Below are 72,089 nucleotides of genomic sequence, written 5' to 3'. Positions count from 1 at the left end.
ATGGTATGGGATAAGCTAGTCGAATTGTAAAAGATGAAAAGTACACGTTGAAATATTTGAGGTCATGCTTAATTATGAAAAAATAACACTTGTCGTCGTTGCGTACCGTTTCAACATCGAGGGTCTCCTCCAGCTTAATGCTGAAGCGCCGATCTTCGTCCAGGTGAGGCCTGTCGCACAGACCTCGGTCATCGTGGCACCAGCCGCACTCCCCCGAGAGACTTTCTTCGTCCGAGTACGACATTTTCTATGTTCATAATTCAAATATTAAATGTCTACAATTAAATATATGTACTAAAAACCTAAGTTAGATCATTATTATTCATCACGGGTTGACTATCGGTCTGTCTAGTCTTTTCTTGAAAACTCTCAACACGGGAATGAAGGAGAAGCTACCCCATATATGGTGGAGACTCGACAGACTTAAAGTCAACCCGAGGACTCATATTATAGGACTCATATTGACATGGAAATTTGGCTGGTCTCACTTAGAGGTCGGAGGGGGGTCGGTGACGGGGACGACGGCGCGGATGATGGGAGGGCTCCTAGATTTCTGTAAAAACAAAAACCCTATAAGCTATCAAGTAATCAAATTCATACGCCTTGCATAGTGCTCTCCAATTTTAGCATTCAAAGTAGGAGTACTTTTCCAATTTGAGCATTCAATAAGCAAAACCAAATCGTAAAATAAAGTAGTATTAAAATTAGCATGCATTCAATTATAAGCAAAACTACATCATCTCTTGCATCTGTATATCATCGAATATTATCACTAATACTCCTCGAATACTATCATACATATAGCATCGCTAATACAGCTAGAACCGTAGCGCCCGACGGGTATCGGCGCGGGCGGTGGACACCCAAAGAGAAGGAACCATCACAGGATCATAGGTCCAGTGAGATCCCTAAAGAAATTGCCAGGTATTGTCAAACCTGCCCTCCAACGCAACCATGTAGCGACGGACGTGCTCGTCCTCCTCGCTGACACGGTGACGTACCACCTCCGCGGTGTCCGGAAGCCTCGGCAGCGTCACTGGCCCACGCGACCGCCACCAAACAAGGATCGGGTCAACGACGGGTTGGCTCCTCACCAACCTACGCCCCCCGGAAGGTAGCACCTCCCAATACCAGCCCGGCGGAGCCCAGTCCCGGACATGGCCCCTCTGATCAAGCCGTCCTCCTCCGCCGAGTCGACGACGAGGATGCGGGATAGGCATCGTCGACGCCGATGCGGGAATAATTGCTTGAACTAAAAAATAAACTATTTCTATTAATTTTCTTGCTAAAAATAAACTACTATAGTAAAATAAAGTAGTTTTACTAAATCAACTAGTTCAACTACTAAGCACTTACTATAAATAAAATAAAGTAGTACTTACTAAAAATAAACTACTTCTATATATAGTAAAATAAAGTAGTTTTACTAAATCAACTAGTTCAACTACTAATTAAGCACTTACTATGAATAAAGTAGTTTTATTAAATCAACTAGTTCAACTACTAATTAAGCAATTACTATAAATAAACTAGTTTAACTAGTTCAACTACTAATTAACCACCTTTGCAGTGTCCGGAAGAAGAAAAAAAAGAGGAGAAGAAGAAAGGATTAGAGGAGAACATCGAAGAAGAAAAAAAGAGGAGAAGAAGAAAAATAGAAAACTTCTCCTCTTTTTTCTTCTCCTCTTTTTTCTCCTCTGTTTTCTTTTCCTTCTTCATTTTTTCCTTTGTTTTTTCTTATATGTTTGTTTTCGTTTTCACTTTACATTTTCATACATATGAAAAAATAAAGTTTCTATACAAAAGTGCACAATTTTTATGAACAAATTACAACATCTAAATTAACTACACATCTAAATAAATATAACTACACATCTGAAATTTTCCTAATCTTAAAACTAAACTAAACATAAACTAAAATAATCTAAAAAAACATGTAAAAATATCTAAAAATAGCATCTAAAAACAACTAAAAAGCATCCAAAAACATCTAAAAATCTAATAGCACGATGGAGGGGCCGGAGCCGGCGCCGGCGGGGCAGGGCACAGGGGCACGGGACAGGGGAGGGGCACGGGAGCAGGCTAGGGCTCACAGGGGGGCGGCGGGCACAGTGGGCGGCGCGTCGGGGCCGGCAGGGGCGCGAGGGTCGACGCCGTCGTCGGGGCAGAGGGCGTAAGCGGCAGCGGCGACGTTGATAAGCCTGACGGCGTCGGTGGCGGCGGCGACGGCGACGTTGAGCAGCCTGGCGGCGTCGGTGGTGGCGACGACGACAACGTTGAGCAGCCTGACGGCGTCGATGGCGGCGGTGATGGCAAGGTGGAGCAGGGGCGTCGAGCGGCGACGGCGAGGAGGAGCAGGGGCGTCGGGGGAGAAGAAGTGATGGATTTCATCGAAACTGCTAAGTGTTTTCTTATATAGTCCGGGCATTGGTACCGGTTCGTGGCACCAACCGGGACCAATGCCCCCTTTTAGTCCCGGTTGGTGCCGGCAACCGGGACCAAAGGTCTCTTTTCAGCAGCCCAAAGGGCGGGAAGCAGAGGCCTTTGGTCCCGGTTGGTGGCTTCAACCGGGACTAAAGGGTGGGCATTTGTCCCGGTTGGTTCCACGAACCGAGACCAATTCCCCCTTTAGTCTCGGTTGGTGCCACCAACCGGGACCAAAGGCATTACACAGCGGCGTGGTGGTGGGAGTTTAGTCCCACCTCGCTAGTTGAGAGTGGCACGCAGTGATTAATAAGCCCCACTGTCGCACCCCTCTCGAGCTCCTCTCCGTTGCAGGCTTCCGGGCCTAATTGTGACTGCTATGCCTGATGGGCCTACTGGGTCTTCTGCGGGCCTGAATCCTGGCCCATGGATGGGTTTCTAGTCGTATTCACGCCGTGGTGGCCCAATAGGTGGCATATTTTTTATTTTTTTCCCTGTTTTTTTGTTTTCTTTTTTGCTTTATTTATTTTGTTTTGTTTCTACTTACAACAAAAAAACTTATTTATTTTATTTTATTTTGTTTCTAATTACTTATTTATTTTACTTTATGATAATTCTTTTTGCTATTAAAGTTTCTAAAAAAAAGTTCTTTATGAAAATTCTTTTTGTTTTTAATGATTTTGAATAGAAAATACTTTGATAATTTTAGTTGCATCAATTTTATATATTTTTTATTTTTTATTTTTCCCTTTTTTGTTTTCTTTCTTGCTTTATTTATTTTGTTTTGTTTCTACTTACAACAAAAAAACTTATTTATTTTATTTTATTTTGTTTCTAATTACTTATTTATTTTACTTTATGATAATTCTTTTTGCTATTAAAGTTTCTAACAAAAAAGTTTTTATGAAAATTCTTTTTGCTTTTAATGATTTTGAACAGAAAATACTTTGATAATTTTAGTTGCGTCAATTTTATATAATTTTAGTTTCAATAATACTAGAGGTTGCTTATAATGTTTTGAACAGAAAATATTTTGATAATTTTAATTTCATAAATTTTAGTTTCATAAATTTAATTTATGTTATTAAAGTTTATTTTATTTTGTACTTATATATTTTATTAAAGTTTATATTATTTTGTTTCTAATTACTTCTTTATTTTATTTTATGATAATTACTTTTGCTATTAAAGTTTGTAACAAAAAAGTTCTTTATGAAAATTTTGTGAACTCCTGACTTTTTATGTGTTCAAAATGCACCATTCAAAGCCACATCATCAATTTTCAACCCTTTCTGACTTCATTTGTTATTTTTCATGCATTTACTGATTATTTTGAGCTATAAGACCTTGAAATTGAAAAGCATTTCAAATGAACTCTGAAAAGGTTGAAAGTTGGCATGGTATCATCATTTCATCCATATAGCATGTGCAAGAAATTTGAGAGGGTTACGGCAAAAACTGGATGCACTTCGTGTACAAAACAGACAATCTCTTTCGAAGTATCAGGATTTCATACGGAAACTTGTCTGTTACAATAGGCATTTCAAATGAACTACGAAAAGGTTGAAAGTTGGCATGGTATCATCATAATAGTTGTGGAGAGAAAGTCTTCAATTTTTCTTCGCGTGTGTCCTTTCCTTATTGCGCCGTAACCATGGATAATCTTATCATTTATCAGGATGCATGGGTCAGCCTTGACTTTGAAGGGAGGAATTTCATGAAACTTTTCATAATCTTCGGACATGTCTGTCTTGCCCTCCACTCCCACGATGTCCCTTTTTCCTGAAAGAACTATGTGGCGCTTTGGCTCATCGTATGATGTATTCGCTTCCTTATCTTTTCTTTTTCTCGGTTTGGTAGAGATGTCCTTCACATAGATAACATGTGACACATCATTGGCTAGGATGAACGGTTCGTCAGTGTACCCAAGATTGTTCAGATCCACTATTGTCATTCCGTACTATGGGTCTACCTGTACCCCGCCTCCTAACAGATTGATCCATTTGCACTTAAACAAAGGGACCTTAAAATCATGTCCGTAGTCGAGTTCCCATATGTCCACTATGTAACCATAATATGTGTCATTTCCCCTCTCGGTTGCTGCATCAAAGCGGACACTGCTGTTTTGGTTGGTGCTCTTTTGATCTTGGGCGATCGTGTAAAATGTATTGCCATTTATCTCGTATCCTTTGTAAGTCAATACAGTCAAAGATGGTCCCCTAGACAACGAGTACAACTCATCACAAACAGTATTCCCATTTCCTTCTCTTCTTTGGTAAGAGCGTAGCTGGCAGGACCTTCATACTGCTTTGGAGGCATGTCGTCTTCTTCGTGCAAACGTTGCAGGTCCTCCCGTGCCTCAGTTGTATCTTTTGTCTTCCCATACACGCTCAAGAAGCCTAGCAGGTTCACACAAAGGTTCTTCGTCACGTGCATCATGTCGATCGAAGATCGAACCTCTAGGTCTTTCCAGTAGGGTAGGTCCCAAAATATAGATTTCTTCTTCCACATGGGTGCGGGTCCCTCAGCGTCATTCGGAAAAGCTAGTCAGCCGGGACCCTTTCCAAAGATTACGTGTAAATCATTGACCATAGCAAGTACGTGATCACTGGTACGCATGGAGGGCTTCTTCCGGTGATCTGCCTCGCCTTTGAAATGCTTGCCTTTCTTTCGACATTGATGGTTGGTCGGAAGAAATCGAAGATGGCCCAGGTACACATTCTTCCTGCATTTGTCCAGGTATATACTTTCGGTGTCAGCTAAACAGTGCGTGCATGCGTGGTATCCCTTGTTTGTCTGTCCTGAAAGGTTACCGAGAGCGGGCCAATCGTTGATGGTTACAAACAGCAACGCGTGCAGGTTAAATTCCTCCTGTTTGTGCTCATCCCACGCACGTACACTGTTTCCATTCCACAGCTGTAAAAGTTCTTCAAATAATGGCCTTAGGTACACATCAATGTCGTTGCCGGGTTTCTTAGGGCCTTGGATGAGAACTGGCATCATAATGAACTTCCGCTTCATGCACATCCAAGGAGGAAGGTTATACATACATAGAGTCACGGGCCAGGTGTTGTGATTGCTGCTCTGCTCCCCGAAAGGATTAATGCCATCCGCGCTTAAACCAAACCATACGTTCCTTGGGTCACGTGCAAACTCAGCCCAGTACTCTCTCTCGATTTTTCTCCACCGCGACCCGTCAGCGGGTGCTCTCAACTTCCCGTCTTTCTTACGGTCCTCACTGTGCCATCGCATCAACTTGGCATGTTCTTCGTTTCTGAACAGTCGTTTCAACCATGGTATTATAGAAGCATACCACATCCCCTTCGCAGGAACCCTCTTCCTGCGGGGCTCGCCGTCAACATCACCAGGGTCATCCCGTCTGATCTTATACCGCAATGCACCGCATACCAGGTATGCATTCAAATCCTCGTACGCACCGCGGTAGAGGATGTAGTCATTAGGGCAGGCATGTATCTTCTGCACCTCCAATCCTAGAGGGCATACGACCTTCTTTGCTGCGTGTGTACTGTCGGGCAATTCGTTATCCTTTGGAAGCTTCTTATTCAATATTTTCAGTAGCTTCTCAAATACTTTGTCAGGCACAGCATTCTCTGCCTTCCACTGCAGCAATTCCAGTACGGTACTGAGCTTTGTGTTGCCATCTTTGCAATTGGGGTACAACCCTTTTTTTGTGATCCTCTAACATGTGATCGAACTTCAGCTTCTCATTTTGACTTTCGCATTGCGTCCTTGCATCGACAATGACCCGGCGAAGATCATCATCATCAGGCACATCTTCTGGTTCCTCTTGATCTTCAGCAGCTTCCCTTGTTGCAGCATCATTGAGCACATCGTTTGGTTCCTCTTGATCTTCAGCAGCTCCCCCCGTTGTAGCATCACCGTATTCAGGGGACACATAGTTTTCATCGTCCTCTTCTTCTTCGTTGTCTTCCATCATAACCCCTATTTCTCCGTGCTTCGTCCAAACATTATAGTGTGGCATGAAACCCTTATAAAGCAGGTGGGTGTGAAGGATTTTCCGGTTAGAGTAAGACTTCGTATTCCCACATATAGGGCATGGACAACACATAAAACCATTCTGCTTGTTTGCCTCAGCCACTTCGAGAAAATTATGCACGCCCTTAATGTACTCGGAGGTGCGTCTGTCACCATACATCCATTGACGGTTCATCTGCGTGCATTATATATAATTATGTGTGTCAAAAGTAAGAAAATCAGACAAGTATCTATCTAAAGTAAGAAAATCAGACCAGTATCTATCTAAAGTAAAAAAATCAGAAAGAAGATAAGAACAAGAGGCTCACCATGGTGGTGTCGGCGACGAGATCGGCGCGGGCGATCGATGGCGGTGAAAACGGGGACGGGGCGTGACGGACCGCTAAATCTAGACAAATCTCGGGAAAAATGGAGCTCCGAGGTTGAGCTTCGAGAGGAGAGAGCTTAACTAGTGTGGCTCAGGCATTTCATCGAACACCTCATGTGCATAGGAGGTGAGCTAGAGCACCCAAATGCCCTCCCTTTGCCGGCCAGAAAAAACAGAGCACTGTGGAGTGCTCTGCCGCGGTGACAGGAATATGTAGGCAACTTATTTGTCCCAGTTCGTGACAGGAACCGGGACTAAAGCCCCCCCCTTATGTACCGGTTCTAGGAACGAACCGGTACCAATGGATGTGGGCCAGGAGCGCGGCCCATTGGTCTTGGTTCATGCCTAGAACCGGAACAAATGGATCCATACGAACCGGGACCAATGCCCATGAGGCCCCGGCCAGCCCCCTGGGCTCATGAACCAGGACTAATGCCCCCCATGGGTCCCGATTCGTGAAGAACCGAGACTAATGGGCTGGCCAGGCCCGAACCAAAGCCTTGTTTTCTACTAGTGGATTGTGGCCAAAGGGTGCGCCCCATCTGGTTGATTCTTTCGCCAGTATTTTTTATTTGTTCCAAAAAATATTCTCTATAAATTTTTAGGTCATTCCGAGAACTTTTATTACTGCACATAAATAACACCAAGGCAATTCTTCTAAAAACTGCATCAGTCCGGGTTAATTCCATTCAAATCATGCAAATTAGAGTCCAAAACAAGGGCAAAAGAGTTTGGAACAATAGATACGATGGAGACATATCAGGCTCGGCCAGGGGGACCCATGCCCCCAGGCCGCGTTGCTTCTTGGTGGACCCCTCTGTTCTGTCTTCGGTCCACCGGCCTTCTTATTTTTTGTAAAAATTCCTTAAAAATCCCTAGTCAATTTGGAGCACTTTTATTTCTGCACAAAAATAACACCATGGCAATTCAGCTAAAAGCAGCGTTACTCTAGGTTAATTTTATTCAAATCATGCAAATTAGAGGCCAAAACAATGGCAAAGGAGTTTGGAAAAGTGGATACGTTTGAGACATATAGATCGTCCCCATGGTGCCTCCCATTGATCTCAACTCCACACGTGTGGCTGGCCAGTCCACGTGGATGCAAAGGAAGCACATGCGAGTGGTCTTCCCGGCCAACTTCTCTGATGCCCGCAACATGTTTGATGGAATGGCGACCCTGGCGCCCGACGACCTGGGGTACTATGATGATCTCATGGTGGACATGATCAATGAGGGTGGTAAGGGGGTTGTGGCCAAGAGACCTAAGGCCAAGATACTCAAGGCCAAGATACTGTTGATATTGAGGAAGAGACATTATTTGGGGAGGAGCTATTTCATCAAGTCCGGTCACAAAAGAGGCGGCAAAGCATGAGGACTGGAGCACACATGGAGGATGAGAACAAGTTGCTTTGCAAGGCTTGGATGGAAATTGGACAATATCTCCAAACGGGCCGAGCAAAAAGGTTCAACATTTTGGAAGAGGTTCCATGCTTTCTTCCATGAACATAGGAAATTTGCACCCTACAAATTTGAGATTGATCGGGGTGATTTGTCACTTCAAAAGAGGTGGAGCTTCATCCAAGTGGAGTGCAACAATTTTGTGGCTCTTATGAACATGTGGTTGGCTAGCCCATGAGTGGCATTGGAGTCAAGGACTTGGTATGTTTTTCGTTCCCCTCTTCATACAAGCATATGTCTTCCTTCTATGCATATAAGTGTATGTTGTTGGTTTCATGTACATATATAGGTGTTTCAAGCTTTGGTAATCTTCAAGCCCCGACAAGGGTGAAGTCATTTACCTTGACCCATTATTGGATGAAAATCTAGGTTTGCGAAAAGTGGAAGTAACAATATGCCAAACAAAAAAGGTTGGGGGCCTCATCAGTCGTCGACCCAAATGAGAAGAGGCCGAGGAGGAAGGCCAACTCCAAGGTAGAGGCAAAGTGTGATGCTTCGACACTCGCCTTGCAAGAAACTTTGAAGGGGTTCATAACCCAAAAAGAGGTGTCAAGTGAGAAGAGGAAAGATGAAAGAGAGGAAGCGCCAAGAGAAAGAGGAGGCCATGAAGAACTTCTTTGACCCTCAAAACAAGAAGCTCGCGCCAGATGAGAAAAATGCCTAACAAAGAGCCAAGGAAGTGGAAGTGAAGCAAAAGGAGGTTGAGCTCGCTATAATCTGCAAGGAAGTGGACATCATGGCGACCGGCTTGAGTAAATGACCCCCCAAAAAGGGCTTGGTATGTGGGGAAGCAAAAGCTCATGATGGAGCGAGATGCGTGATCATCTTGTATTTGTTTGCTTTCCATGAACTTTGGGCACACGCAGGGCTCATGTGATTCTTATTGTATGTCGGCACGACATATGGTACTATGAAAAGTGTTATATTTTGCTAAATATATTTGCTATGTTTAATGAGAATATGTTAAATCTTGATTATTATTGAAAAACTGATAGGGCGGACCAAATGGGCCACCCCATTGGGTGTTGCGCCCATTGTAGGATGGACATGAGCCAGACGCACGTTCATTTGGCCACCCAAACGGACAAAAGGCAGACAGATCTTCATTTTTTTAGGTCAAGGAGTTACCCTAAGGATGCAGCTGGACTTGTGCTACGCAGCTGAATTGTATTTGCACGTTCGGTAAGTACGGTAGAGATCGAACACTGAACAGTGTTATTCGATTAACCGAATTTTTGGTGGGCTATTTTATTATGTTTCCTTTGGCTTACACCGAATGCCCGGGCCTACACTGTAGGGTGTGATGAGTGATATTTTTACACTCATTTCAACCTTGTTTAAACCGAGATATTTCACTAAAAGAGAGATATTCACTCCGATATTGCCACTAATGACTAATGAATGCAAAGGATTCCACAACTCCTCTCTTTAATATTTTTACATGGAAAATGGACTAAAAAGGGAACATATCACGTGGAAGAAAGGAAAGGAAGGGAAATGAAGAAGAAACAAATCATCAGGAGATGTCAGAAGGATCCATAGCAAAAGACGGTGTTCCATGCGATCGCGAGCGCTCACATGAGCGGTCCTTTGGCGTCGCATGAGCGGTCCTTTGGCGTGGAAACCGAGGCAGCTCGTCCACCTGGACAACTTTTATTATGGGGCCCCCATTGAAATGTCAACAGATGGAGCAGAGGAGGAGCATCGAGCACAGCCACAATCCATTCATCTTCATCTTCATCCAAAAACCCTAGCCGCCGCCATATTCACCTCCATAGCCATCTCCACCACCATAGCCCTCTCTCGTCTAGTTCGTACTTGTAATTGTACATCGCACAAGGCATCTATTATAAGACATATTGCAATCAATCAATCTCAAGATGTGTTCTTTAATGATTTCTTCTCGTGATCCGATCTCTATGTGTGAGTAGTCCGGTAAGGTATGGGGTGAGGCATAAGCCTTCCAGACCCAGGTATTTGGTGAAGGGATCAATGAAAGTCTTTGACACAATGTCTTGTATGTGTAAAATAAAATTGCATCTTGAAGTATCTCTTGCCTTGTCCGCGATATTCATCCCTGTAGGTACCCAGGATCATAGAGATTGAGCACTGGTGAGGCTAGGAGCAAGGGGACCATGAAGTGTTATACTGAATACCGATGACAGTAAGGTTTAGTACGGTAACATGAATCATGTCCTTGGAGATTCATGAGGTGTAGTCATTGAACGCGTAAAGCATTTGTCTGATAATATTATCTTAATTATTAAGGCAACCCCGCGAGACGGATAGGGGCTTCGGTAGGACAACTGATTTTGATGTAGGACTCGTGCCGGTCTGGATGCTATTTGGACACATTCCCATTGTTAGAATTGTGTCGAATATTATTGTACAAGATAGGTTACAGTTGAACTTAGATTTGGACTGTGTGTAGACAGGGTAGGAGTTGTGTCCTAGTAGGACACTTGTATCCTAAGCCTCTTATATAATGAGAGGGTAGATACACGATGTAACCTATGTCAACATAATAGCACATGCACGTAGGGGGAGCCGGCGACGTGTGCCGGCGCCCGGATGGCCGGTGTGCGGTATTGTGATGGTGTCACGGGAGGAGCGTCCGTAGTCAGGCCCCGAGGATGTAGCCATGATGGTGAACCTCCTTAACAAATCTCGGTGTCGTGTTTGTGTGATTGCTTGGTTCTCGGTAAATCGACGGTGGTCTCGGATTTATTCTAACAAATGATATCATAAGCAAGGTTTTGAGGTTACGGTTGTTGATCTAGAGGTGGAGCAAAATTCGTCTAATCGGCGGTGATGGAGACCTGAACCGGAAAAGATCGATGGGCAGCGTGAATTCTGTTCGTGTCAGGAGCAATCGGAGGGACCGGCTATGTGAAGCTGTCCGCATGGATTTCAATCGGTTGATTGATGTCATCGGATTTGTTGGATCAAATGATCTTGGCGGCGGCAGGTTACTGGCGGTGGCGGCTCTCGATGGAATAGTGCAGCAGCAAGAGTTGTCGGTGTCTTGGAGTCGAGATGCGGCGAGGCAGACGAGGCCCTGGCAGAGGGGCATATTCACGCGTGGTGCCCTAGGCAGTCCAGTGTGATCGGGCCAACGGACCAGGGGGACGCGCGCATGGACGGCGGCCCGAAGTGTGTTCCAGCGCACTGATAAAAAAGGAGGCCATGCAGATGGCTGGTCAATGCGTGGACGGGCTAGTTTGTGGAGCTGCAGAGCACAAGGTCGAGACATGCAAGTGGAGATGTACACACGAGATTTGTTTGAAAAAGAGGCACAAGTTCCAAGGCAAGGGGGTCACGTTCAGTACATTGGTTTGTGGCTTGGTATGTTCAAGGAGTTGTTTGCTACTATGTACGTGAGGTTACAAGGAAAATCTCATTGACTTGAAAGAGTGGTTGGAGGAGATCAGTAGCGAAGATGCAGGTCAGTGAGTTGACAACTGCTAAACATGATGAGCCGAGGGAAGGTGCCGTGATAGGTTGATGCATACACAGGGCGTTAAAGTAACACACTAAGATGTGTGGAGGCGGACACGGCGCAGAATGGAGCATGGTTGCAGTCGAAAAATTCAAACGAAGCAAGCACCTTTTGATGGATGACTTCCCGAGCACAAATTAATATCATTTTTTATTCCAATACCAATATATGGTTGTAAGCATTAAGACCTAATCCCTGTATCTTTTTTCTTATAAGTGTTTGAATTTTTATTTGCTTCTTGATTCGGTCAAAAACTGGATTTGACACTTTAGCAAAAGTTTGCTAGACATTATCGAGGAAATTTTCCTTTGATGGGTTCTATAACTCAGAATCACCTCTAGAAAAATATTTATGGCATACTTTTTCTAGTTCCAGTACTGGAACAACAAAAAGAAGATATCAGTGTGCAATGACGCACGCGAAATATTTCAGTCTACCACCTATTGTACGACCAAAAAGTGTCATCGGGACTCAAGAGTCGCTGACTTATTTGTCTTGCCTTTTTGTTTGACGTGTCCCTTACCATCTCACACCATCCGCAATCTTACTCAAATGCAACGAAAACAAACATTAGGCCACACAATTACCCGTATGAGAAAACTGAAGAAGCATCTTGGAAGTTTAAGAGCATCTCCAGCTGTTCGTCTCCTCAGGGATTTGAAATAGTGCTTTCTGGGGGCGAACCGGCGATAAATTCGACGGGGGACGGTTGGTTTCCCAGTCGCCGCCCCAAGGTCGCCCCAGACACTTTTTTCTTAAAACCAAACTCGGCCGAAAATCAGACAAACACGACACAAATTCGGCCAAACTAGGCAATTTCATTTATATTTGTACAAAAAACTAAAAACATAATTTAAAAACAACTAAAACTATGACTACTGCACCGCCGCTGCTGCTCGCTTTCTACATGTCGAGCAGCCTGTAGAACTTGGTGTAGTCGCCGCCGTCGTCCTGTGTGCGGCCACCGTCCCTGCTGCACCCCTGACCAGGGACGGACCAGGCGCCTCGTCGTTGCTGTCGTCAAGGACGACCACGCCGCCCTCCTCGCGTCCGCGGCTCGAGGGCGCGGCGCTGGCGCGCCATCTCCTCGTTGACATAGTCCTCCCACGCCTATTTCAGGGCGGTCTCGTCGGCGGCGTCCATGGCCTCGTGCTCCTTCTTCACGTGGAGAAGACCCGGATCGGTCTTTTGGCCTGACGAGGCGGGAAGAGGGAGGAGAGGGGCCATGGCCGCCCTCTTTGATGACGAGGGCGCCGCCACGAGTGCGGCGCCTGAGCAGCGTCTCCTGTGGCTCCGGCTTGACGGGACAGAGTGCCGGCGAGCTGGAGGAGAGGGAGCCCGACGACGAGGATGTCGCCGTCTCCATTTGCCGCGGCGTTCAGGAGCTGTCGCGGCGATGAGAGAATGAGGGGCGCGCCGGGCACTCCAGGTGTGACGTGTTGCGGCCCTCGATGTACTCGAGGGTGCGGCCGGGGACGCCCCACCATTGGTGCCGCCCGTCGGAGTTGAGGCGGTCGCGGGGCTCGACGCTGTTGGTGGAGGCAAGCTGCTCCTCGTGGCGCCGGGCGAAGTACGCCGTCCACAGCGTGTTGCTGTCGGGGGCATACCTTGGCTCGTTCCTCGCCGCCGCCAGCAGCGAGGACCGGATGCGTGCGATTTCGGCGCACCGACTAGCTCCGGTAGGCACTAGAGGCACCGGGACGCTGCCGGCGCTGAGCCTCCAGGAACCCGGCACCCGCATGTCTGGCGGCGCCAGGTAGTCGGACTTGTAGAGAAGACGTGCCTCGTCCTCATGCAGGTGGCGGCAGCCGAAACCGTTGGCTGCCGCACCATAGCCTGGGTAGCGTTCGGCCATGCTCGTCGTCGGGGGAAGAGAGGAGAGACGCGCGTTGACGGTGCGAAGCCGAGAGTTGGAGAGGGTTCTGTGGCGATGGAGGGCATGCGCTGACCGACGAGGGAGGGGCCGACTTTTGTAGCGGCGAGCGGGCGGCATGCGTGCGTACGCGTGGTGGGCGTGGCGGGAGCGGGCGGGACGCGCGTCGCCGCGCCTTCACTGCGCCGCCTGTGAGGCATCAATGGAAGGCTGACCAGGGCAACAGCGTGGTAGCCTTCCCCGAGAGAAACTGAAACGATGAGGACAACGAGCGTGCCCGGTCGCTGACTCGGTGGGCCCGTTAGGCTTCGCGCCAAAACCTGTTTACCCCGGTGTCCCCGGGCGCCCCCCAGCGCGTCGGGTTGGACCTGGGTCTGCCGTCGTCAAATTCGGCCCCAACCGATAAAAAGTGGGCTTCTAGGGACGTGATTGAACCGATTTTTCAGCTCCGACGATAAAAAAAAAATGCCCTGGAAGGCTTGTTGGAGGCTGGAGATGCTCTAACACCCAAACACAGCTCCTTCAGCATGGATTGGACTGTCCCCGCTAAAAAAGCACGGTTTCGACTGGACGCGATATGCGGGTGCTAAGTTGGTAGGGCAGTAGTGTATGACCACGGCCAAACGCATCTTTGGACAAGGCACCATCACGTGTATCACAGGCGTCTCGACGAGGGATCCGGCTCCTCTGACTTAGGGAGGGATGGCAGGAGAGCTACAATATTCTCCAGGAGTAGTAGAGGCAAGCCAGAGAGCTGAAATACGGAGTACTATTTACAGCAGATAATCACTGCAGACAAAATGCTGTGCCACGATCAAATGCGTCTGGTGAGATGGCACCGTCACCTGTATCAGGCGTCTGGTCGTTCGGCGCGAATTGCAGGGGCAAGGTTACAAAATAAGCTTTTCAAGGGGCCAATGGACAAATTAAGTTTTTAAGTTTTTCAACGGGCAAGTGGTCAGATTAAGTTGACATTTTTCAGGAGGCTAGCAGTGTAACGTCAATCATCCCATCGATACGCCAACCTAAAACTTTTGCCGTACCATCGATATCGTACCTCTTCAATAGTTTCGTCTTCAGCACAGGTAACAGGTACAGTTTGGAGATAATAATAGCACAGAACAAACATCAACGCGACCTACGCCGTCAAAGCAAACTGTTGTCACTCAACTGCAGCAGCAAATTACTCCCTTATTTTGGGACGGAGGGGGTACATGATAACAAGCACAATCCTTTTATCTCTGAAAATATGGGCCCCCGGCCTCTTCGACCACCAGTCGCACCACCGCCTCAGAAATATGATTCTCTGCTTGCAACAGTATAGTGCATCTGAAGAACAAAACAAGAGCATCATGTCTACAGAAAGCATCATGGCTACAAAGTTCACAAGGTAGAAATGGCGCATAATCTAAACCAAACCACAAATTTAACACAGATAAATTTAAATTAAGTGCTAGTAGTAAACTATTGCTTTCGTCATCACTCTGAAAGTGCACAGCTTCAAAGTTGCACCAGAAAACTCAAAGCCTCTTTGGCGTTAAGTTTTTATTCCCAACAGTACTATGGGTGGACAGTACACCATGAATCTCCATTTAGCGTTCACAACAGTAAACTGCGTGGAACATAAAAATGGAAGGCAGCATTCTGCATATCTGGGAGGCAGCATTCTCCAATTAGTGTTCACAACAGTAAAAACTGCATGAAAAAGAAGAAGGAAGGCAGCATTCTCCATTTAGTGTTCAGAACAGTAAACTGCATGTTCACAACAGTGACCAGCATTTCTAAGCCTTATGTCCAAAGGCAATAAAAGTTTGTCAAAAGAATTATAGAAATTGTCAAAACGTTCCAAGCTAGACAGTTTCCACAATAACCACATGGCACTAAGTAACTGCTAGCTGCCTTATATAATGGCTTAAAGTTTTAAAAAATAGTTGCATATCTGAAGTCCAACAATTGGATTGTGATCTGCAAACCACGGTAAGCTGCAATGTGAAAATAGACCCAGAAGATGGTTAGTAAATAAAAATATGCAAACAAAAAATAACATGGTAGTACTTTGCAATATAGTTGTCAAAAAGAAACATGATACTTTGCACTAAAAATAGTTGCATATCTGGGAGTACAAGATAAGAAAGTTGAAATACATAATTTGGGAATTATGATGCTTGGAGAAAAAAAATGAAATGTCATCTGCAATTTTGCATATCAGTCTACACACAAGCAGTTAATATTTAATCTATGATGACTATGACATAAATTCTTCGTACCTTCTCAAGAAAATCTCAACATCTCCCATACTTTATCCATTTTGTTATACAAACTGCAGATCAAAGAACAGAATACTTTCCGGTTTGAGCAGAACCTGGAAGATTCAGTGCCTGGTTGGCACAATCCTCAAGGACACGCTTCAATTCTGCTTTGGCCTTCTTGACGGAAGACTCATTGGGGCCCTCAATAAACAGGTACAGCTTGCGCTCGTTAGCACCAACAATTTTGCCTTGAGGAATGAAGGTTCCCCTTGTAGTAATTGCCGCTCCAGTCCATTCCTGAATGGGAACCAATGTCTCTTTGTGAGTGATCTTCCAGCGAGCATTTTGTGGGAAATCATTAATCTCAAGCTCCGCTTCATAGTGTTCTGGAACTGCATGGGCCTGTATCCTTGCCAAATTTTTCTGTAAGTTGTATGCAGCATCAAGTGCTCGTTGTGTGGCTTCATTGTTTTGTTGGCTAGGTGCGACCGGCAGAGGAAGCAAGGAGCCAGCCGTTGTGGCTGGTACTTGCTGCTGGGCATTACTAGTTGCCCTGGCAGCAGCCAAAGCAGCGGCAGCTTGAGCAGCAGCAATAGCTTGTGCTGCAACATCACCTCCCTGTTTACGCACACCCCCTTCATCGTCAGAATCTGAATCTGACTTGTCCTCCTCATATCCATATTCCCTTGCCTGAGCCCTTTTTGCAGATTTCCGTGCTTCCTCCTCTTCTTCATTGAACTTGAAACCACTTCCACCATAGCCCGTTCCATGGGCCTGCTCTGTTCCCTGCTTGACCTTTGACATAAATCGATCCGCTAAGGCTTTCAGGTCCTCTGGAACGGCCTGTTCAGATAGCTCCAAAGCCTTAACAAGGTCTGGTGCATAGCGTTCCTCTTCCTCAGAAATAAAAGTCACAGCACAGCCCTTCCTACCAGCGCGACCCGTTCGCCCGACCCGATGAACATAGTCCTCATAATGATTAGTTACATCATAATTGACAACAAGCTCAAGATCTTTCACATCTAAACCCCTTGCAGCAACACTGGTAGCAATCAGCAAGCTGCATACATTACTCTTGAAATCAGCAAGAGTTGATTCACGGTCATTTTGATCCTTTCCACCATGTAGAGACAAACATGGGTATCCGTGCTGGAACAGCTCTTTCAGTAGAGAATCACACTTATCTTGCGACTGTACAAAAACAAGAATTTTTCCGTTTGCAAACCACTCCCCAAGCAATTCCAACAGCCTAAAGAACCTCTCGCTTTCTGGTCGCACTTCCACCAGTTGTGTGATGTCTTTGTTCACGACACTCCTCCCACCCATCTGAATCTCAACAGGCTTTGTCAGCACTTTACGTGCCAGTATCTCCACCTGCCGTGGAAAAGTGGCAGAGAAAAGGACAGTCTGCCTATCCGGACGGGTGTTCTGAACGATTCGAGTAATCTGAGGCTCAAAACCCATGTCAAACATCCTATCAGCTTCATCTAGCACCAAGAAAGTCACTCTTCGAAGGTTAGTAATCTTGCCACTGCTAGTGCAAAGGATATCAATCATCCTGCCTGGTGTACAAACAACAATTTCAGCACCCCTCTTCAGTTCACTGATCTGCTGGGCAACCCCAGAACCTCCGTATATAGGAACACAGTTGATGCCAAGCACCTTGGAGAACTTTTTTATGTCTGAATATATTTGCACCACAAGCTCTCTCGTAGGAGCCATAATAAGCCCAATAGGGCCATCCCCAGGCACAACAGGCGGCTGATCTTTGACATGCCTCAGCATGGGCAAGACAAATGCTAGAGTCTTCCCAGATCCAGTCTTTGCAACCCCTATACAATCACGTCCACTCATTATGACTGGCAACGCCTGTGCTTGTATAGGCATCGGTTTCTCAAAACCAAGCTTCTTGATAGTGTCAAGTAGCTTACTTGTCAGACCACTCTGGATCCATGTCTTTATTGGCTTCGGAACGTCTTTCCCGTGCACCTTGAGCTCCAACAGCTTCCGGTAGGCCGCCGCTTCCTCGGCTGGCATATTTTTTATGTCTTTCACCTCAATATAGAAATTCTTCCGGAATGGTTGGTAATCAATCTTGGAATGGTCAACAATAACCAACTTCTCTGCCTTCGTCTTCTTGACACGTTTTATGAACTCTGCATCATCCTCATCATCTGATCCAGCCTCGCCATTATTAGCATCGTCATAATCTGAGTCAGAGTCATCCCCTTGCATAATTCTTCCAATTGCCATCATCTGTCTTTTCTTATCCTCATTACTTGTCGCATCCTTCACACTCTTGTCATTCAAACCACCTGCATTGTCAGCAAGCACGCTCTCCGTCGCTGTTGTGGCACTCTCGAGCTTTGCAACCACTGGCAACACCATGGAGTCCATAAACGCGTCGAGGGGATCAATCTCATCCTCTTCCAAACCAGCCCCGCTGTTACTGCCATTATCCATGTTTGGTAGGTCAACATCCATGGCACCAGTGCCAGCATTCTCCTCCAACTTCTTCACATCCTCCTCATCCGACTCCTCACCATCCAAGGTCCACTTCTTCCCAGACTTGCCTCCACCATCAGCCTCAATGGCAGCTGCACCACCACTGGCACCATCCTCCTGCTGCTGCTCACGGCGCTTCTTCTCCTGCCACTCCTTAACACGGCGGCGGCGCCGCTCCATCTCGTCATCAAGCCGCTGCTGCTCAGCCTCCATGTCTTCCTCCTTCTTCTGCCGCCGTCTCTCCACCTCCTCCGCATCCTCCTCCTCCTCCCTTGTCAGCGGTGTCTCCTCTGGCTCCACATCACGGTGGTGGTGCCGGTGCAAGGACCGGCGGCGGCGCTTGCGGTCGCGGTCACGATCTTCGTTCTCCTCCTCATCGACCGCCTCCCGCCTCCTCGACTTCTCCTTCTCCCTATCCCGCTCCTCGCGACGACGCGCCCGCTCTCTCTCCTTCTCCATCTCCCTCTCCTCCCTCTCCCTCTCCCTTTCCCTTTCCCTTTCCTTCTCCCTCTTCTCCTCCTTCTCGCGCTCCTTCTCCGCCCGCTCCCGCGCCTTCCGCTCCTCTCGATCCCGCTCCTTGTCTCTGTGGTGGCGGTCGCGATCTCGGTCCCGCTCCCGCTCACCGTCCCTGTCGTCGCGGTGGTGGCGAGAGGAGGGGCGGTCCTTGTCGCGGTGGCGGCGAGAGGAAGAGTGGTCGCGGTCCTTGTCCTTGTCCCGGTGGTGGTGCCTGGAGACGGTGACGCGGTCATCGTCGCCGGACGACATGGCGGCGGCGAGGTGGAAACCCTAGACGCGGTTGTGTGGTGCGGTGGGGCTAAGATTCTTTTTCGCTTTCTCGTTTTCTCGACTTGATATTATTGCAAGTTGTTTAGATGCCGTCGCCCGGTTTGGCCAAGCCTTCCGACGATTTGGGGTTCAATTTGGATTAAAAAATAGCGCTCTCTAGCAAAAAGAATTGTCACATAGCTCTTATAAATAAATAAGTTTATCTAAATAATAAGTGTCACAACGAAGCAGCATGGAAAAGTATCTATTTCAACCGACTGATTTCTTGTAACACCCATGATGCGACTATATCTCCCACGTGTCGGGGCATAACTTAAAGGCATAGCCGCATGATAGGTTTGTCGCAAGAGGGGTAATCTTCACACAATCTCATGTACTGAACAAGAAAGGAATAAAGAGTTGGCTTACAATCGCCACTTCACATAAATACATAAATAGATTATACATCATCCAACGTACACACAAAGGTCCGACTACGAAACCAAAATAAAAGAAGAAAACCCCAAATGCTAGATCTCCGATCGCCCCAACTGGGCTTCACTACTGATCAACATGAAAGATAAATAACAACGATCAAGATCTTCATCGAGCTCCCACTTGAGCTGGGTTGCGTCACCTGCACCGGTATCATCGGCACCTGTAACTGTTTGGAAGTATCTGCGAGTCACGAGGACTCAGCAATCTCTCACCCTCGCGATCAAGACTATTTAAGCTTATGGGTAGAAAAAATGTAGTGAGGTGGAGCTGCAGCAAGCACTAAGTATAGATGGTGGCTAACTTACGCAAATAAGAGCGAGAAGAGAAGCAACGCAGCGGTCGTGGACTAGAAGTGATCAAGAAGTGATCCTCAAACTACTTATGTTCAGGCATAACACAAGAACCGTGTTCACTTCCCGGACTACGCCGAAAAGAGACCATCACGCCTACACACGCGGTTGATTCATTTTAATTAAGTTTAGTGTCAAGTTCTCTACAACCGGATATTAATAAATTCCCATCTGCCACATAACCGCGGACACGGCTTTCGAAAGTTCAAACCCTGCAGGGGTGTCCCAACTTAGCCCATAACAAGCTCTTACGGTCAACGAAGGATATTCCTTCTCCCAGAAAGACCCGATCAGACTCGGAATCCCAGTTACAAGACATTTCGACAATGGTAAAACAAGACCAACAAAGTCGCCCGAATGTGCCGACAAATCCCGATAGGACCTGCACATATCTCGTTCTCAGGGCGCACCGGATTGTCCAAACTTCCGGTAGGCCAGCCCAGAGTTGCCCCTGGTGGCCACCGGCGGCTGACGGGTTGGACCAACACTCAGAGGAGCACTGGCCCGGGGTTTAAAACAAATATGACCCTCGGGCTCGCGAAAACCCAAGGGAAAGTTATAGGTTGTTAGGCAAATGTAAAACCAGGGTTGGGCCTTGCTGGAGGAGTTTTATTCAAAGCGAACTGTCATGGGGTTCCCATAACACCCAACCGCGTAAGGAACGCAAAATCAAGAAACATAACACGGGTATGACGGAAACTAGGGCGGCAAGAGTGGAACAAAACACCAGGAATAAGGCCGAGCCTTCCACCCTTTACCAAGTATATAGATGCATTAATTAAATAAGAGATATTGTGATATCCCAACATATACATGTTCCAACATGGAACAAACTCCAACTTCACTTGCAACTAACAACGCTATAAGAGGGGCTGAGCAAAAGCGGTAACTTATCCAAACAATGGTTTGCTAGGAAAGAGGGTTAGAGGCATGACATGGCAATATGGGAGGCATGATATAACAAGTGGTAGGTAGCGCGACATAGCGATAGAACGAAGAACTAGCAAGCAAAGATAAAAGTGATTTCGAGGGTATGATCATCTTGCCTGAAATCCCGCAAGAAAGAAGAACGAGTCCATGAAGAAGACAAATGGACGTAGTCGAACGGATCCTCACAAACGCGACGTTATCGGAACTAACCCGAAGAAGCAACACCGGAAAGAAGCAAACAACATGGTAAACAACCATCACATAAACATGGCATGATGCACAACCAAGTATGATGCATGTCTGGTTTAATGAGGCATGTCATGGCAAAGTGCAACAAACAACACTACAAATTAAGTGGAGCTCAATATGCAACGAGTTGCATATTGACAAAACACCATATGACTTATATAGTTCTCTCTCGTTTAGGTACCCATCAATATTGAATGTTCTTAAACATGGCAAGGGGTGAAGCACAATTAAACTACATTATCTATGCAATTTAAATGGGGCCGGAAACATCAAACAACAATTCCAGTAAAACCCCATATGCATTTAGCAATTTAATGCAAACAACAATTTAAACATTTTAAATGTTATTATCATGATGCAGATGATATGTGCAAGTTTTATGCAAGTTTTATGAAAATGTTGACAAGCATATTATGAAGCATTTTGTCACCATGGCTGAACCAAAGGGGTGCCACGGCAACTACGACGGAAAAGGTGCCACGGCGGCGAAACGAAAATGATGCCATGGCAACATTCCGATGATCCGGTAGCTCACGGGGATACCGGTGCAAAAGGAAGTGGGTGTGAGTGTGTCATGCAAGGATGGTGGGGTGATCCCGGATACCGGGTTCCCACGGATCGACAGTGTGGTAAACGAGGAGGAACATGCAAGGACATCTCGGACACGGTGCAAACACGAGCATCTCATACCACACACATGCATACGGTCCACGGCGTCGTCTCAGGGTTATACCTTCGAAGCGTGCATTTCCTGGGCGGTTCGAGTTCGTCGAGGGAAGTAGAGGAAGTAGTCGTTCCGCGACGATAGTAGAAGTAGTGGTACTATCGGTCCTCGACGGTAGTGGTACACGTTTTGTTGTAGATGTTCGGGTCACCAAGGGGGTACTTGGCGAAAGGTAGGTCTCCGGGGTCGTCGGGTACACGTTCACAAAGGAGTCGTACACGTCGACGGTAGTTGCACATCTCATAGTGGAACTTGACGGATTCGAGGGCTCCGGGCGTCGTGGTACTTGGCAACAACCGGGGCGGTCTTGTCGCATCCAATGTTTCCGAGGGACTTGGCGTGTCCAAAACGTAAAAGCAAAAATGTCTTGGCCGGGAGCACTCGTTCGGGCGTCCTTGGTCTTGTCGGCGGTGTACTTGACGAATCCAGAGGCGGTCATCGGTATTTGAACTTGGCGAATCCAGGTCTGTGCGGGACTTGGCAAGTTCCACACATAGATGCATCGATGGTGCTCTAAGGCAGCAGCAAGGCAGAAGGAAGACGAGATCAACCGGCGGCACCGGAACGTGGCGGAGCTGCTGGAGCTCGCCGGAGTAGCTGCAGGGGAGGCATGGCGGCGCTCGGAGGAGGTTGAGGATGGAAGGGGCGCGCGCGAGGAGGACGCAGGCGAAGATGTGGTGGAGGTCACCGGCGCGGGAGAAGGCATGTAGCGACCCGACCTCAGATGGTCAAGTCTGTGTGCCTAAGTGTCATCCCTGGATCGGTAATGCTGACACACACAATACTCGAAGGATTTATAACAGAGTAGCAATCACACACTATTACATCGAATGTCTCCAAAGAGAACTTATTACAATAATATGACTTAAGGCCATCTAATGCGATAACAGCGGAAGGCTTGGAAGATAAGGTGAGTCCATCAACACCAACGGCATAGCTGAGCTGCACGGGAACGACCTAAAGAACCTTACTCCTCGTCTGAAAAGTCTGCAACATAATACGTTGCAGCCCGAAAACGGGTCAGCACATGGAATATGCTGGCAATATAACACAGTAGAGCAGAAACAGAATGATGCTATCACTATATGCATATATGGCTGGTGGAAAGCTCTATGGTTATAGTTTTTGCGAAAAGCCAATTTTTCCCTACAACAAAGGAATAGATTTTTATTTAACTATCATGGTGGTTGAAACATTATTGAGAAGGTACCCCCATCTCAATCCCAATTAAAATGATTAACAACCCAACAGTATTAATTAAACATGGTGAGATACATGTGATAACCCAAGTACTAGATACTCAAGAATTGTCCATAACTGGGAACATGGCTAACCATATTAGATTGTACACTCTGCAGAGGTTTGCGCACTTTTCCCCACAAGACTCGATCGCCTCCGTTGGATTTCTCGCACTACATGGTGTTTGAGAAACGGATGACCGAGACACAGTCTTTCAGAAACGTTAACTCTCTACTCCGGGTAGACCATACCAAACCTACAAAACCCACTACCTGCTGATCTACCTCTTCAAGAGCTTCACGTAACTTACTCAACTATGCTAGAGCCCATAATAGCTTGTGGCTGCACACGGAAGTTTCTAGCATGAATCATCTCAGTTCCCTTTGAGCCTGGGTGGCGGTCCATAGGAAGATCACACGGGTACCCCGGGATTTCCAAAAAAAATGCAAACAACACCGGGTTCCCCAGGTGCCTCAATCCACCCAGTTGTTTGATTAAGTTGCCACCTTAAGTTGAACCATTATTTAACAATCTCACATCTGTCATGAATTTCACTCAAACCCAAACCACGTCCACGAGCATAGCATAGCAATATAAGCAATACGTAGAAGTAACTCCCAAGTGTTTGGATATAACAGGGCAATAGGTTCTACCTCAGCAACTACTTCCCAACTCACAAGTTAATGACATCCTAATCATGCAATGTTTGGGGATTGGAACTAATGCATAAAAACTGGGTAATAATGGGATATGATCAAAGTGTTACTTGCCTTGCTGACGATCCGCGAATCCTAGAGACTCGTAGTAACACGCGCACTCCGGGAATTCTATCGCAAGCAAACAATAACATACATAAGTAACAAGCAACGATGCACAAGCAAAACTCAAATAAGAGAGGTTGACCAGAAAGTTCAACTTAAGAACTCTGATACGCAAAAAGAATCAAATCAAACGAAGCAACGAAAGTCAAACGGCGAAAGAAAACCACTTTGTTTACTAATCTGAACTTAAGTCAAATTTTTACAGTAACAAAAACTTGTTTGAGTTGATTAAATGGAAAGAGGGTTTCGAGACGAAACTCCAGGCGCTTGAATCGCCTGATTCCGATAAACGAGCAAAAAGGTAAACAAAAATTAAGATCGGATCAGAAATCGCGATCAGGAAAATCGCGGAATAAATCCGAGAAAAAGAAAAACGACGAACAGATTAACGAACGAACATTCGTTATCTGAATCTAAACGAAGAACGCGTTCGTTAAAACGAACGAACGAGCGAACACTCACTAAAAAAATCGGAGAAAAACCGATCTATTTTAAAAAACGAAAACTAGGGTTTTGAAAAAAAATAAAACCAAACGGTTTTTTAGAAAAACCGGCGGTTGGAACCGGTGGCTACCTCCGGCGAGGGCTTGGGCGGCGGGGCGGCGGGGTGCGGCGGCGGCGGGGGCGGCGAGCGGCGGCGGCGCGGGCGGCGGCGGTGGTGTGGTGGTGGGGGGGCCGGGGTGGCGCGTATATATAGGAGGGGGGCGGCGACTTGGAGTAGGGGGCAAGGCGCGGCGGCGGAGGCGGAGTCCGGCTCGGACTCTGTCCGAGGCGGCGGCAGCGGCGGCGCTCGCGCGCGGGGGAGGCGGCGGCGACTTAGGCCGGCGGCCCGGCTAGGTTTGGCCCAGTCGGCGCGGGGAGTTTAAAAAAAACAATTTCGCCGACAGAAATAAAATCCTATAAATTAAAATAAAAATCTAAAAATGCCAAAACAAATTCTCACTGTCTAAATAAAATGCAATTTTGAAAAACATGCATTTTTTGTTTCTAATGCATATAAAATCCGAATAAAATCAAATAAAATCCAATAAATTATTTTAATATTTTTCCTCCAATATTTCAATTATTTTGGAGAAGTCCTATTATCTCCACTCATTTGATTTAATATGAAATATTTTTCGGAGAGAAAAAAAATATAAAAATCAAAATCCTCGTTTCATTATTTGATAAAAAAATCAAATATGAAAACCGGAAAATCCCCAACTCTCTCTCCATGGGTCCTTGAGTTGCTTAGGATTTCGAGGATTGTGGAACGGAAATGCAACAAATCATGATATGCATGGATGATCTATGTATAACATTCCAAATTGAAAATTTGGAATGTTACAAACCTACCCCCCTTAAGATGAATCTCGCCCTCGAGATTCGGGTTGGCTAGAAAATAGGTATGGGTGGTCCTTGCGGAGATTATCCTCTCGTTCCCAGGTGGCTTCATCCTCGGTATGGTGGCTCCACTGAACTTTGCAGAACTTGATAACCTTACTGCGGGTGACTCTGCTGGCAAACTCAAGAATCTTAACTGGCTTCTCCTCGTAAGTCAAATCACTGTCCAACTGAATCGCCTCCAGGGGTACTGTATCTCTTAATGGTATTTCAGCCATCTCAGCATGACACTTCTTCAGCTGTGAAACGTGGAACACATCGTGGACTCCCGACAATCCCTCAGGCAACTCCAACTTGTAGGCAACTTCTCCCATCCGTTCTGAAATGCGATATGGTCCTACAAATCTTGGGGCTAACTTTCCCTTAATACCAAAATGTTTCAGTCCTCGCAAGGGCGATACTCGCAGATATGCTCTGTCTCCAATTTCGTAGGTTACCTCCTTGCGTTTTGAGTCTGCATAACTCTTCTCCCTGGACTGAGCAATCTTCAGTCGGTCTCGGATCAGTTTTACCTTCTCCTTAGATTCTTTAATCAAGTCTGGTCCAAACAACTGTCGGTCTCCTACCTCATCCCACATCAACGGTGTTCTGCACCTGCGTCCATACAGGGCTTCAAATGGTGCCATCTTCAAACTGGCTTGGTAACTATTGTTGTATGAGAACTCTGCATACGGCAAATTGTCATCCCAACTAGATCCATAATCTAGCACATAGGCTCTCAACATGTCCTCCAAAATTTGATTTACTCTCTCAGTCTGTCCATCTGTCTGCGGGTGAAACGCTGTACTGAACTCCAATCTCGTTCCCAAAGTCTGGTGTAACTGATGCCAAAACTTTGAAGTAAATTGTGTTCCTCGATCCGATACGATGGTCCTCGGAACTCCATGTGGACATACGATCCTGGACATATAGATCTGGGCCAACTTTGCACTTGTATAGGTAGTTTTCACTGGGATGAAGTGAGCTACTTTGGTCAAACGATCAACTACTACCCATATGGAATCATATCCTGCTTTAGTCCTGGGTAATTCGGTGATAAAGTCCATGCCAAGTTTATCCCACTTCCATTCGGGTATCAGCATAGGCTGTAACAGTCCTGCTGGCTTCTGATGTTCTGCCTTAACTCTCTGACATACATCACATACAGCTACATACTCGGCAATATCCTTCTTCATACTAGTCCACCAGAAACGTTCCTTCAAATCCAAATACATCTTGGTGTTTTCGGGGTGTATCGAGTATGGTGAGTCATGCGCCTCTTGAAGTATTAACTTTCTGATCTCCTGATTATTGGGCACGTAAATTCGGTCCTCAAACCATAGGGTATTGTGCTCATCCTCATGAAAACCTTTGGCCTTTCCTTTGCCCATCTTCTCCTTTATCTCGGCAATCTCTTTATCATCTTTCTGAGCTTCCCGAATCTTGTCCAGCAATGTCGACTGAACCTCCATTGTGGCAATGAACCTTCTAGGTACAATCTCTAATCGAAGTTCCATGATGTCCTTTGCTAATTCCTTCGGCAGTCCTTTACTTTCAAGGATATTAGCATAACTCTTCCGACTCAAGGCGTCTGCTACGACATTGGCCTTTCCTGGATGATAGTGTAGCTTCATGTCATAATCCTTTATAAGCTCCAACCATCTCCTCTGCCTAAGGTTCAACTCCTTCTGGGTGAAGATGTACTTCAAACTCTTGTGACCCGTGTACACATCACAACGGTTTCCAATAAGGTAATGTCTCCAAGTCTTCAACGCATGCACTACGGCTGCTAGCTCCAAATCATGCGTAGCATAATTCAACTCATGAGGTTTTAGTTGTCGTGAGGCATACGAAACAACTCTTCCGTCCTGCATAAGCACACATCCAAGTCCTAAGCGAGAGGCGTCGCAATACACTTGGAACTCCTTATGTATATCTGGCAGTACTAGCACTGGGGCTGTAGTCAAACATTTCTTCAACTCCTGGGAAACTTGCTTCACAATCTTCTGTCCATTTAAACTTGGTATCCTTCTTCAACAGTTCAGTCATTGGTTTTGCAATCTTGGAAAAATTCTCAATGAATCTCCGGTAGTATCCTGCGAGTCCAAGAAAACTGCGGATCTCGCTAACTGAGGTGGGTGCCAACCATTCAGTGACTGACTGAACCTTGCTGGGGTCTACTGCTATACCTTCTCCTGATATAACATGTCCAAGGAATCTGACTTCCTTCAGCCAAAACTTGCATTTGCTAAACTTAGCATACAACTGGTGTTCCCTGAGCTTCTCGAGAACTAAACGCAAATGCTCTTTGTGCTCCTCCTCGTTCTTCGAGTATACCATGATATCATCAATAAACACCACAACTTGTCCAAATACTCCATGAACACCTTGTTCATCATGCTCATGAAATAGGTAGGGGCGTTAGTCAGTCCAAACGACATGACCGTGTACTCGTATAATCCATATCGCGTTGTGAACATTGTCTTTGGTATGTCCTTCTCTCATATCTTCAACTGATGATACCCTGATCGTAAATCGATCTTTGAGAACACTTTAGCTCCTTGCAACTGATCAAACAGATCGTTGATCATCGGCAGTGGGTACTTGTTCTTTATCGTCACTTCATTCAAGGCTCGATAATCAACAACCATCCTTAGGGATTTATCTTTCTTCTCAACCAAAAGTACTGGGGCTCCCCAAGGTGATGAACTCCTTTGGATGTATCCTTTCTCTAATAACTCCTTGATTTGTTTCTTAATTTTCTCCAGATCATTCGCGGGCATCCGATAGGGTCTCTTGGATATTGGTCCTGTTCCTGGTAACAGCTCTATCAAAAACTCAATATCTCTGTCTGGTGGCATGCCTGGTAACTCCTCTGGGAAAACATCTGGGTAATCCTTTACTACCGGCACTTCCTCCTGAACAACTCCCATAATGGCATTCACTTGGCTCCTTTTAGGCACATGCCTAGACACATACTTAATCCTTTTCCCCTCCGGGGTGGTGAGATAAATCGACTTACTCGCACAGTCAATGCTTCCTCCATACTTTGACATCCATTCCATACCCAATATCACATCCAATCCTTGCGACTCCAAGATAATTAGGTCGGACGGAAACACATGTGTGCCAATGGTTAAGGGTATCTGGTCACACCATCGGCTAGCCATATATTCTGCTCCGGGTGAACTCACTAAAAGAGGGGTCCTAAGGGTTTGGGTTGGTAGTTTAAACTTATCCACGAATCCTCTTGATATGTGTGAATGCGATGCACCAGTATCAAAAAGAACAAGAGCGGTAAATGACTTAACCAAAAACTTACCTATTACTGCGTCCGGCTGCTCTTCAACCTCCTCCACGTTAACGTGGTTCACTTGTCCTTTGTTGAATGGATTGGGCTTCTTCCCAGCGCTTCCATTTCCGTTTCCATTCCTTCCTTCGGGGCAATCATTGGCATAGTGCCCTGTCTTCCCGCACTTAAAATAGGTAACCTGACTTAAGTCTCTTTTGGCGGGAGTGGACGGGTTGGAGCGGTTCTGATTGTTGTTAGCTCCGTTCCCATTCCCATTCTTAGCACCACTGTGGTTATGTAATCCTCCTCCAGTGTTGTTGTGACCTCCATGGTTATGAACAAGTCCTCCCGAGTTCGGGGTTAGGCGAGGCTTCTGCTGAGCTCCTGAGTTATACTTCCATTGTCCATACTTTCTCTTGCGACTCTCAATCGGCTGCTGTTTCCCTTCAATCATAAGAGCCTTATCTACCAACTCCTGGTAGTTGTTGAAGGTTGCTACCATCAACTGCATGCTTATCTCATCATTCAGCCCTTCCATAAACTTCTCCTACCTCGCGGCATCTGTGGCCACATCATCAGGGGCGTAGCGAGATAACTTGCTAAACTCATCCACGTACTGAGCCACAGTACGGTTCCCCTGGCGTAGGTTGCGAAACTCCCGCTTCTTCATCTGCATAGCTCCAGTTGAGACATGGGCGGTGCGGAAAGCTTGCTGAAACTGGTCCCAAGTGACATTGGCTATAGGAAAAGTGGCTGTGTAATTCTCCCACCACGAGGCTGCTGGTCCATCCAATTGATGTGCGGCAAAGCGCACCCTCTCAGCATCTGTGCAACCTGCGGTGGTCAACTCCCTTCCAATACGGCATAGCCAATCATCAGCAACTATAGGCTCGGTGCTACTGGAAAACATCGGTGGCTGTAACCTTAGAAATGTTGGGGATCATAGCAGAATTTTAAAATTTTCTACGCATCACCAAGATCAATCTATGGAGTCATCTAGCAACGAGAGAGAGAGGAGTGTGCATCTACATACCCTTGTAGATCTCTAAGCGGAAGCGTTCAAGTCAACGGGGTTGATGGAGTCGTACTCATCGTGATCCAAATCACCGATGATCCTAGCGCCAAACGGACGGCACCTCCGCGTTCAACACACGTACGGTTGGGAGAGACGTCTCCTCCTTCTTGATCCAGCAAGGGGGAAGGAGAGGTTGATGGAGATCCAGCAGCACGATGGCGTGGTGGTGGAAACAGCGGGGATCTCGGCAGGGCTTCACCAAGCTCAGCGAGAGAGAGAGAGAGGTGTTACGAGGGGAGAGGGAGGTGCTAGGGGCTAGGGTGCGGCTCCCGTGCGCCTCCCCACTATATATAGGGGTGGAGGGGCTGGTTTCTTGCCCTCCAAGTCCATTGGGGCGTTGGAAAAGGTGGGGGAAAGAAATCCCATCATTTCCCTTCCCCACCGATTGTTATCCCCCTTTTTTAGGGATCTTGATCTTATCCCTTCAGGATATGATCTTATTCCTTCTAAGGGGGGATCTTGGTGCACCTTGACCAGGGGTGTGGGGCCTTGCCCCCACTACCCACGTTCATGTGGGTCCCCCCATGCAGGTGGGCCCCACTCCGGAACCTTCTAGAACCTTCCCGGTACAATACCGAAAAATCCCGAACATTTTCCGGTGGCCAAAATAGGACTTCCCATATATAAATCTTTACCTCCGGACCATTCCGGAACTCCTCGTGACGTCCGGGATCTCATCCGGGACTCCGAACAACTTTCGGGTTACCGCATACTAATATCTCTACAACCCTAGCGTCACCGAACCTTAAGTGTGTAGACCCTACGGGTTCGGGAGACACGCAGACATGACCGAGACGACTCTCCGGTCAATAACCAACAGCGGGATCTGGATACCCATGTTGGCTCCCACATGTTCCACGATGATCTCATCGGATGAACCACGATGTCGAGGATTCAATCAATCCCGTATTCAATTCCCTTTGTCCAGCGGTATTGTACTTGCCCGAGATTCGATCGTCGGTATCCCGATACCTTGTTCAATCTCGTTACCGGCAAGTCTCTTTACTCGTTCCGTAACACATCATCCCGTGATCAACTCCTTGGTCACATTGTGCACATTATGATGATGTCCTACCGAGTGGGCCTAGAGATACCTCTCCGTTTACACAGAGTGACAAATCCCAGTCTCGATTCGTGCCAACCCAGCAGACACTTTTGGAGATACCTGTAGTGTACCTTTATAGCCACCCAGTTACGTTGTGACGTTTGGCACACCCAAAGCACTCCTACGGTATCCGGGAGTTCCACAATCTCATGGTCTAAGGAAATGATACTTGACATTAGAAAAGCTTTAGCAAACGAACTACACGATCTTGTGCTAGGCTTAGGATTGGGTCTTGTCCATCACATCATTCTCCTAATGATGTGATCCCGTTATCAACGACATCCAATGTCCATGGTCAGGAAACCATAACCATCTATTGATCAATGAGCTAGTCAACTAGAGGCTTACTAGGGACATGGTGTTGTCTATGTATCCACATATGTATCTGAGTTTCCTATCAATACAATTCTAGCATGGATAATAAACGATTATCATGAACAATGAAATATAATAATAATAACTAATTTATTATTGCCTCTAGGGCATATTTCCAACAGTCTCCCACTTGCACTAGAGTCAATAATCTAGTTCACATCGCCATGTGATTAACACTCACAGGTCACATCGCCATGTGACCAACATCCAAGAGTCTACTAGACTCAGTGATGTAGTTCACATCACTACGTGATAAACACTCAAAGAGTTCTGGGTTTGATCATGTTATGCTTGTGAGAGAGGTTGTAGTCAACGGGTCTTGCCATATTCAGATCCCTATGTATTTCGCAAAACTTTATGTCATATCGTAGATGCTGCTACCATGTTCCACTTGGAGCTATTCCAAATTGTTGCTCCATTATACGTATCCAGTATCTCTACTCAGAGCTATCCGGATAGGTGTTAAGCTTGTATCGACATAAGTCTTTACGTCGAACTCTTTATCACCTCCATAACCGAGAAACATTTCCTTATTTCTCTAAGGATAATTTTGACCGCTATCTGGTGATCTACTCCTAGATCACCTTTGTACCCTCTTGCCAGACATGTGGCAAGGCACACATCAGGTGCGGTACTTCAGCATGGCATACCGTATAGATCCTATGACAAAAGCATAGGGGACGACCTTCGTCCTTTCTCTTTCTTATGTCGTGGTCAAGCTTTGAGTCTTACTCAACTTCACACCTTACAACTCAGGTAAGAACCCCTTCTTTGACTGATCTATTTTGAACTCCTTCAAAAACATGTCAAGGTGTGCGTTCTTTGAAAGTACCATCAGGCGTCTTGATCTATCTCTATAGATCTTGATGCCCAATATGTAAGCAGCTTTATCCAGGTCTTCCTTTGAAAAACACTCTTCAAACAACCGTTTATGCTTTCCAGAAATTCTACATTATTTCGGATCAACAATATGTCATCCACATATACTTATCAGAAATGTTGTAGTGCTCCCACTCACTTTCTTGTAAATACAAGTTTCTAGCAAACATTGTATAAACCTAAAAGCTTTGTTCACTCCATCAAAACATATATTCCGATTCCGAGATGCTTGCTCTAGTCCATAGAAGGATTGCTGGAGCCAGCATACCTTTTAGCATCCTTAGGATCGACAAAACCTTTTATTGTATCACATACAACTTTTCTTATGAAAACTGGTAAGAAAACTTGTTTTGACATCCATCTGTAAGATTTCATAATCGAAAAATACAGCTAATGCTATCATGATTCCGACGGACTTAAGCATCGCTACGGGTGAGAAATTCTCATCGTAGTCAACTCCTTGAACTTGTGAAAAGACTCTTTCCCACAAGTTGAGCTTCATAGACGGTAACATTACCGCCCATGTTCGTCTTCTTCTTAAAGATCCATTTATCTCAATGGCTTGCCAATCATCGGGCAAGTCCACCAAAGTCCATACTTTGTTCTGATATATGGATCCTATCTCGGATTTCATGGCTTCTAACCATTTGTCGGAATACGGGCCCACCATCGCTTCTCCATAGCTCGTAGGTTCATTGTTGTCTAACAACATGATATCTAAGACATGATTACCGTACCACTTAGGAGTAGTACATATCCTTGTCGACCTACGAGGTTCGATAGCAACTTGATCCGAAGCTTCATGATCACTATCATTAACTTCCTATTCAACAGACATAGGCGCCATAGAAAACATCTTTCTGTGTTGCATCACTCTCTGGTTGAAGTAAAGGTTTGACAACCTCATCAAGTTCTATCTTCCTCCCACTCAATTCTTTCGAGAGAAACTCCTTCTCGAGAAAGGACCCGTTCTTAGCGACAAACAATTTACCCTCGGATCTGAGATAGAAGGTATACCCTACTGTCACCTTTGGGTATCCTATGAAGATGTGTTTGTCCGCTTTGGGTTCGAGCTTCTCCGGCTGAAGCCTTAAGCATCGCAGCCCCAAAAAAATTACGAAACGACAACTTTGGTTTCTTGCCAAACCAATGTTCATACGACATCGTCTCAACGGACTTAGATGGTGTCCTATCTAAAGTGAATGCAGCTGTCTCTAACGCATAACCTCAAAATGAAAACGGTAGATTGGTAACAGACATCGTAGATCGCACCGTATCTCATAGGGTTCGATTACGACGTCCGGACACACCATTACCTTGTGGCGTTCCAGGTGGCTTCAACTGTGAAACAATTCCACAATATCTTAAGTGATTGCCAAACTCATAACTCAGAAAATCCCCTTTTGATCAGATCGTAGGAACATGATCTTATTGTTATGATGATTCTTAACTTCACTCTGAAAACGCTTGAACTTTTCAAACGTTTTAGACTTGTGCTTCATTAAGTAGATATACCTATATCTACCCAAATCATAGTGAAGATGAGAAAATAGCGATATCCACCGCACGCTTCAATTCTCATTGGATCACACGCATCAGCATGTATGATTTCAAACAAGTCACTTGCCCGTTTCATTGTACCTGAAAGCGGGGTCTTAGTCATCCTGCCCATGAGGCATGGCTCGCATGTGTCAAGCGATTCAAAATCAAGTGACTCCAAACATCCATCGACATGGAGTTTCTTCATGCATCTTACGCCAATATGACCTAAGCGGCAGTGCCACGAGAAAGTGGTACTATCATTATTAACTCTACATCTTTTGGCGTGAACATGTGTATTACCACGACCGAGATTCAATGAACCATTCACATAGGGTGCATGACCATGAAAGGTATCATTCATGTAAACAGAATAACCATTATTCTCTAACTTAAATGAATGACCGTATTGCAATGAACATGATCTAATCATATTCATGCTCAACGTAGACACCTGATAACATTTATCTAGGTTCAATACTAATCCCGAAGGCAGATGGAGCGTGCGATGGTGATCTCATCAACTTTGGAAACACTTCCAACACACATCGTCACCTCGCCCTTAGCCAGTCTCCGTTTAGTCCGTAGCTTTTGCTTCAAGTCACCAATAATAGTAACTGAACCGGTATCCAATACCCAGGTGCTACCAAGAGTACTAGTGAGGTACACATTAATAACACGTATATACTTTGTTGAAGTTGCCAGCCTTCTTATCTACCATGCATTTGGGGTAATTCCGCTACCAGTGACCGTTCCCCTTACAATAGAAGCACTTAGTCTCGGGTTTGGGTTCAACCTTGGGTTCCTTCACTGGAGCGGCAACTGGCTTGCCATCCATGAAGTTTCCCTTCTAGCCCTTGCCCTTCTTGAAACCAGTGGTCTTGTTAAACCATCAACACTTGATGCTCCTTCTTGATTTCTACCTTTTGCGGTCTTAAGCACCGCGAACAGCTCCGGGATCAACTCCATCCCTTGCATGTCATAGTTCATCACGAAGATCTAGTAGCTTAGTGATAGTGGCTAAAGAACTCTATCAATCACTATCTTATCTGGAAGTTTAAATCCCACTTGATTTAAGTGATTGTAGCACCCAGACATTCTGAGCACATGCTCACTAGCTGAGCTATTCTCCTCCATCTTGTTGGCAAAAGAACTTGTCAGAGGTCTCATACCTCTCAACACGGGCATGAGCCTGAAATCCCAATTTCAGCTCTTGGAACATCTCATATGTTCTATGGAGTTCAAAACGTCATTGGAATCCCGATTCTAAGCCGTAAAGTATGGTGCACTAAACTATCAAGTAATCATCAGGACGTGTCTGTCAGGTGTTCACAACATCCATAGACGACGTTGTAGGGGTTTGCACATCGAGCGGTGCATCAAAGACGTAAGTCTTCCATGTAGCAGTGAGGACACTCCTCGGACTACGGACCTAGTCCGCATCCTTGCTTACAATATCTTTCAACTTAAACTTTCTCTAGGAACGTATTGAAACATGGAGCTACAACGTGAGCTATTTATCTACAACATATTTGCAAAGACAATTTAGACTATGTTCATGATAATTGAGTTCATCTAATCAAATTATTTAATGAACTCCCACTCAGATAGACATCCCTCTAGTCATCTAAGTGAAACATGATCCGAGTCAACTAGGCCGTGTCCGATCATCACGTGAGACGGACTAGTCAACATCGGTGAACATCTTCATGTTGATCGTATCTTCTATACGACTCATGCTCGACCTTTTGGTCTTTCGTGTTCCGAGGCCATGTCTGTACATGCTAGGCTCGTCAAGTCAACCTAAGTGTATTGCGTGTGTAAATCTGGCTTACAGCCGTTGTATTCGAACGTTAGAATCTATCACACCCGATCATCACGTGGTGCTTCGAAACAACGAACCTTCGCAACGGTGCATAGTTAGGGGGAACACTTTCTTGAAATTATTATGAGGGATCATCTTATTTAAGCTACCGTCGTTCTAAGCAAATAAGATGTAAAACATGATAAACATCACATGCAATCAAATAGTGACATGATATGGCCAATATCATTTTGCTCCTTTTGATCTCCATCTTCGGGGCTCCATGATCATTGTTGTCACCGGCATGACACCATGATCTCCATCATCGTGTCTTCTTGAAGTTGTCTCGTCATCTATTACTTCTACTACTATGGCTAACGCTTTAGCAATAAAGTAAAGTAATTACATGATGTTTATGTTGACACGCAGGTCATAAATAAATTAAGACAACTCCTATGGCTCCTGCCGGTTGTCATACTCATCGACATGCAAGTCGTGATTCCTATTACAAGAACATGATCAATCTCATACATCACATATATCATTCATCACATCCTTTTGGCCATATCACATCACAAGGCATATGCTGCAAAAACAAGTTAGACGTCCTCTAATTGTTGTCGCAAGTTTTTACGTGGCTGCTATAGGTTTCTAGCAAGAACGTTTCTTACCTACGCGAAAACCACAACGTGATATGCCAATTTATATTTACCCTTCATAAGGACCCTTTTCATCGAATCCGATCCGACTAAAGTGGGAGAGACAGACACCCGCTAGCCACCTGATGCAACTAGTGCATGTCAGTCGGTGGAACCAGTCTCACGTAAGAGTACGTGTAAGGTCGGTCCGGGCCGCTTCATCCCACAATGCCGCCGAATCAAGATAAGACTAGTAACGGCAAGAAAATTGACAAAATCAACGCCCACAACAACTTGTGTTCTACTCGTGCATAGAAACTACGCATAGACCTAGCTCATGATGCCATTGTTGGGGATCGTAGCAGAATTTTAAAATTTTCTACGCATCACCAAGATCAATCTATGGAGTCATCTAGCAACGAGAGAGAGGAGTGTGCATCTACATACCCTTGTAGATCTCTAAGCGGAAGCGTTCAAGTCAACGGGGTTGATGGAGTCGTACTCGTCGTGATCCAAATCACCGATGATCCTAGCGCCGAACGGACGGCACCTCCGCGTTCAACACACGTACGGTTGGGAGAGACATCTCCTCCTTCTTGATCCAGCAAGGGGGAAGGAGAGGTTGATGGAGATCCAGCAGCACGACGGCGTGGTGGTGGAAGCAGTGGGGATCTCGGCAGGGCTTCACCAAGCTCAGCGAGAGAGAGAGGTGTTACGAGGGGAGAGGGAGATGCCAGGGGCTAGGGTACCGGTTCCCATGTGACTCCCCACTATATATAGGGGTGGAGGGGCTGGTTTCTTGCCCTCCAAGTCCATTGGGGCATTGTCAAAGGTGGGGGAAAGAAATCCCATCATTTCCCTTCCCCACCGATTGTTATCCCCCTTTTTTAGGGATCTTGATCTTATCCCTTCGGGATATGATCTTATTCCTTCTAAGGGGGGATCTTGGTGCGCCTTGACCAGGGGTGTGGGGCCTTGCCCCCACTACCCACGTTCATGTGGGTCCCCCCATGCAGGTGGGCCCCACTCCGGAACCTTCTAGAACCTTCCTGGTACAATACCGAAAAATCCCGAACATTTTCCGGTGGCCAAAATAGGACTTCCCATATATAAATCTTTACCTCCGGACCATTCCGGAACTCCTCGTGACGTCCGGGATCTCATCCGGGACTCCGAACAACTTTCGGGTTACCGCATACTAATATCTCTACAACCCTAGCGTCACCGAACCTTAAGTGTGTAGACCCTACGGGTTCGGGAGACACGCAGACATGACCGAGACGACTCTCCGGTCAATACCAAACAGCGGGATCTGGATACCCATGGTTGGCTCCCACATGTTCCACGATGATCTCATCGGATGAACCACGATGTCGAGGATTCAATCAATCCCGTATTCAATTCCCTTTGTCCAGCGGTATTGTACTTGCCCGAGATTCGATCGTCGGTATCCCGATACCTTGTTCAATCTCGTTACCGGCAAGTCTCTTTACTCGTTCCGTAACACATCATCCCGTGATCAACTCCTTGGTCACATTGTGCACATTATGATGATGTCCTACCGAGTGGGCCCAGAGGTACCTCTCCGTTTACACGGAGTGACAAATCCCAGTCTCGATTCGTGCCAACCCAACAGACACTTTCGGAGATACCTGTAGTGTACCTTTATAGCCACCCAGTTACATTGTGACGTTTGGCACTCCTACGGTATCCGGGAGTTGCACAATCTCATGGTCTAAGGAAATGATACTTGACATTAGAAAAGCTTTAGCAAACAAACTACACGATCTTGTGCTAGGCTTAGGATTGGGTCTTGTCCATCACATCATTCTCCTAATGATGTGATCCCGTTATCAACGACATCCAATGTCCATGGTCAGGAAACCATAACCATCTATTGATCAACGAGCTAGTCAACTAGAGGCTTACTAGGGACATGGTGTTGTCTATGTATCCACACATGTATCTGAGTTTCCTATCAATACAATTCTAGCATGGATAATAAACGATTATCATGAACAATGAAATATAATAATAATAACTAATTTATTATTGCCTCTAGGGCATATTTCCAACAAGAAAATGGGCTAGGTTGTCCACTGGCGGTGGGTTGTTGTTGTTGTTGTTGCCCTGGTTCTGAACTAGCAATTGCATCAAGGCATTCTGCTGCTGGATCAACTGGGTGAGCTCCGGCGGGAAGGCAAAACCGGTGTCACGTATCGGAGGCATCTGATGGGTTTAGATGGGAGAGATTTAGAATAGAAGAGGTCTAATGAGAAAGCACTACCCATATGCACATGAGACAAACACAATCATATCACTCAATCAATCAAGCAAGGGCATACAAACGGTCTAGAACTATCGCAAAAGTGCTCACTACTACTATATACATGGGGAAAATACTACTAATAGTTGGTGGTCATCTAGAACTTTTGATCGGTGGAAGACTCCATGATGTGTGCTCCAGCTTTGTCTTCAAAGTCATCATCATTAGGGTCAGAGTCGGTGTCGTCGATGATGATGTAGTCCTCGGGGCGTATTTCCTTGGGTTCTTCTTCTTCTTCTATTAGTGCTGGTCCTCCCATGAATACTCCGATCTTCTTGACTAAGTCGTCATTCTTCTCCAGTAGGGTCTTGATTTCCTCCTCATATCCATCGCGGGTAAACTTGAGTTCTTCCTCCAGCTCGATGATCCTAGTCTTCGCTTTCTTCAAGTCCATCATGTCCGCACACATCTGGTTCTCCTGACGTCGAATGTGCTGATTTAACTCCTGGATGAAAGCTGCAATGGATCTATCCTTCTTAGTGCTGATTACTTCCCATTGCTCGTCTCGGCGCCCACATATTTGGTAGATAGTGTCCTTAAGCTCCCTATTGTAAACTTCTCCAATGCGTCGTGATGTGAGCTGCCATACTCTTTCCTAAACTCCAGGTTGGTGCGTCGAAGCAAAATTCTATGGCTTTAGAAGTTGGCGAGAACGTCCTTCCTGGAACTTGTACTTGAATCATCCAGCGCTCCTCTTCAGGTAAAGTGGCGTTGTACGTCCCGGTGAAGCTTGGTATTCCAATGTTCAAGTACCTAGTGACTTCCTTCAAGTGGCGTCCAAAAGGTGTGTCTTCATCCGGTTGTGCAAACTTGTTCTTCATCTCCGTCATCCTAAAGAGTAGAAAATGGAGAGGAGTCAGAAATGAGAAGAGAAGTGTGACCTAGGGTTTATCTTAGGGGTCGTGTCCTACACTCAGCGTGTGCTCGGATACCATCTTGTAGCGACCCGACCTCAGATGGTCAAGTCTCTGTGCTTCAGTGTCATCCCTGGATCGGTAATGCTGACACACACAGTACTCAAAGGATTTATAACAGAGTAGCAATCACACACTATTACATCGAATGTCTCCAAAGAGAACTTATTACAATAATATGGCTTAAGACCATCTAATGCGATAATAGCGGAAGGCTTGGAAGATAAGGTGAGTCCATCAACTCCAACGGCATAGCTGAGCTGCACGGGAACGACCTAAAGAACCTTACTCCTCGTCTGAAAAGTCTGCAACATAATACGTTGCAGCCCGAAAATGGGTCAGCACATGGAATATGCTGGCAATATAACACAGTAGAGCAGAAACAGAATGATGCTATCACTATATGCATATATGGCTGGTGGAAAGCTCTATGGTTATAGTTTTTGCGAAAAGCCAATTTTTTCCTACAACAAAGGAATAGATTTTTATTTAACTATCATGGTGGTTGAAACATCATTGAGAAGGTACCCCCATCTCAATCCCAATTAAAGTGATTAACAACCCAACAGTATTAATTAAACATGGTGAGATACATGTGATAACCCAAGTACTAGATACTCAAGAATTGTCCATAACCGGGGACACGGCTAACCATGATTAGATTGTACACTCTGCAGAGGTTTGCGCACTTTTCCCCACAAGACTCGATCGCCTCCGTTGGATTTCTCGCACTACATGGTGTTTGAGAAACGGATGATCGAGACACAGTCTTTCAGAAACGTTAACTCTCTACTCCGGGTAGACCATACCAAACCTACAAAACCCACTACCTGCTGATCTACCTCTTCAAGAGCTTCACGTAACTTACTCAACTATGCTAGAGCCCATAATAGCTTGTGGGTGCACACGGAAGTTTCTAGCATGAATCATCTCAGTTCCCTTTGAGCCTGGGTAGCGGTCCATAGGAAGATCACACGGGTACCCCGGGATTTCCAAAAAAATACAGACAACACTGAGTTCCCCAGGTGCCTCAGTCCACCCAGTTGTTTGATTAAGTTGCCACCTTAAGTTGAACCATTATTTAAGAATCTCACATCTGTCATGAATTTCACTCAAACCCAAACCACGTCTACGAGCATAGCATAGCAATATAAGCAATACGTAGAAGTAACTCCCAAGGGTTTGGATATAACAGGGCAATAGGTTCTACCTCAGCAACTACTTCCCAACCCACAAGTTAATGACATCCTAATCATGCAATGTTTGGGGATTGGAACTAATGCATAAAAACTGGGTAATAATGGGATATGATCAAAGTGTTACTTGCCTTGCTGACGATCCGCGAATCCTAGAGACTCGTAGTAACATGCTTCACACTCCGGGAATTCTATCGCAAGCAAACAATAACATACATAAGTAATAAGCAACGATGCACAAGCAAAACTCAAATAAGAGAGGTTGACCAGAAAGTTCAACTTAAGAACTCCGGTACGCAAAAAGAATCAAATCAAACGAAGCAACGAAAGTCAAACGGCGAAAGAAAACCACTTCGTTTACTAATCTGAACTTAAGTCAAATTTTTACAGTAACAAAAACTTGTTTGAGTTGATTAACCGGAAAGAGGGTTTCGAGACGAAACTCCAGGCGCTTGAATCGTCTGATTCCGATAAACGAGCGAAAAGATAAACATAAATTAAGATTGGATCAAAAATCGCGATTAGAAAAATCGCGGAATAAATCTGAGAAAAAGAAAAACGATGAACAGATTAACGAACGAACGTTCGTTATCTGAATCTAAACGAAGAACGCGTTCGTTAAAACGAACGAACGAGCGAACACTCGCTAAAAAAATCGGAGAAAAACCGATCTATTTAAAAAAACGAAAACTAGGGTTTTGAAAAAAATAAAGCCGGACGTTTTTTTAGAAAAACCGACGGTTGGAACCGGCGGCTACCTTCGGCGAGGGGCTCCGACGGCGGGGCGGCGGGGTACGGCGGCGGCGCGGGCGGTGGCGGTGGTGTGGTGGTGGGGGGGCCGAGGTGGCGCGTATATATAGGAGGGGGCGGCGACTTGGAGTAGGGGGCAAGGCGCGGCGGCGGAGGCGGAGTCCGGCTCGGACTCTGTCCGAGTCGGCGGCGGCGGCGCTCGCGCGCAGGGGACGCGGCGGCGACTTGGGCCGGCGGCCCGGCTGGGTTCGACCCAGTCGGCGCGGGGAGTTAAAAAAAACAGTTTCGCCGACAGAAATAAAATTCTAGAAATAAAAATAAAAATCTAAAAATGCCAAAACAAATTTTCACCGTCTAAATAAAATATTTAGGACGAGTTGAACATTTTCTTGGCCCTAAAATGCATTTTTAAAAAACGTCCAATTTTTTTTCTAATGCAAATAAAATCCGAATAAAACCAAATAAAATCCAATAAATGATTTTAATATTTTTCCTCCAATATTTCAATTATTTTGGAGAAGTCCTATTATCTCCACTCATTTGATTTAATATGAAATATTTTTCGGAGAGAAAAATTATAAAAATCAATCCTCGTTTCATTATTTGATAAAAAAATCAAATATGAAAACCGGAAAATCCCCAACTCTCTCTCCGTGGGTCCTTGAGTTGCTTAGGATTTCGAGGATTGCGGAACGGAAATGAAACAAATCATGATATGCATGGATGATCTATGTATAAGATTCCAAATTGAAAATTTGGGATGTTACAAGGCAGCGGCAGCAGGGCATGGCGTGAGGGTGCAACAGCTGCTGCTGCTGGCGGCGAGGTCGAGGCAGGATCCGACAGTAGAGGGACGCGGGCAGGAGGAAGGAGAGGCCGGCATGGTCGCACGCAGGCTGGCATCCTGTTAGTGGTCGTCGGCGCGGGCGACGCTTCGACGCAGGACGGACGGAGTAGCTCCAGCAGACCAGGGCACGGCGAGCCATGGATGCCGGAGCTGCCATGGCCGTGCGGGCAGGCGAGCTCACGGGGCCGCGAGGTGGCAGGGAGGTAGCAGCGATGCGAAGCGCTACGGGGGAGAGAGAGAGCAAGAGGAGGGAGGCGCGGCGCTGGAGGGAGATCAAGAGGGAGGAGGGGGGTCGAGCAGATGGGGATGGAGATTGGGCTGCATGCGGCGCGAGGGGAGACGAGGGCGAGTGGGGTTCGAGGGAAGGAGACGCTAGGGTTATAGTGGGGTGCGGCTGGGCCTTAGAGATGGATGGGTCGGTGTGGGAGTCAGGCCCAAGAGGCCAGCGGGGCTAAGGGGAGGTTGGGTCGATGAGAGACCCAGCTGGGCTGGACTCTCCTCTCCCTCTCCCCTATTTCCTTTTCTTTTAATTCTGCCCATAAATAGACAACCATCAAAAGGGAAAAGGTCAGGAATGTTGGGGATGAATTTGAAAGAAGTGAGAATATTTCTAGACTCGTGGAATTATGAAGGATTTGAATAAACTTGTTTGGGCATTTTTCAGGAGAGAAAACTAATTCAAGTTTGAATTAGATTCAAACTTGAGCCATTTTTGAATCCAACCAAAACAAGTCTAAAGGATCTGAAATTAGTCAAAGAGGGTGTAGAAATGGTTTAAGATTAATAGGAAAAGAATGAACATTTTACGGAACAAAAATAATGTCACTTGCAATAAGTGGGTGAAATTTGAAAGAAGGAAGAAGTGAAATGGTTTGCACTTGGAGAAGGGCCTTGGAGGAAAGATCATGGATGCAAAAATAGTTTAGAAACGAGAGGGATTTATAATGCAAGTTTGTTGCGGTTAATTCCAAACTAATGGAATATTTTATATAGCTCCCTAATAATATTGGGAGTATATGTTCTAAAGAGAAATCACCATTGTGAATATCCCTCGATTTAAATGGAACGAAGATCCATACGATTTATTTAGTTGAGTTATTAAAAAGGGTTGCATGATGACATGATGCAATGCACATGATGCAAAGATGAATGCAACGAACCTAACAAAATACACGACGAATCTCGGAGACCATGGAAGGCATCTGGAGTGCCGGTCTTGGGGCGTCACAACACTCCACCACTACGAGAGGATCTCGTCCCGAGATCTAGGATGGCGTCGGAGAGAAATAGAAGAGGAAGAGATAAAACAAGTTGCTTCTTTGACAAACGAGTGAAACCAAAGAACCTTGAGAGGTTGAAAAAAATTGAAAGAAAGAATACAACGAAGTTGAACAAAGTTGAAAACACTTCGTTAGAAAAGAGGAACAAGGAACATTACGAGAACCTTGTAGGTTGAAGGACATAAGAAAAGTGTTACAATGGACAAGAAGTATATGCAAACATTCCGGTAGGAACGAGATGCAAGATGTGATAAGATGAAAAGAACTTGAATGAAGGACACAACACTCCGGTTGAATGGATAAGCAAAGGAAAGAACATGATCTTTGACAAAAATGGGATGATGGGTCGAAGAGTGCAACATCAAAATGCCTCCGGAACGGAAGAATAGAAACTAGATTGCTAGGGAAGAAAGAAAGTAGAAGAAAATGATAACTTCTACCACCAATGAATTTTTAGGCACTCCGGAATGAAGAATAGAAAGGTTGAGCCAATGATGAAAAGAATTTGAAAGGTCTTGAAGAAAGACATATGACTGATGACAATTCATTCTTACGTCAAACTTTGACATGAATTTGAGAATAACTCCAGAAAAACTAGAAGAGTCAGGTAAGATCCTGGGAAAAGACCTGTGGGTTAGGGCCCACTCAAGAGAAACACCGTTGAACGATTGCTTAGGAAGAGATAATGCACTGGTTGATTTAAATAGCTTGAATGAGATAACATCCTCGAAAGAGCTTGAATGAATACAGAGTGGAAACATGAATCTTCGAGATATCTTCAGCACTCTGGAACAATTGAATAGCGAGAAGTGGATGATTAAGAGGTGCACCGGCATGAGAAAACATTTGAAACGAGGAAAGGATATGATCGACAAAGTTTAAACTGAGTCCACCGGAGAAGAAAAGAAAGAAGAATGACGAACTTGAAGCTCCGTTAGTATCTTCCTGAGAATCGCGGGATAAGAACATTGACGGAAAAGAGTGAAGAGACTTCACATGAATAAAAGGATACTTGATTAAGAAATCCGAGTCCTTGAAAAAAAAAGGGGGGGGGGGGGGGGAAAAACAAAGACAACTTGGGGGCGGATGAAACGAACACCGTTGAGAGAACTTAGAATTGAACTTGCGGATGTTTACAATGATCGGATCCACTTGAAGAGAAACACGCCAGTTGGAAAAAGGATTGACATGATAATCTCGATTATCATGAAGGATTAGTATTCACATAGAAATATGAGAATACCGCTTTGGAAAAGGTATGGATTCGACACTTGACTTCGAAGCAACTCGAATACCACAACAAAACAAAACAAGGATTGACTTGCAAAATAAGCTGGAAACAAACATATGATAGATCCCATATCGTATCATGTGTCTGTTGGAAGGATATCCTATGAGCTACTGATACGTCTCCAACGTATCTATAATTTTTGATTGCTCCATGCTATATTATCTACTGTTTTGGACATTATTGGACTTTATTATCCACTTTTATATTATTTTTGGGACTAACCTATTAACCGGAGGCCCAGCCCAGAATTGCTGTTTTTTTTGCTTGTTTCAGGGTTTCGAAGAAAAGGAATATCAAACGGAGTCCAAACGGAATGAAACCTTCGGGAACGTGATTTTCTTAATTACAAACAAGACCCGGGAGACTTGGAACCTATGTCAAGAAAGAAAAGAGGAGGCCACGAGGTAGGGGGCGCGCCTACCCCCCCAGGTGCGCCCTCCACCCTCGTGGGCCCCCTGTTGCTCCACCGACGTACTCCTTCCTCCTATATATACCTACGTACCCCCAAACGATCAGATACGGAGCCAAAACCCTAATTCCACCGCTGCAACTTCCTGTATCCAGGAGATCCCATCTTGGGGCCTATTCCGGAGCTCCGCCGTAGGGGGCATCGATCACGGAGGGCTTCTACATCAACACCATAGCCCCTCCGATGAAGTGTGAGTAGTTTACCTCAGACCTACGGGTCCATAGTTAGTAGTTAGATGGCTTCTTCTCTCTTTTTGGATCTCAATACAATGTTCTCCCCCTCTCTTGTGGAGATCTATTCGATGTAATCTTCTTTTTGCGGTGTGTTTGTTGAGACCGATGAATTGTGGGTTTATGATCAAGTCTATCTATGAATAATATTTGAATCTTATCTGAATTCTTTTATGTATGATTGGTTATCTTTGCAAGTCTCTTCGAATTATCAGTTTGGTTTGGCCTACTAGATTGATCTTTCTTGCAATGGGAGAAGTGCTTAGCTTTGGGTTCAATCTTGCGGTGTCCTTTCCCAGTGAAAGTAGGGGCAGCAAGGCATGTATTGTATTGTTGCCATCGAGGATAACAAGATGGGGTTTTCTTCATATTGCATGAGTCTATCCCTCTACATCATGTCATCTTGCTTAAGGCGTTACTCTATTTTTAACTTAATACTCTAGATGCATGCTGGATAGCGGTCGATGAGTGGAGTAATAGTAGTAGATGCAGGCAAGAGTCGGTCTACTTGTCTCGGACGTGATGCCTATATACATGACCATACCTAGATATTCTCATAACTATGCCCAATTCTGTCGATTCCTCAACAGTAATTTGTTCACACATCGTAGAATACTTATGCTCTCGAGAGAAGCCACTAGTGAAACCTATGGCCCCCGGGTCTATCTTTATCATATTAATCTCCTACTACTTAGTTATTTCCTTTTCTATTTACTTTGCCTTTATTTTACTTTGCATATTTATCACAAAAATACCAAAAATATTATCTTTATCATATCTATCAGATCTCACTCTCGTAAGTGGCCTTATAGGGATTGACAACCCCTATTTGCGTTGGTTGCGAGGATTTATTTGTTTTGTGCAGGTACGAGGGACTCGCACATAGCCTCCTACAGGATTGATACCTTGGTTCTCAAAAACTGAGGGAAATACTTACGCTACTTTGCTGCATCATCCCTTCCTCTTCGGGGAAAACCAATGTAGTGTTCAAGAGGTAGCAAGAAGGATTTCTGGCGCCGTTGCCGGGGAGGTCTATGCAAAAGTCAACATACCAAGTACCCATCACATACCCTTATCTCCCGCATTACATTATTTGCCATTTTCCTCTCGTTTTCCTCTCCCCCACTTCACCCTTGCCGTTTTATTCGCCCTCTCTCTCTATCCTCCCTCTCTTTCTCTATTTGCCTCTTTTTGCCCGCTTGCTTTTTGTTTGCTTGCTAGTTTGCTTGCTTGTCGTTATGGCTAGTCCTTTACCTTCTGCCTCTCTGTCTGAAATTGGGGAAACTATCATCGATAATAATTCTGATGCTCCTACTAAAGAACCCACTATCTCACATACAAAAATATTCCGTGTTGGTAGTGGTAATATTATTGGAAAAGGAGTTATTCAAGATTTCTTTACTTGTGCCGGTGCTTTACCTTCTATGGGTAGTTCTATCCTTCATAGAACTAGTAGTCTTGCGGACCCTATTGCCATGCTTGTAGTTGAACTTGAAAGACAATTCATGCACATGCATCCTTCCATACAAATGATTTTTCTGGAATTTTCTAATATTGAGCATTCTTCTGTTAAGAGTGCCGCTACTATCTTTTTGGCTCATGAGTTTAGATTCATAATAAAAGAGGCCAAAGAAATCTTTGCACATTATAGGGTGGACGCTTGCCGTCCTCCCATAGAGGCTATCCTCTTTGATCAAGAAGAAACAATGCGTTTTCAATCTCTAGACTATGTTGCTTTCAATGAAAATCTTAGAAAAAGGGTTCCTACTAATGTTTTAGTTGACAGAATCTCTGAATTTAATGATGATTTGGCTATTAGAAATAATGAACTAGGATATTCTCTTGAATATAGGCTCACAAAGTTCTATCAAAAGAATGCTCATAATGATGAATTGGTTGTGCAATATGAAGGACCAAAGGAGGAACCTATACCTCCCAAGGTTGATCTTGGGGACTTTTGTCCCATTAAATTTAGCCCTTTTGATTACTTTTGCTTGCCTCAAAGAAAACTTGCCACCGAACGTAGAGAATATGAGATGAGTTTTAATAATCTATCTTACTATTATGGCAATACCTAGATCTATTCTTGCTTGTTATGCCTAGCTAGGGGCGTTAAACGATAGCGCTTGTTGGGAAGCAACCCAATTTTATTTTTATTCCTTGATTTTTGCTCTTGTTTAGTAATAAATAATTTATCTAGCCTCTGTTTTGGTTGTGTTTTTTGTGTTTAATTAGTGTTTGTGCCAAGTAGAACCGTTCGGAAGACTTGGGGAAAGTCTTGTTGAACTTGCTGTAAAAAACAGAAACTTTAGCGCTCATGAGAACTGCTTCCATTTTTATTTGGGAAGTGATATTTAGTTAATTATTTATGAATATGATTAATAGATAAATTCCTCACGTCCAGCAATTTATTTTAGAATTTTTGGGGTTCCATATCTTGTGCTAGCTACAGATTACTACAGACTGTTCTGTTTTTGACAGATTCTGTTTTTCGTGTGTTGTTTGCTTATTTTGATGAATCTATGGCTAGTAAAATAGTTTATAAACCATAGAGAAGTTGGAATACAGTACGTATAACACCAATATAAATAAATAATGAGTTCATTACAGTACCTTGAAGTGGTCTTTTATTTTCTTTCGCTAACGGAGCTCACGAGATTTTCTACTTTAAGTTTTGTGTTGTGAAGTTTTCAAGTTTTGGGTAAAGATTTGATGGATTATGGAACAAGGAGTGGCAAGAGCCTAAGCTTGGGGATGCCCATGGCACCCCAAGATAACCTAAGGACACCTAAAAGCCAAAGCTTGGGGATGCCCCGGAAGGCATCCCCTCTTTCGTCTACTTCTATCGGTAACTTTACTTGGAGCTATATTTTTATTCGCCACATGATATGTGTTTTGCTTGGAGCCGCTTGTATGATTTGAGTATTTGCTTGTTAGTTTACCGAAATCATCCTTGCTGTACACACCTTTTGAGAGAGCCATACATGATTTGGAATTTGTTAGAATACTCTATGTGCTTCGCTTATATCTTTTGAGTTATATAATTTTGCTCTAGTGCTTCACTTATATCTTTTAGAGCACGGTGGTGGATTTGTTTTATAGAAACTATTGATATCTCATGCTTCACTTAGATTATTTTGAGAGTCTTTAATAGCATGGTAATTTGCTTAAAATCCTAATATGCTCGGTACACAAGATTAACAATAAAACTTTCTTATGAGTGTGTTGAATACTATGAGAAGTTTGATGCTTGATAATTGTTTTGAGATATGAAGATGGTGATATTAAAGTCATGCTAGTTGAGTAGTTGTGAATTTGAGAAATACTTGTGTTGAAGCTTGTGATTCCCGTAGCATGCACGTATGGTGAATCGTTATGTGATGAAGTCGGAGCATGATTTATTTTTTGATTGTCTTCCTTATGAGTGGCGGTCGGGGACGAGCGATGGTCTTTTCCTACCAATCTATCCCCCTAGGAGCATGCGCATAATACTTTGCTTTCATAACTTGTAGATTTTTGCAATAAGTATATGAGTTCTTTATGACTAATGTTGAGACCATGGATTATACGCACTCTCACCCTTCCACCTTTGCTAGCCTCTCTAATACCGCGCACCTTTCGCCGGTATCATATACCCACCATATACCTTCCTCAAAACAGCCACCATACCTACATATTATGGCATTTCCATAGCCATTCCGAGATATATTGCCATGCAACTTTCCACCGTTTCGTTTATTATGACACACTCCATCATTGTCATATTGCTTAGCATGACCATGTAGTTGACATCGTATTCGTGGCAAAGCCACCATTCGTAATTCTTTCATACATGTCACTCTTGATTCATTGCATATCCCGATACACCGCCGGAGGCATTCATATAAAGTCATATTTTGTTCTAAGTATCGAGTTGTAATTCTTGAGTTGTAAGAAAAATAAAAGTATGATGATCATCATTATTAGAGCATTGTCCCAGTGAGGAAAGGATGATGGAGACTATGATTCCCCCACAAGACGGGATGAGACTCCGGACGAAAAAAAAAAAAAAGAAAAGAAAGAAAAGAGGCCATAAAAAAAGAGAAAAGGCACAAATAAAAAAATGAAAAATGAGAGAAAAAGAGAGAAGGGACAATGCTACTATCCTTTTACCACACTTGTGCTTCAAAGTAGCACCATGATATTCATAATAGAGAGTCTCTCATGTTATCACTTTCATATACTAGTGGGAATTTTTCATTATAGAACTTGGCTTGTATATTCCATTGACAGGCTTCCTCAAATTGCCCTAGGTCTTCATGAGCAAGCAAGTTGGATGCACACCCACTTAGTTTCTTTTTGAGCTTTCATATACTTATAGCTTTAGTGCATTCGTTGCATGGCAATCCCTACACACTCACATTGATATCTATTGATGGGCATCTCCATAGCCCGTTGATACGCCTAGTTGATGTGAGACTATCTTCTCCCTTTTTGTCTTCTCCACAATCACCATTCTATTCCACCTATAGTGTTATGTCCATGGCTCACGCTCATGTATTGCGTGAAAATTGAAAAGGTTTTGAGAATGTCAAAAGTATGAAACAATTGCTTGGCTTGTCATCGGAGTTGTGCATGATTTAAATATTTTGTGTGGTGAAGATGGAGTATAGCCAGACCATATGATTTTGTAGGGATAACTTTCTTTAGCCATGTTATTTTGAGAAGACATAATTGCTTTGTTAGTATGCTTGAAGTATTATTATTTTTATGTCAATATGAACTTTTGTATTGAATCTTTTGGATCTGAATATTCATACGAAAATTAAGAAGAAATACATTAAAATTATGCCAAGTAGCACTCCGCATCAAAAATTCTGTTTTTATCATTTACCTACTCGAGGACGAACATGAATTAAGCTTGGGGATGCTTGATACGTCTCCAACGTATCTATAATTTTTGATTGCTCCATGCTATATTATCTACTGTTTTGGACATTATTGGGCTTTATTATCCACTTTTATATTATTTTTGGGACTAACCTATTAACCGGAGGCCCAACCCAGAATTGCTGTTTTTTGCTTGTTTTAGGGTTTCGAAGAAAAGGAATATCAAACGGAGTCCAAACGGAATGAAACCTTCAGGAACGTGATTTTCTTAATTACAAACAAGACTCGGGAGACTTGGACCCTACGTCAAGAAAGAAAAGAGGAGGCCACGAGGTAGGGGGGCGCGCCTACCCCCCCAGATGCGCCCTCCACCCTCGTGGGCCCCCTGTTGCTCCACCGACGTACTCATTCCTCCTATATATACCTACGTACCCCCAAACGATCAGATACGGAGCCAAAAACCTAATTCCACTGCCGCAACTTTCTGTATCCACGAGATCCCATCTTGGGGCCTGTTCCGGAGCTCCGCCGTAGGGGGCATCGATCACGGAGGGCTTCTACATCAACACCATAGCCCCTCCGATGAAGTGTGAGTAGTTTACCTCAGACCTACGGGTCCATAGTTAGTAGTTAGATGGCTTCTTCTCTCTTTTTGGATCTCAATACAATGTTCTCCCCCTCTCTTGTGGAGATCTATTCGATGTAATCTTCTTTTTGCGGTGTGTTTGTTGAGACCGATGAATTGTGGGTTTATGATCAAGTCTATCTATGAATAATATTTGAATCTTCTCTGAATTCTTTTATGTATGATTGGTTATCTTTGCAAGTCTCTTCGAATTATCAGTTTGGTTTGGCCTACTAGATTGATCTTTCTTGCAATGGGAGAAGTGCTTAGCTTTGGGTTCAATCTTGCGGTGTCCTTTCCTAGTGACAGTAGGGGCAGCAAGGCACGTATTGTATTGTTGCCATCGAGGATAACAAGATGGGGTTTTCTTCATATTGCATGAGTCTATCCCTCTACATCATGTCATCTTGCTTAAGGCGTTACTCTGTTTTTAACTTAATACTCTAGATGCATGCTGGATAGCGGTCGATGAGTGGAGTAATAGTAGTAGATGCAGGCAGGAGTCGGTCTACTTGTCTTGGACGTGATGCCTATATACATGATCATAGCTAGATATTCTCATAAATATGCTCAATTCTGTCAATTGCTCAACAGTAATTGGTTTACCCACCGTAGAATACTTATCCTCCCAAGAGAAGCCACTAGTGAAGCCTATGGCCCCCGGGTCTATCTTTATCATATTAATTCCTACTACTTAGTTATTTCCTTTGCTATTTACTTTGCCTTTATTTTACTTTGCATCTTTATCACAAAAATACCAAAAATATTATCTTTATCATATCTATCAGATCTCACTCTCGTAAGTGGCCTTATAGGGATTGACAACCCCTATTTGCGTTGGTTGCGAGGATTTATTTGTTTTTGCAGGTACGAGGGACTCACGCGTAGCCTCCTACTGGATTGATACCTTGGTTCTCAAAAACTGAGGGAAATACTTACACTACTTTGCTGCATCATCCCTTCCTCTTCTGGGAAAACCAACGCAGTGCTTAAGAGGTAGCAGCTACTTGAATTCCCACTTATAAACTTCCGAAACTTTCTGCTTATGCAATCAGGTGTTGGGGATACAGGGGAAGCATAATATCTCACCCAAATTAACAATCCCTACATCCAGCTGTATCCATCCTTCAACACATAACCAAGAAACCTTCAGAAATCATGTACCTCAACCTTCGAAAAGCATCCGTTATACGGCAATACTCCCGAACTCCCGCCCTAGTACTGGGTGGCGTCGAGGTTATCTCACCAACAACTGCATAAAAGAGATTTTCGATGTCGGCGAACTCAGGTATTCCAGAATTGCAACGATAAAATTGTGACGACAACACCTCGGAGCTCAACTCCCCGGGACACTGCCACAAACCCTAAATGTTAGGAGGCACCAAGAACAATGTTCTTGTCACAAGACTATCGAAACGATTCCAAGATACCCGCGTGATCCTAAAAAATTTCATGAAATTTGAGGAGAGAAAAGTCAAAACTTCTACGTCAGGAGGCCTCACCAGAGCGACGAAGGGACTGAGAAGTAAAAATAAGCTAACTCTCCGATATATATAATCCTAAGGCTCAAAACATTTTGTTCTAGACTCAACAACATCAACGATTCGATCAAGCAGGGGGCTCCTAAGTCGGGGATGGCTCTGATTACCAACTTGTAACACCCACAATGCGGCTATATCTCCCACGTGTCGGGGCATCACTTAGAGGCATAGCCGCATGGTAGGTTTGTCGCGAGAGGGGTAATCTTCACACAATCCCATGTACTGAATAAGAAAGGGTTAAAGAGTTGGCTTACAATCGCCACTTCACACAAATACATAAATAGATCACACATCATCCAAGGTACAAACAAAGGTCCGACTATGGAACCAAAATAAAAGAAGAAAACCCCAAATGCTAGATCCCCGATCGCCCCAATTGGGCTCCACTACTGATCAACGGGAAAGGAAACATAACAACGATCAAGATCTTCATCGAGCTCCCACTTGAGCTGGGTTGTGTCACCTGCACTGGTATCATTGGCACCTGCAACTGTTTGGAAGTATCTGTGAGTCACGAGGATTCAACAATCTCACACCCTCGCTATCAAGACTATTTAAGCTTATGGGTAGGAAAAGGGTAGTGAGGTGGAGCTGCAGCAAGCACTAAGCATAGATGGTGGCTAACTTACGCAAATAAGAGCGAGAAGAGAAGCAATGCAACGGTCGTGTATTAGAAGTGATCAAGAAGTGATCCTGAAACTACTTACATTCAAGCATAACACAAGAACCGTGTTCACTTCCCGGACTCCGCCGAGAAGAGACCATCACGGCTACACATGCGGTTGATTCATTTTAATTAAGTTTAGTGTCAAGTTCTCTACAACCGGATATTAACGAATTCCCATCTGCCACATAACCACGGGCACGGCTTTCGAAAGTTCAAACCCTGCAGGGGTGTCCCAACTTAGCCCATCACAAGCTCTTACGATCAACGAAGGATATTCCTTCTCCCAGAAAGACCCGATCAGACTCGGAATCCCGGTTACAAGACATTTCGACAATGGTAAAACAAGACCAGCAAAGCCACCCGAATGTGCTGACAAATCCCGACAGGAGATGCACATATCTCGTTCTCAGGGCACACCAGATTGTCCAAACTTCCGGTAGGCCAGCCCAGAGTTGCCCCTGGTGGCCACCGGCGGCTGATAGGTTCGACCAACACTCAGAGGAGCACTGGCCCGGGGGTTTAAAATAAAGATGACCCTCGGGCTCACGAAAACCCAAGGGAAAGTTATAGGTTGTTAGGCAAATATAAAACCAGGGTTGGGCCTTGCTGGAGTAGTTTTATTCAAAGCGAACTGTCAAGGGGTTCCCATAACACCCAACCGCGTAAGGAACGCAAAATCAAGAAACATAACACTGGTATGACGGAAACTAGGGCGGCAAGAGTGGAACAAAACACCAGGCATAAGGCCGAGCCTTCCACCCTTTACCAAGTATATAGATGCATTAATTAAATAAGATATATTGTGATATCCCAATATATCCATGTTCCAACATGGAACAAACTCCAGCTTCACCTGCAACTAACAACGCTATAAGAGGGACCGAGCAAAAGTGGTAACTTAGCCAAACAATGATTTGCTAGGAAGGAGGGTTAGAGGCATGACATGGCAATATGGGAGGCATGATATAACAAGTGGTAGGTAGCGCGACATAGCGATAGAACGAAGAACTAGCAAGCAAAGATAGAAGTGATTTCGAGGGTATGATCATATTGCCTGAAATCCCGCAAGGAATAAGAACGAGTCCATGAAGAAGACAAATGGACATAGTCAAACGGATCCTCACAAACGCGACGTTATCGGAACTAACCCGAAGAAGCAACACCAGAAAGAAGCAAACAACATGGTAAACAACCATCACATAAACATGGCATGATGCACAACCAAGTATGATGCATGTCCGGTTTAATGAGGCATGGCATGGCAAAGTGCAACAAACAACACTACAAATTAAGTGGAGCTCAATATGCAACGAGTTGCATATTGACGAAACACCACATGACTTATATAGTTCTCTCTCGTTTAGGTACCCATCAATATTAAATGTTCTTAAACATGGCAAGGAGTGAAGCACAATTAAAATACACTATCTAAGCAATTTAAATGGGGTCAGAAACATCAAACAACAATTCTGGTAAAACCCCATATGCATTTAGCAATTTAATGCAAACAACAATTTAAACATTTTAAATGTTATTATCATGATGCAGATGATATGTGCAAGTTTTATGAAAATGTTGACAAGCATATTATGAAGCATTTTGTCACCATGGCTGAACCAAAGGGGTGCCACGGCAACTACGACGGAAAAGGTGCCACGGCGGCGAAATGGAAATGATGCCATGGCAAAATTCCGATGATCCGGTAGCTCATGGGGATACCGGTGCAAAAGGAAGTGGGTGTGAGTGTGTCATGCAAGGATGGTGGGGTGATCCCGGATACCGGGTTCCCATGGATCGACAACGTGGCAAACGAGGAGGAACATGCAAGGACATCTCGGACACGGTGCAAACACGAGCATCTCATACCACACACATGCATACGGTCCACGGCGTCGTCTCAGGGTTATACCTTCGAAGCGTGCATTTCCGGGGTGGTTCGAGTTCGTCGAGGGAAGTAGAGGAAGTAGTCGTTCCGCGACGATAGTAGAAGTAGTGGTACTATCGGTCCTCGACGGTATTGGTACACGTTTTGCTGTAGATGTTCGGGTCATCGAGGGGGTACTTGGCGCAACGTAGGTCTCCGGGGTCGTCGGGTACACGTTCACAAAGTAGTCGTACACGTCGACGGTAGTTGCACATCTCATAGTGGAACTTGACGGATTCGAGGGCTCCGGGCGTCGTGGTACTTGGCAACAACCGGGGCGGTCTTGACGCATCCGATGTTTCTGAGGGACTTGGCATGTCCAAAACGTAAAAGCACAAATGTCTTGGTCGGGAGCACTCGTTCGGGTATCCTTGGTCTTGTCGGCGGTGTACTTGACGAATCCAGAGGCGGTCATCGGTATTAGAACTTGGCGAATCCAGGTCTATGCGGGACTTGGTAGGTTCCACACATAGATGCATCGATGGTGCTCGAAGGCAGCAGCAGGGCAGAAGGAAGACGAGATCAACCGGCGGCACCGGAACGTGGTGGAGCTGCTGGAGCTAGCCGGAGTAGCTGCAGGGGAGGCATGTCGGCGCTCTTCGGAGGTTGAGGATGGCAGGGGCGCGCGCGAGGAGGACGCAGGCGAAGATGTGGTGGAGGTCGCCGACGCGGGCGAAGGCAGCGGTAGCAAGGCACGACGTGAGGGTGCAACAGCTGCTGCTGCTGCTGGCGGCGAGGTCGAGGCAGGATCCGACAGTAGAGGGACGCGGGCAGGAGGAAGGAGAGGCCGGCATGGCCGCACATGCAGGCCGGCATCCTGCTGGTGGTCGTCGGCGCGAGAACAACGCTCCTGCACGGGACGGACGGAGTAGCTTCGACAGAGCAGGGCGCGGCAATCCATGGATGCCGGCGGTGCCATGGCCGTGCGGGCAGGCGAGCTCGCAGGGCCACGGGGGTGGCAGGGAGTTAGCAGCGATGCGAAGTGCCACGGGGGAGAGAGAGAGCGAGAGGAGGGAGGCGCGGCGCTAGAGGGAGATCGAGAGGGAGGAGGGTGGGTCGAGCAGATGGGGACAGAGATTGGGCTGCGTGCGGTGAGAGGGGAGACGAGGGAGAGTGGGGTTCGAGGGAAGGAGACGCTAGGGTTACAGTGGGGCGCGGCTTGGCCTTAGAGATGGATGTGCCGGCCTTGGAGTCTGGCCCAAGGGGCCAGCGGGGCTAATGGGAGGTTGGGTCGATGAGAGGCCCAACTGGGCTGGACTCTCCTCTCCCTCTCCCCTATGTCCTTTTCTTTTAATTCTGCCCATAAATAGACAACCGTCAAAAGGGAAAAGGTGAGGGATGTTGGGGATGAATTTGAAAGAAGTGCGAATATTTCTAGACTCGTGGAATTATGAAGGATTTGAATAAACTTGTTTCGGCATTTTTCTGGAGAGAAAAATAATTCAAGTTTGAATTAGATTCAAACTTGAGCCATTTTTGGATCCAACCAAAACAAGTCCAAAGGATTTGAAATTAGGCAGAGAGGGTGTAGAAATGGTTTAAGATTAATAGGAAAAGAATGAACATTATACGGAACAAAAATAATGCCACTTGCAATAAGTGGGTGAAATTTGAAAGAAGGAAGAAGTGAAATGGTTTGCACTTGGAGAAGGGCCTTGGAGGAAAGATCATGGATGCAAAAATAGTTTAGAAATGAGAGGGATTTATAATGCAAGTTTGTTGCGGTTAATTCCAAACTAATGGAATATTTTATATAGCTCCCTAATAATATTGGGAGTATATGTTCTAAAGAGAAATCACCATTGTGAATATTCCTTGATTTAAATGGAACGAAGATCCATATGATTTATTAGTTGAGTTATTAAAAAGGGTTGCATGATGACATGATGCAATGCACATGATGCAAAGATTAATGCAACGAACCTAACAAAACACACGACGAATCTCGGAGACCATGGAAGGCATCTAGAGTGCCGATCTTGGGGCATCACATTTCTACTAACCGCAAACCTCCTCGCGCACCGTCCGATCATTCGAAGATCTGACGGCTCTCATCGTAGAGCCCAACGCGAGCAGACAGGGGGCCGGTGCTATTGGGTCAGGTTGTCTGACCCGCACCCCTCGAGAGTCATTGCAACATTCTGGTTCCTCCTCTCTGAAGCTCGAACCCAACACATCCATGCGACGGACGTCGGGCGTCCATCTCCCAGGGCGGTGAAGACTGTGCAAGGACTACGAGCAAAGGCGCGGGAGGAGGCAGCTTAGGCAATGTACGACGATGATCTACAGAGCAGGTTCCTTCTATCTTCCGCTCAAATCACCCCCTGAAATGCGTGTTGTAGAAATCCTCAGCATCTTGCCCGATATGTGTTTAGGGGAGGCGGATGTTAGGCTCGGCGGAGGAGTTTCGTGTAGCAAAGGGGCCTGGCTCACTGGGATCTAGTTTAGGTAGAGGCGTGGTAGTCGCCCCTTCGAGGTTGTACTTTGGATCTGGAGCATGGGGTGGGGCTCTTCTACATGAAAGGTGTGTGCTAGGGTTCAGCGGGGGAGGGGAGGTGTGACGCCCCTGATTCAATCATACACTAATCATACATGCAAATGTGTACGATCAAGATCAAAGACTATCAGATATCACAACACAACTCTAGACATAAATTAAAGTCATACAAGCTTTATATTACAAACCAGGGGCCTCGAGGGCTCGAATACAAATGAGTCAGCGGAAGCAACAATATCTGAATACAGACATAAGTTAAACAAGTCTGCCTTAAGAAGGCTAGCATAAATGATAGCAAAGATCGAAAAGGCAAGGCCTCCGTCCTAGAAGCCTCCTAACTACTCCTGGTCATCGGTAGTCTCCACATAGTAGTAGGCACCGTCGGGGTAGTAGTAGTCGTCGTCGGCGGTGGCAGTTGGCTCCTGAATCCGCCATCTGATCGCAGCAATCCAGTAAAGGTAAAAAGAGGTAGCAAAGCAACCATGAGTACTCATCCAAAGTACTCACAAGACTTACATCAGATCTATACTAAGTATGCATCGGTATCAAAGGAATGTGGCTATATCTTTGGACTGAACTACAGAAATGTCAGAAGAGAAAGGAAAGCCTAGCCTATAGCATCTTGAAGCATCTTGCAACATTAGAAGAGTGCAGATAAGCATATTATAAGTAGCAAGCATGTTGTAGTATTAACGCCCAGAGATCCTTTTCTCGACTCCCTGCGAGAAAGCAATCCCAGAGCCATCATATCCATTTCGCATATCCAATATCCAGTTCTAGTTGTATAGATTGGGATACAACTCCAAGTCGTCATGTTACCGTGGACACGTCTATTAGAATAGATAAACTTCTCTGCAAGAGTGCACCACATTACCCAACACGCTCGATCACTCGGTCGGACACACTTTCCTGTGTCATGCCCGCCCTCGAAAGATCAACACGCCGTAGCCCTACCTAGGCTAAACAGATAGGCCAACATGTCGGTCTACATCCTAAGCGCATAGGGGTCTTAGGCCCATCGCCCTTTGCACTCCTGCACGTTGCGTACGCGGCCGGTGAGCAGACCTAGCCCCCTTATGCAAGTGCATGCATAACCAGTTCAACCCGGCACGCACCACTCAGTCGCCGATGTCCGAAGAGCTTCGGCTGATACATATGACGTCGAGTGCCTATAATTGTTCCCGCATGGTGGTTAGTGCATATAGGTCAAAGACCAACTCAGATCAAAAACTCAATCTTGTTAGTGTCTTGAGAGCGCGCGGTAACAAGCAGAGACTCACTATCATGTGACCCCGTCTTCCCGTCTTGTGGACTTACGGCAAGGGCCTGGAATGCCCGGTCGTGCCACATAATTATCTCACGTGTACCCTCCAGGTCAATCCGACTACACATCAACTCGCAGGTACACTCACGGTCAACCCGACTTCACATTTTTCTCGCGGGTACCCCTCGGGGCCGACCCGACTTCATCATGGTTCTAGGAGTAAAGTCAAAGTAACCGTGTGTCCAAAACAATAACGGGAAACCCGAGGAACCACACTCGATGGGCTCCCACTTGATGTAAGAGTCACCCTCTATGGTCCACACTTGAGGGGTTGCACTGTTGGGGAACGTAGCAGAATTTTAAAATTTTCTATGCATCACCAAGATCAATCTATGGAGTCATCTAGCAACGAGGGAGAGAGGAGTGCATCTACATACCCTTGTAGATCGCGCGCGGAAGCGTTCAAGAGAACGGGGTTGATGGAGTCGTACTCGTCGTGATCCAAATCACCGATGACCTAGCACCGAACGGACGACACCTCCGCGTTCAACACACGTACGGTTGGGAAGACGTCTCCTCCAACTTGATCCAGCAAGGGGGAAGGAGAGGTTGATGAAGATCCAGCAGCACGACGGCGTGGTGGTGGAAGAAACGGTGATCTCGGCAGGGCTTCGCCAAGCTCAGGGAGAGGGAGGACTGTCACGGGAGGGAGAGGGAGAGGCCAGGGGCTAGGGTGCGGCTGCCCTCCCTCCCCCCACTATATATAGGACCCCTAGGAGGGGGCGCTGTCCCTAGGAGATTGAATCTCCAAGGGGGGCGGCGGCCAAGGGGGGTGGAGTGCCCCCCAAGCCAAGTGGGGCGCCCCCACCCCTAGGGTTTCCAGCCCTAGGCGCAGGGGAGGCCCATGGGGGGGCGCACCAGCCCACTAGGGGCTGGTTCCCCTCCCACTTCAGCCCATGGGGCCCTCCGGGATAGGTGGCCCCACCCGGTGGACCCCCGGGATCCTTCCGGTGGTCCCGGTACAATACCGATTACCCCCGAAACCTTCCCGATGGCCGAAACTTGACTTCCTATATATAAATCTTCACCTCCGGACCATTCCGAAACTCCTCGTGACGTCCGGGATCTCATCCGGGACTCCGAACAACTTTTGGGTTACCGTATGCTAATATCTCAACAACCCTAGCGTCACCGAACCTTAAGTGTGTAGACCCTACGGGTTCGGGAGACACGCAGACATGACCGAGACGACTCTCCGGTCAATAACCAACAACGGGATCTGGATACCCATGTTGGCTCCCACATGCTCCTCGATGATCTCATCAGATGAACCACGATGTCGAGGATTCAATCAATCCCGTATACAATTCCCTTTGTCAATCGGTACGTTACTTGCCCGAGACTCGATCGTCGGTATCCCAATACCTCGTTCAATCTCGTTACCGGCAAGTCACTTTACTCGTACCGTAATGCATGATCCCGTGATCAACCACTTGGTCACATTGAGCTCATTATGATGATGCATTACCGAGTGGGCCCAGAGATACCTCTCCATCATACAGAGTGACAAATCCCAGTCTCGATTCATGCCAACCCAACAGACACTTTCGGAGATACCTATAGTGTACCTTTATAGTCACCCAGTTACATTGTGACGTTTGGCACACCCAAAGCACTCCTATGGTATCCGGGAGTTGCACAATCTCATGGTCTAAGGAAATGATACTTGACATTCGGAAAAGCTATAGCAAACGAACTACACGATCTTTGAGCTATGCTTAGGATTGGGTCTTGTCCATCACATCATTCTCCTAATGATGTGATCCCGTTATCAATGACATCCAATGTCCATAGTCAGGAAACCATGACTATCTTTTGATCAACGAGCTAGTCAACTAGAGGCTCACTAGGGACGTGTTGTGGTCTATGTATTCACACATGTATTACGATTTCTGGATAACACAATTATAGCATGAACAATAGACAATTATCATGAACAAAGAAATATAATAATAACCATTTTATTATTACCTCTAGGGCATATTTCCAACAGCCTCCCACTTGCACTAGAGTCAATAGTCTAGTTACATTGTGATGAATCGAACACCCATGCAATTCTGGTGTTGATCATGTTTTGCTCTAGGGAGAGGTTTAGTCAACGGATCTGGCACATTCAGGTCCGTATGTACTTTACAAATATCTATGTCTCCATTTTGAACACTTTCATGAATGGAGTTGAAGCGATGCTTGATATGCCTGGTCTTCCTGTGAAACCTGGGCTCCTTGGCAAGGGCAATAGCTCCAGTGTTGTCACAGAAGAGAGTCATCGGGCCCGATGCATTGGGTATGACTCCTAGGTCGGTAATGAACTCCTTCACCCAGATTGCCTCTTGTGCTACCTCCGAGGCTACCATGTACTCCGCTTCACATGTAGATCCCGCCACAACGCTTTGCTTGCAACTGCACCAGCTTACTGCCCCACCATTCAAAATATACACGTATCCGGTTTGTGACTTAGAGTCATCCAGATCTGTGTCGAAGCTAACATCGATGTAACCCTTTACGACGAGCTCTTCGTCACCTCCATAAACGAGAAACATATCCTTAGTCCTCTCAGGTACTTCAGGATATTCTTGACCGCTGTCCAGTGTTCCATGCCGGGATTACTTTGGTACCTTCCTACCAAACTTATGGCAAGGTTTACATCAGGTCTGGTACACAACATAGCATACATGATAGACCCTATGGCCGAGGCATAGGGGACGACACTCATATTTTCTCTATCTTCTGCCGTGGTTGGGCATTGAGCCGTGCTCAATCTCGTAGCTTGCAATACAGGCAAGAACCCCTTCTTTGACTAATCCATTTTGAACTTCTTCAATATCTTGTCAAGGTACATACTCTGTGAAAGACCAATGAGGCGTCTCGATCTATCTCTATAGATCTTGATGCCTAATATATAAGCAGCTTCTCCAAGATCCTTCATTGAAAAACACTTGTTCAAGCAGGCCTTTATGCTTTCCAAGAATTCTATATCATTTCCCATCAACAGTATGTCATCCACATACAATATGAGAAATGCTACAGAGCTCCCACTCACTTTCTTGTAAATGCAGGCTTCTCCATAAGTCTGCGTAAACCCAAATGCTTTGATCATCTCATCAAAACGAATGTTCCAACTCCGAGATGCTTGCACCAGCCCATAAATCGAGCGTTGGAGCTTGCACACCTTATCAGCATTCTTAGGATCGACAAAACCTTCCGGTTGCATCATATACAATTCTTCCTTAAGGAAACCATTAAGGAATGCCGTTTTGACGTCCATTTGCCATATTTCTTGGAACAAGTGCAAAGATGCCTTTATCTCTAAGTATTTTCCTCCCGCGAAGATCATCTCTCTTAGAAACGATATTATGAACTTTAAGCAACTAGATCATGAGCATGTTGCACAATCTTGGGAGAGGATGAAATTAATGATACACAATTTCCCTACACATGGTTTGAATTTGTGGATGATCATACAAATTTTTTGTGCTGGATTGAATTTTGCTTCTAGAAATCTTTTAGATTCGGCCGCGGGAGGCACTTTTATGGAAATCACTTTAGGAGAAGCTACCAAACTCCTAGATAATATTATGGTTAATTATTCTCAATGGCACACCGAAAGATCTACTAGTAAAAAGGTTCATGCTATAGAAGAAATTAATGTTTTGAGTGGAAAGATGGATGAACTTATGAAATTATTTGCTAATAAGAGTGTTTCTTCTGATCCTAATGATATGCCTTTGTCTACTTTGATTGAGAATAATAATGAATCTATGGATGTGAATTTTTTTTGGTAGGAGCAATTTGGGTAACAATGCGTATAGAGGAAACTTTAATCCTAGGCTATATCCTAGTAATTCCTATAATAATTATGGTAATTCCTACAACAATTCTTATGGAAATTATAATAAGACGCCCTCTGATTTTTAACCTAGTATTAAATAATGTATTAGTTTGCAAAAGAGTTTCAATGCTTTGATTGAAGAAAAATTGTCTAAGATTGATTAGTTGGCTAGGAAAGTGGATAGAATTTCTCTTGATGTTGATTCTTTGAAACTTAGATATATTCCACCTAAGCATAATATCAATGAGTCTCTTAAAGCCATGAGAATTTCCATTGATGAGTGCAAAGAAAGAACCGCTTGGATGCGTGCTAAAAAAGATTGCTTCATAAAAGCATGTTCTTCTAGTTTTGATGATAATAAGGATGAATATCTAAAAGTGATTGATGTGTCTCCTATTAAATCTTTTTTTGCAATATGAATCTTGATAATGATGGGACTGGAGATGAGTCAACTTTAGTTAAAAGGCGTCCCAGTGATTCAGAGTTTTTATATCTTGATGCAAAAATTGTTAAAAGTGGGATTGAAGAGGTCAAAACTATACATAGCAATGAACCCACTATTTTGGATTTCAAGGAATTTAATTATGATAATTGCTCTTTGATAGATTGTATTTCCTTGTTGCAATCAGTGCTAAATTCTCCGCATGCTTATAATCAAAATAAAGCTTTTACCAAACATATCGTTGATGCTTTGATGCAATCTTATGAAGAAAAGCTTGAATTAGAAGTTTCTATCCCTGGAAAACTTCATGATGAGTGGGAACCTACTACTAAAATTAAAATTAAAGATCATGAATGCTATGCTTTATGTGATTTGGGTGCTAGCATTTCCATGATTCCAAAACTTTGTGTGATGTGTTAGGTTTCCTTGAATTTGATGATTGTTCTATAAATTTGCATCTTGCGGATTCCACTATTAAGAAACCTATGGGAATGATTAATTATGTTCTTATTGTTGAAAATAGGAATTATGTGCCCGTAGATTTCATTGTTCTTGATATTGATTGCAATCCTACATGTCCCATTATTCTTGGTAGACCTTTCTTAGAACGATTGGTGCAATTATTGATATGAAAGAAGGGAATATTAGATTCCAAATTCCATTAAGGAAAGGCATGGAGCACTTTCCTAGAAAGAAAATTAAATTACCTTATGAATCTATTACGAGAGCCACTTATAGATTGCATACCAAAGATGATAATACCTAGATCTATTCTTGCTTTTATGCCTAACTAAAGGCGTTAAACGATAGCGCTTGTTGGGAGGCAACCCAATTTTATTTTTGTTCCTTGCTTTTTGGTTCTGTTTACTTATAAATAATTCATCTAGCCTCTGTTTATATGTGGTTTTATGCTTTTAATTAGTGTATGTGCCAAGTAGAACCTGTGAGAAGACTTGGGGGAACTTTTAGTGATCTTGCTGTAAAAAACAGAAACTTTAGCGCTCACGAGATTTGCTGCCATTGTTTACTGGAGGGTGCTATTAGGTTGATTATTTTTTAAGATGATTAATAGACAAATTCCTCACGTCCACCAATTTATTTCAGAATTTTTGGGGTTACAGAAGTATTCGAAACCTACATATTACTACAGACTGTTCTGTTTTTGACAGATTCTGTTTTTCGCGTGTTGTTTGCTTATTTTGATGAATCTATGCCTAGTATCGGAGGGTATGAACCATAGAGAAGTTGGAATAAAGTAGGTTTAACACCAATATAAATAAATAATTAGTTCATTAAAGTACATTAAGTGGTGGTTTTTTCTTATACTAACGGAGCTTATGAGATTTTCTGTTGAGTTTTGTGTTGTGAAGTTTTCAAGTTTTGGGTAAAGATTTGATGGATTACGGAATAAGGGTGGCAAGAGCCTAAGCTTGGGGATGCCCAAGGAACCCCAAGGTAAAATTCAAGGACAACCAAAAGCCTAAGCTTGGGGATGTCCCGGAAGGCATGCCCTCTTTCGTCTTCTTCCATCGGTAACTTTACTCGAGGCTATATTTTTATTCACCACATGATATGTGTTTTGCTTGGAGCGTCTTGTATGATTTGAGTATTTGATTTTTAGTTTTCAACAATCATACTTTCTGTACACACCTTTTGGGAGAGACACACATGAATTGGAATTTATTAGAATACTCTATGTGCTTCACTTATATCTTTTGAGCTAGATAATTTTGCTCTAGTGCTTCACTTATATCTTTTAGAGCACGGTGGTGGTTTTGTTTTATAGAAATTATTGATCTCTCATGCTTCACTTATATTCTTTTGAGAGTCTTTTAGAACAGCATGGCAATTTGCTTTGGTTATAAAATTAGTCCTAATATGATAGGCATCCAAGATTGGTATAATAAAAACTATCATAAAAAGTGCATTGGATACTATGAGAAGTTTGATACTTGATGATTGTTTTGATATATGAAGATGGTGATATTAGAGTCATGCTAGTTGAGTAGTTGTGAATTTGAGAAATACTTGTTCTAAAGTTTGTGATTCCCATAGCATGCACGCATGGTGAACCGTTATGTGATGAAGTCGGAGCATGATTTATTTATTGATTGTCTTCCTTATGAGTGGCGGTCGGGGACGAGCGATGGTATTTACCTACCAATCTATCCCCCTAGGAGCATGCGCGTAGTACTTTGTTTCGATAACTAATAAATTTTTGCAATAAGTATATATGTGAGTTCTTTATGACTAATGTTGATTCCATGGATTATACGCACTCTCACCCTTCCACCATTGCTAGCCTCTCTAGTACCGCGCAACTTTTGCCGGTACCATAAACCCACCATATACCTTCCTCAAAACAGCCATCATACCTACCTATTATGACATTTCCATAGCCATTCCGAGATATATTGCCATGCAACTTTCCATCATTCTGTTTATTATTACACGCTTCATCATTGTCATATTGCTTTGCATGATCATGTAGTTGACATCATACTTGTGGCAAAGCCACCTTTATAATTCTTTCATACATGTCACTCATGAGTCATTGCACATCCCGGTACACCGCCAGAGGCATTCACATAGAGTTATGTTTTGTTCTAAGAATTGAGTTGTAATTTTTGAGTTGTAAGTAAATAAAGTGTGATGATCATCATTTAGAGCATTGTCCCATGTGAGGAAAGGATGATGGAGACTATGATTCCCCCACAAGTCGGGATGAGACTCCGGACGGAAAATAAATAAATAAAAAGAAAGAAAAAAATAGGCTATAAAAAAGGAAAGTCCCAAATAAAAAATGAGAGAAAAAGAGAGAAGGGACAATGTTACTATCCTTTTACCACACTTGTGCTTCAAAGTAGCACCATGATCTTCGTGATAGAGAGTCTCCCGTGTTGTCACTTTCTTATACTAGTGGGAATTTTACATTATAGAACTTGGCTTGTATATTACAATGATGGGCTTCCTCAAAATGCCCTAGGTCTTCGTGAGCAAGCAAGTTGGATGCACACCCACTTAGTTTCTTTTGTTGAGCTTTCATACACTTATAGCTCTACTGCATCCGTTGCATGGAGATCCCTACTCACTCACATTGATATATATTGATGGGCATCTCCATAGCCTGTTGATACGCCTAGTTGATGTGAGACTATCTTCTCCTTTTTTTGTCTTCCCCACAACCACCATTCTATTCCACCTATAGTGCTATGTCCATGGCTCACAGTCATATATTGCATGAAGATTGAAAAAGTTTGAGAACATCAAAAGTATGAAACAATTGCTTGGCTTGTCATCGGGGTTGTGCATGATTTAAATACTTTGTGTGGTGAAGATAGAACATAGGCAGACTATATGATTTTGTAGGGATAACTTTCTTTGTCCATGTTATTTTGAGAAGACATAATTGCTTAGTTAGTATGCTTGAAGTATTATTATTATTTTTATGTCAATATTAAAATTTTGTCTTGAATCTTTCGGATATGAACATTCATGCCACAATAAAGAAAATTACATTGATAATTATGCTAGGTAGCATTCCACATCAAAAATTCTGTTTTTATCATTTACCTACTCGAGGACAAGCATGAATTAAGCTTGGGGATGCTTGATACGTCTCCAACGTATCTATAATTTTTGATTGTTCCATGATATTATATATCTGTTTTAGATGTTAATGGGCTTATTTATACACTTTTATATTATTTTTGGGACTAGCCTATTAACCCAAGGCCCAGTGCAAATTGCTGTTTTTTTGCCTATTTCAGTGTTTCGCAGAAAATGAATATCAAACGGAATCCAAACGGAATGAAACCTTCGGGAGAGTTAGTTTTGGAACAAATATGATCCAGGGGACTTGGAGTAGACGTCAAGAAAGAAACAAGGTGGCCACGAGGCAGGGAGGCACGCCCCCACCCTCGTGGGCCCCTCGCAGCTCCACCAACCTACTTCTTCCTCCTATATATATATATCCATATACCCCGAAAACATCCAGGAGCACCATGAAACCCTATTTCCACTGCCGCAACCTTCTGTACCCAAGAGATCCCATCTTGGGGCCTTTTCGGAGCTCGGCCGGAGGGGGAATCGATCACGGAGGGCTTCTACATCAACATCATAGCCTCTCCGATGATGTGTGAGTAGTTTACCACAGACCTTCGGGTCCATAGTTATTAGCTAGATGGCTTCTTCTCTCTCTTTGGATCTCAATACAATGTTCTCCTCGATCTTCTTGGAGATCTATTTGATGTAAATCTTTTTGCGGTGTGTTTGTCGAGATCCGATGAATTGTTGGTTTATGATCAAGTTTATCTATGAACAATATTTGATTATTTTCTGAAATCTTTTATGTATGATTGGTTATCTATGCAAGTCTCTTCGAATTATCAGTTTGGTTTAGCCTACTAGATTGATCTTTCTTGCAATGGAAGAAGTGCTTAGCTTCGGGTTCAATCTTGCGGTGTCCTTTCCCAGTGACAGCAGGGGCAGCAAGGCACGTATTGTATTGTTGCCATCGAGGATAAAAAGATGGGGTTTATATCATATTGCTTGAGTTTATCCCTCTACATCATGTTGTCGGTGTACAAAAGTAGGGGCTCTCCTTTGTACCCCTTTACTTGTGCACGGGCAGTCAGAGCCGCGCCCGCGGCCGCACTGAGCAGGGCAGAGGAGGGAAGCTGGAGCACGAGACAACCGAAGCAACGCCATGACCGGAGACACAAAAAGCAAGAGGGCGAGGTGGACTCCCCTGGCAAAACCCTTGCCGGGGCAGCCTCCGCAACCCAGGCAAGAGCCTTGCCGGGGCAACTTGCCCAATGCCAGCGGAGCGCGCCGCCCTTGAGCCAAGGGGTTCCAACGCCATCAACCACATTGGAACCAAGGCTCGGGAGGCGCCTCCATGGTGGCATGTAGATCTTTGCGGAGATCATAAATACACAAGATCAGATGAGGACCAGAAGACGACGATCCTTGGCAAGGTCCTTGCCAAGGAAATCCACGAGACCCCCGGCAAGATCCTTGCCAGGGACGACCGCTGTGCCATGGCAAGACCCATGCCGAGGACATCTGAGGGGCCGCAGTGTAACGCCCTCGATGCGGCTATAGCTCCCACGTGTCGAGGCACGACTTAGAGACATAACCGCATTGAAAGCAATGTCGCAAGTTAGGAAATCATCACAACATCCCATGTAATATATATAATAAAAGGGGAGATACATAGTTGGCTTACACTCGCCACGTCACATCAGAGTACATAAATAACATCCATCAGACAAACACTCATGGCCCGACTACGGCGCCAAAATAGAAAAGAAACCAACATGCGACAAGGCCCTGAATCGAACCCCAACTAGGCACCACTACTGATCATCAGGAAAAGACACGTAGTAACACTGAGAGTCCTCGTCGAACTCCCACTTGAGCTCGTAATCGTCACCTGGAGCGGAATCACCTGGACCTGCATCTGGAGTTATAGTATCTGTGAGCCACAGGGACTCAGCAATCTCGCACCCTCGCGATCAAAACTATTTAAGCTTATAGGAAGGATAAGGCAAGTATATGTGGAGCTGCAGCAAGCGACTAGCATATGTGGTGGCTAACTTATACGCAAAAGAGAGCGAGAAGAGGAGGCAAAGCGCGAGCGAGAATCTAGAGGAACAGCCTGCGCAAGCATAACTCCAACACGGTGTCCACTTCCCGGACTCCGCCGAGAAGGGGCCATCACGGTAACACACACAGTTGATTCATTTTAATTAAGTTTAGTTCAAGTTATCTACAACCGGACATTAACAAATTCCCATCTGCCCATAACCGCGGGCACGGCTTTCGAAAGTTCAATCCCTGCAGGGGAGTCCCAACTTAGCCCATGACAAGCTCTCACGGTCAACGAAGGAATAGACCTCCACCCAAGACACACCGATCAGACTCGGTATCCCGGTACAACAAGACGATTCGACAGGTTAAAACAAGTCCAGCAACACCGCCCGAATGTGCCGACAAATCTCGATAGGAGCTGCACATATCTCGTTCTCAGGGCACACTCAGATGAGACATCCTACGAGTAAAACCAGCCCTCAAGTTGCCCCGAGGTGGCCCCGCAGTCTACTCAGTCAGACCAACACTCAGAGGAGCACTGGCCCGTGGGGGGCTAAAATAAAGATGACCCTCGGGCTCCGAAAACCCAAGGGAAAAAGAGGCTAGGTGGCAAATGGTAAAACCAATGTTGGGCATTGCTGGAAAAGCTTTAATCAAGGCGAACTATCAAGGGGTTCCCATTATAGCCCAACCGCGTGAGGGACGCAAAATCCGGGAACATAACACCGATATGACGGAAACTAGGGCGGCAAGAGTGGAACAAAACACTAGGCGAGAGGCCGAGCCTTCCACCCTTTACCAAGTATATAGATGCATTAAGATAACATAGCTAAAACACAATCAGTTTTCAGACTTAGTGAAAACTGAGACATGCTGAAATATAACTCACGAAGGCATGTAAACGAGCTCGATGCACTCACCACGGTGCAAGTCATGGAAAGGAAAGCATACACCCATAAAGAAGGCACAAAATACAAGCTAGACATGGCAAGAACAAAGGCATAACATGCACGGATCAACTATAATAACATCGGCAAAATCGCAAATGAGTTGACGATCTGCCCAGATTCACCATGAAGCAAAAGTAGAGCTCGATTGACTCAAGCTAGGGTGCTCCATAATTGCAAACAAAGACATGGATGGATAGAGCACAACATGATTAACAAAACTCCTTTACCGATCATCCTCAAAAGAGGCACGGATCACTAGGAAACAAGCTGAACACATGGCATCATGAACTAAAATATCCCAGACTTAGTGAAAACAACTAAGTCCCTGAAAACAGACAAGATGCTTAACAAAACATATGAAGGACTCACAGGCATATCATGCACACAATAATCATGGCAAAAATGACAAAAGTCTAAGATGAACTAGCAGATCTGACAATTAACTCACGAAGCCTCCTTCTAACAGCATTTTGGGCATCAAGATGAACTCAAATGAAAATGATGCAATGGAATGAAATGATGTACTCGTCGAGACGAACATTTTGATATACTATATGTCCAAAACGGAGCTACGGATGCGGAGATATGGCAGGTCAAAGTTAGCACAAAAATTAGGGTTCGGGAGCGAAAGTCAACCGAGATATTTCGGATCTGAGATCCAGATCGGGCACGGGAACCGATGCACGCCGGAGTTGGACTTGAAGCTCGCCGGAGTTGAGGTCGAGGTCGCCGGAGACGCGGGATCCAGCCGGTCAGTGTAGAGGACGACGGGGCGGCGGCCATGGCGCGCTTCCCGAGGCCGCCGGCGGCGGCGCGGGGCCGTCTCGGACGAGGGCGCGCGCCGGTGGATGGAGAGGCGGCGTGGCGGCGGCGACTGCTCCGGCCACCGGAGCCGGAAGGGGCGGCGGCGCTAGAGGCGGAGAGGAGCGGGGGCGCTGGGCCCGGTGGCGGCGCACGGGGGCCGGGCGCGGGCCAGGCGGGCTCGGCGGCGGCGGGTGTGGCCGGTGCCACGCGTCGCGACGCGGGTGGCTGCGGGGCGGCGGCGGACGTGTCCGGCTAGGCTCCGGACATGTCCGTCGGCGCGGATCTATTTTTTTAGGTTAGGACGGGGAGAGATCCGAGATCCGAAAACGGGGGGGGGGGGGCTATTTATAGGCATAAGTGGAGCTAGGAGAGTCCAAATGAGGTGAGGTTTTCGGCCACGCGATCGTGATCGAACACTCTAGGACATGGAGCAGAGTTTGGTGGGTTTTGGGCCAAATTGGAGGGGTGTTGGGCTGCAACACACAAAAGGCCTTATCGGTCCCTCGGTTAACCGTTGGAGTATCAAACGAAGTCCAAATGATATGAAACTTGACAGGCGGTCTACCGGTGATAAACCAAGGCCGCTTGGCAAGTCTCGGTCCAATCCGGAAATGTTTAATCCCCACACACGAAAGAAAGCTAGAATTGACCACCGGAGGAGAACGAAGCGCCGGAATGCAAAATGGACAACGGGGAAAATGCTCGAATGCATGAGATGAACACGTATGCAAATGCAATGCACATGATGACATGATATGAGATGCATGAAAAACAGAAACACACACGGAGACAAACCCGAACCCGAGAAATAAATATAACTTAACGCCGGAAACGGCAAGAGTTGGAGTACAAATTGGGAAAATTACATCCGGGGTGTTACAACACTCCACCACTACGAAAAGATCTCGTCCCGAGATCTAGGACTGAAAGAACTCCGGGTACTCAGAACGGAGGTGATCCTCGCGTTCCCAGGTAGCTTCACGGTCGGAATGGTGTGACCAGTTGACTTTGAGAAATTTGATTGACTTGTTGCGAGTCTTGCGTTCAGTCTCTTCAAGAATAGCAACTGGGTGCTCAGGATAGGAGAGATCTTCTTGGAGCTTAATGTCCTCGAAGTTGACGGTGCGGTCAGGAGTCTTGAAGCACTTTCGAAGCTGAGAGACGTGGAACACGTCATGAACATTTGCAAAGTTTGAAGGAAGCTCGAGTTGATAGGTGAGGTCGCCTCTCTTGCTGACAATCTTGAAAGGTCCCACGTATCTGGGGGCAAGCTTCCCTTTGATACCGAAGCGACGAGTACCTTTCATAGGAGAGACACGGAGGTAAACATGATCTCCGATCTCAAAAGCCAAATCACGGTGCTTACTATCATAGTAGCTCTTCTGGCGGGATTGGGCTGCTTTGAGGTTATCACGAATGACTTTGCACATTTCTTCTGCTTCTGTAATTAAGTCATTACCCAGCAGCTGACGTTCACCGGTTTCAGACCAGTTGAGAGGGGTACGGCACTTCCTGCCATACAGAATTTCAAATGGGGCCTTGCCCGAACTTGCTTGAAAACTGTTGTTATAGGAGAATTCAGCATAAGGTAGACAATCCTCCCATTTCATGCCGAAGGAGATCACACAAGCCCTGAGCATATCTTCAAGAATCTGGTTGACACGCTCGACTTGACCGCTTGT

The 72,089-nt window shown here is 45.1% G+C and overlaps 1 protein-coding gene across 2 annotated transcripts; it reads right to left on the bottom strand.

The window, feature by feature from the left end:
- Nucleotides 1-14,633: 14,633 nt before the first annotated feature.
- Nucleotides 14,634-19,257, bottom strand: LOC125522006 (DEAD-box ATP-dependent RNA helicase 42-like). 2 transcript variants are annotated; one of them, XM_048687066.1, is made up of 2 exons: nucleotides 15,906-19,257; nucleotides 14,634-14,967 (listed from the first exon to the last, which is right to left on the bottom strand). In XM_048687066.1, exon 1 carries the CDS (start codon nucleotides 19,155-19,157, stop codon nucleotides 15,966-15,968), a length of 3,192 nt encoding a protein of 1,063 aa, XP_048543023.1. In that variant the 5' UTR covers nucleotides 19,158-19,257; the 3' UTR covers nucleotides 14,634-14,967; nucleotides 15,906-15,965. The 2 variants fall into 2 exon arrangements, with proteins under 2 accessions (XP_048543023.1, XP_048543024.1); XM_048687067.1 differs by lacking the exon at nucleotides 14,634-14,967 and adding an exon at nucleotides 15,263-15,620.
- Nucleotides 19,258-72,089: the final 52,832 nt, after the last annotated feature.

This window comes from Triticum urartu, chromosome 7 (assembly GCF_003073215.2).
Source record: "Triticum urartu cultivar G1812 chromosome 7, Tu2.1, whole genome shotgun sequence".
In the NCBI taxonomy this organism is placed as follows: Eukaryota; Viridiplantae; Streptophyta; class Magnoliopsida; order Poales; family Poaceae; genus Triticum; species Triticum urartu.
This window is presented reverse-complemented; position numbering and strand designations above follow the sequence as displayed.

Coding starts and splice junctions, on each gene's coding strand:
- LOC125522006 (XM_048687066.1), bottom strand. CDS start 19,157: ATGTCGTCCGGCGACGATGACCGCGTCACCGTCTCCAGGCACCACCAC.